Source organism: Coregonus lavaretus (genome assembly GCF_964263955.1).
Source record: "Coregonus lavaretus genome assembly, contig: HAP1_SCAFFOLD_954, whole genome shotgun sequence".
NCBI classification, from domain to species: Eukaryota; Metazoa; Chordata; class Actinopteri; order Salmoniformes; family Salmonidae; genus Coregonus; species Coregonus lavaretus.
Genome location: NW_028163297.1, coordinates 52,754 through 124,842, shown reverse-complemented (window position 1 = coordinate 124,842; position 72,089 = coordinate 52,754). Strand labels below are relative to the sequence as shown.

The 72,089-nt window shown below is 42.9% G+C and overlaps 1 protein-coding gene across 1 annotated transcript; it reads left to right on the top strand.

Moving 5' to 3' along the window:
- Positions 1-12,149: 12,149 nt before the first annotated feature.
- On the top strand, positions 12,150-45,085 carry LOC311118319 (transcription elongation regulator 1-like protein; the record flags this gene model as incomplete). Its single annotated transcript, XM_084193129.1, has 10 exons — positions 12,150-12,222; positions 12,389-12,514; positions 18,087-18,175; positions 27,811-27,905; positions 35,730-35,887; positions 37,051-37,144; positions 37,410-37,548; positions 38,022-38,114; positions 39,328-39,446; positions 44,929-45,085. 10 exons carry the CDS (start codon positions 12,150-12,152, stop codon positions 45,083-45,085), a joined length of 1,143 nt encoding a protein of 380 aa, XP_084049255.1.
- Positions 45,086-72,089: the final 27,004 nt, after the last annotated feature.

Genomic DNA, 72,089 nt, shown 5'->3' with positions numbered 1-72,089 from the left:
CCAGAACTCTACAGAACCCAGAACCCATAACTCTACAGAACCCATAACTCTACAGAACCCAGAACTCTACAGAGCCAGAGCCCAGAACTCTAAAGAACCCAGAACCCAGAACCCAGAACTCTACAGAACCCAGAACTCTATAGAGCCAAACACAGAACTCTACAGAACCCATAACTCTACAGAACCCAGAACCCAGAACTCTACAGAACCCAGAACCCAGAACTCTACAGAACCCAGAACTCTACAGTACCAGACCTCACTACCCTCAATGCATATATATACTGTAGATACTCTGCCTACGTCCCAAACAGCACACTATTCCCTATATAGTGAACTACTTTTGACCAGGGGCACAGCGTAAGGGTACCATTTCAGAAGTAGACAGTATCTACAGTGAGGGGAAAAAAGTATTTGATCCCCTGCTGATTTTGTACGTTTGCCCACTGACAAAGACATGATCAGTCTATAATTTTAATGGTAGGTTTATTTGAACAGTGAGAGACAGAATAACAACAAAAAAATCCAGAAAAACGCATGTCAAAAATGTTATGAATTGATTTGCATTTGAATGAGGGAAATAAGTATTTGACCCCCTCTCAATCAGAAAGATTTATATTCAGGGGGCCGTCTCTCCTGTTGTGTATATTCAGGGGGCAGTCTCTCCTGTTGTGTATATTCAGGGGGCAGTCTCTCCTGTTGTGTATATTCAGGGGGCAGTCTCTCCTGTTGTGTATATTCAGGGGGCAGTCTCTCCTGTTGTGTATATTCAGGGGGCAGTCTCTCCTGTTGTGTATATTCAGGGGGCAGTCTCTCCTGTTGTGTATATTCAGGGGGCAGTCCCTCCTGTTGTGTATATTCAGGGGGCAGTCTCTCCTGTGGTTTATATTCAGGGGGCAGTCTCTCCTGTTGTGTATATTCAGGGGGCAGTCTCTCCTGTGGTTTATATTCAGGGGGCAGTCTCTCCTGTGGTTTATATTCAGGGGGCAGTCTCTCCTGTGGTTTATATTCAGGGGGCAGTCTCTCCTGTGGTTTATATTCAGGGGGCAGTCTCTCCTGTGGTTTATATTCAGGGGGCAGTCTCTCCTGTTGTGTATATTCAGGGGGCAGTCTCTCCAGTCTCTCCAGTGGAGCATGGAAGTGCTATTGCAAGGTGAGCAGCAGCTGCAGTATCATCCACAGCCCGCTATATAAACGCTAGTTATGGTTCATAATGTACTGAAACCCTCCCATATGTTGTTACTACTCCTGCTGCTTTTAGAACACTTTGACACATACACACACACACACACACACACACACACACACACACACACACACACACACACACACACACACACACACACACACACACACACACACACACACACACACACACACACACAGAGAGTTTAAGAATCCCTATGAATAATAACAAAACAAACAGGCAACTGTCAGACGTTGAATATTTTACTCTGTCAGACGTTAAATCCTTTACTCTGCCAGACGTTAAATCCTTTACTCTGTCAGACGTTAAATCCTTTACTCTGCCAGACGTTAAATCCTTTACTCTGCCAGACGTTAAATCCTTTACTCTGCCAGACGTTAAATCCTTTACTCTGTCAGACGTTAAATCCTTTACTCTGTCAGACGTTAAATCCTTTACTCTGCCAGACGTTAAATCCTTTACTCTGTCAGACGTTAAATCCTTTACTCTGTCAGACGTTAAATCCTTTACTCTGTCAGACGTTAAATCCTTTACTCTGCCAGACGTTAAATCCTTTACTCTGTCAGACGTTAAATCCTTTACTCTGTCAGACGTTAAATCCTTTACTCTGCCAGACGTTAAATCCTTTACTCTGCCAGACGTTAAATCCTTTACTCTGCCAGACGTTAAATCCTTTACTCTGCCAGACGTTAAATCCTTTACTCTGTCAGACGTTAAATCCTTTACTCTGTCAGACGTTAAATCCTTTACTCTGTCAGACGTTAAATCCTTTACTCTGTCAGACGTTAAATCCTTTACTCTGTCAGACGTTAAATCCTTTACTCTGTCAGACGTTAAATCCTTTACTCTGCCAGACGTTAAATCCTTTACTCTGCCAGACGTTAAATCCTTTACTCTGCCAGACGTTAAATCCTTTACTCTGCCAGACGTTAAATCCTTTACTCTGCCAGACGTTAAATCCTTTACTCTGCCAGACGTTAAATCCTTTACTCTGTCAGACGTTAAATCCTTTACTCTGTCAGACGTTAAATCCTTTACTCTGTCAGACGTTAAATCCTTTACTCTGTCAGACGTTAAATCCTTTACTCTGTCAGACGTTAAATCCTTTACTCTGTCAGACGTTAAATCCTTTACTCTGCCAGACGTTAAATCCTTTACTCTGCCAGACGTTAAATCCTTTACTCTGCCAGACGTTAAATCCTTTACTCTGCCAGACGTTAAATCCTTTACTCTGTCAGACGTTAAATCCTTTACTCTGTCAGACGTTAAATCCTTTACTCTGTCAGACGTTAAATCCTTTACTCTGTCAGACGTTAAATCCTTTACTCTGTCAGACGTTAAATCCTTTACTCTGCCAGACGTTAAATCCTTTACTCTGCCAGACGTTAAATCCTTTACTCTGTCAGACGTTAAATCCTTTACTCTGTCAGACGTTAAATCCTTTACTCTGTCAGACGTTAAATCCTTTACTCTGTCAGACGTTCAATGTTTTACTCTGTCAGACGTTAAATCCAGATGAGTGTCTAAGTGTTTCATGATGTTCTGCAGTCTGAACATCAGTGATAATACTGTTGATGTTCTGCAGTCTGAACATCTTTGATAATACTGTTGATGGGTTTTATTACTCCACCCAACACAAACACATATATTCCCAAGGGGATGTATCCAAACAAAGAGCGAGGTGTAACCTCTACACAATACACAGGACGAGACCCGTAAACAACAAGAGCACAATACACGGTACTCAGGAGACCAACAGACATGGGACAATAATGGACAAGGACAATGGGGAACAGAGGGCACATATATACACATACTACTCAGGGGGAATGGGAACCAGGTGTGGTAATGAGACAGTCCGGGGTTGGTGGTAATGAACCAGATCAGTGACGCCTAGAACAGGTGCCTCACTGCGGTGACCGTTGGACTGTTCCTTGTGCCGATGCACGGCCCGCTGGAGAAGAGTGTGCGCAGCGTTCCAGATCTCCTCAGCGCGCCAAAACCACTCATCCATCGCAGTTGCCTCGGTCTGGCTCGGATGCCAAGGTGCCAGGGCCGGCTGATACCCCAACACGCACTGGAAAGGAGTGAGGTTTGTGGAGGAGTGGCGGAGGGAATTCTGTGTGTACTCAGCCCAAGGTAGAAAATCCACCCACTCCCCCGGCCGGCCCTGACAGTAACACCTCAGGATCCTGCCCACTTCCTGATTGACCCTCTCCACCTGCCCATTAGCTTGAGGATGGTACCCAAAGGTGAGAATGACCGTGACCCCCAGGCGTTCCATGAATGCTTTCCATATGCGTGAGGTGAACTGAGGACCATGGTCTGACACAATGTCCTCCGGGATCCCGTAGTGCTGGAAGACGTGATTAAAAAGAGCCTCCATGGTTTGACGGGAGCCCAGGCAGAGGAAGGAGGCGACAAGCTTTGGAAAACCGGTCCACAACGACGAGAACGGTGGTGTTCCCCTGGGAGGGGGGAAGGTCAGTGACATAGTCCACTGAGAGGTGAGACCAGGGTAGTTGTGGAACCGGCAGGGGAAGGAGCTTTCCATAAGGGAGGTGTCTGGGTGTCTTAGACTGGGCACAGATGGAGCAGGAAGACACGTAAACCCGGACGTCCCTAGCCAAGGTGGGCCACCAGTACTTCTCAGTCAGGCAGGCGATGCTACGGCCTATCCCAGGATGATGGGGATCTCCTCTTCCTGCCTCTCCTCTGCCTGGGTTGGAGCAGGGGAATTCCCTGGCTTGACATCTCCTTGCCTATTAGTGGATAGAGGGCAGGTCGGGGAGAAATTACCTATTTCTCCACCATAGGAGCAGAGGCCCAGATTCCTCCTTCTCCTACGCTCTGCCTCCGGCAAACGTGCAGAGCCCACCTCCAACGGCTCTTGCCACGAAGCAGGTGTAGCCACGGGCTTCGGATTCCGCGCAGGTCTTCGTCGGGACCACAGGAGGTTGTCCAACCGGATCGCCATGCTGATAAGCTGGTTAGCCTGTCATCACGGCAGGCTAACTCCATCTGTACCTCATCCTGCAGTCCGCTGCGGAACAAGGTGACCAGAGCCGACTCATTCCATCCGGTGGAGGCCGCGATGGTTCGGAACTCCAGGGCGAACTCTGAGGCGGTCCTAAATCCCTGGCCTAGTCGGAGTAGACGCTCACCCCCCTCTTGGCTCTCAACAGGATGATCAAACACCGAGCGGAAGAGGAGGGTGAAGCGCTCGTAGGAATCAACCTCGGGTCCGCCCATTTCCCAAACCGCGGCACCCCAGTCCAGGGCCCGTCTGGTCAGTGCCGAGATGACTGTGGCAACCTTGTCTCTCACGGAGATATCCTCGGCATAGTGAGCGAGGTACAGGTCGCATTGCAGAAGGAATCCCTTGCATCTCGCTGGCGCGCCGTCAAAGCGCTCCAGGAAGGACAGGGGTATTCCAAGGACAATTGGTAACAGAGGACACATATATACACAAACTAATCAGGGGGAATGTGAACCAGGTCTGCGTAATGAGACAAGACTGTCCCGGGTTGTTGGTAATGAACCAGATCAGTGACGCCTAGAAGGCCGGTGACGTAGACCTCCGGAGCTGGTGAACGGAATGAGCAGCAGTACCGGGGGGATCCGTGACAGCTTGTATTTCAACAAGACTCTGATTTAATGGTCTCCTCGAATCTAAGCCGGAAAATACGTCAGAAGTGCAAACGTCAGAGACGCATTTTGCAAATTTACAATTTAATTTCTTGAATTGTCAAGGCATTGTTTTTTATTTACATTCAGGCTTATCGCGCAGTCGGAGCTGACAACTTCACAAATCTAGTCTTGGTGATGTGAGGTCATTTGACAGTTGATTTGTCAAATGGCAATATATCCCCCCATTCAGAGAGAAATGTAGAAGCTGTGCCTCCATGATTAAAAGCAGAACCAGACGGGGCAGCAGCATAGTCACTCTTATGCCATACTTTGGAATGATTATTTTTCTTTCAGTGCTTTTATTTCAGTTTAATTTGAATTCCGTTCCAATGATATATATGCATGATGTATTTTGCTAATGCACAACACGCCCATGATAAGTGCCTGTCGGGTTAATTGTAGCAGATTACTGAGATGCATGCTGAGATTTCTGTCTGTTTTCATAGAAAGAGAGCAAATCCTGGAGGAGAGGTCCCTTGCTGTTATATCCCATGGCAACATGGTAGTTCATGTTACACATATAGTTCACCTATAGGGTCCATAGGGGCTCTGGTCAAAAGTGGTGCACTTTGTTGGGAATAAGGTGCCATTTGGGACACAGCCATTGGGTATTTACAGAGGAGCAGTTTGTCATTCAATATTTATGAACATATGAACTACATCTATTAATAGAATAATGTATTAAAGTAAAGCAGATTATGAGGAGTTTGGTTTATGTTTCTAAAGCCCAAACCCATCTCTCCTGGTTGGTGGCACAGTTCAGTTCTGACGGAGTCTGTGTCCCAAATGGCACCCTATGCTCTGTATAGTGCAGTTCTTTTAACCGGAGCTCATAGGGCGCTGGTCAGAAGTAGCACACTGCATAGGGACGAGCGTGCTATTTGGGGTGCAGTCTGATTATACAACAAGCCGACCAACAACACACTGTTCATCAGATAGAGTGTGACTGGTGTACTAAAGACCTGGCTGTTCACAGCAGGGTGTGGGTTCTCTTCTCTATGAGGCTGTCTGGCTGTTCCCAGCAGGGTGTGGGTTCTCTCCTCTATGAGGCTGTCTGGCTGTTCCCAGCAGGGTGTGGGTTCTCTCCTCTATGAGGCTGTCTGGCTGTTCCCAGCAGGGTGTGGGTTCTCTCCTCTATGAGGCTGTCTGGCTGTTCCCAGCAGGGTGTGGGTTCTCTCCTCTATGAGGCTGCCTGGCTGTTCCCAGCAGGGTGTGGGTTCTCTCCTCTATGAGGCTGTCTGGCTGTTCCCAGCAGGGTGTGGGTTCTCTGCTCTATGAGGCTGTCTGGCTGTTCCCAGCAGGGTGTGGGTTCTCTCCTCTATGAGGATGTGTGGCTGTTCCCAGCAGGGTGTGGGTTCTCTCCTCTATGAGGCTGTCTGGCTGTTGCTAGCAGGGTGTGGGTTCTCTCCTCTATGAGGCTGTCTGGCTGTTCCCAGCAGGGTGTGGGTTCTCTCCTCTATGAGGCTGTCTGGCTGTTCCCAGCAGGGTGTGGGTTCTCTGCTCTATGAGGCTGTCTGGCTGTTCCCAGCAGGGTGTGGGTTCTCTGCTCTATGAGGCTGTCTGGCTGTTCCCAGCAGGGTTTGGGTTCTCTCCTCTATGAGGATGTGTGGCTGTTCCCAGCAGGGTGTGGGTTCTCTCCTCTATGAGGCTGTCTGGCTGTTGCTAGCAGGGTGTGGGTTCTCTCCTCTATGAGGCTGTCTGGCTGTTCCCAGCAGGGTGTGGGTTCTCTCCTCTATGAGGCTGTCTGGCTGTTCCCAGCAGGGTGTGGGTTCTCTGCTCTATGAGGCTGTCTGGCTGTTCCCAGCAGGGTGTGGGTTCTCTCCTCTATGAGGCTGTCTGGCTGTTCCCAGCAGGGTGTGGGTTCTCTCCTCTATGAGGCTGTCTGGCTGTTCAAAGCAGGGTGTGGGTTCTCTCCTCTATGAGGCTGTCTGGCTGTTCCCAGCAGGGTGTGGGTTCTCTCCTCTATGAGGCTGTCTGGCTGTTCCCAGCAGGGTGTGGGTTCTCTCCTCTATGAGGCTGTCTGGCTGTTCCAAGCAGGGTGTGGGTTCTCTCCTCTATGAGGCTGTCTGGGTGTTCCAAGCAGGGTGTGGGTTCTCTCCTCTATGAGGCTGTCTGGCTGTTCCCAGCAGGGTGTGGGTTCTCTCCTCCATGAGGCTGTCTGGCTGTTACCAGCAGGGTGTGGGTTCTCTCCTCTATGAGGCTGCCTGGCTGTTTCCAGCAGGGTGTGGGTTCTCTCCTCTATGAGGCTGTCTGGCTGTTCCCAGCAGGGTGTGGGTTCTCTCCTCTATGAGGCTGTCTGGCTGTTCCAAGCAGGGTGTGGGTTCTCTCCTCTATGAGGCTGTCTGGCTGTTCCCAGCAGGGTGTGGGTTCTCTCCTCCATGAGGCTGTCTGGCTGTTCCCAGCAGGGTGTGGGTTCTCTCCTCTATGAGGCTGCCTGGCTGTTCCCAGCAGGGTGTGGGTTCTCTCCTCTATGAGGCTGTCTGGCTGTTCCCAGCAGGGTGTGGGTTCTCTCCTCTATGAGGCTGTCTGGCTGTTCCCAGCAGGGTGTGGGTTCTCTCCTCTATGAGGCTGTCTGGCTGTTCCCAGCAGGGTGTGGGTTCTCTCCTCTATGAGGCTGTCTGGCTGTTCCCAGCAGGGTGTGGGTTCTCTCCTCTATGAGGCTGCCTGGCTGTTCCCAGCAGGGTGTGGGTTCTCTCCTCTATGAGGCTGTCTGGCTGTTCCCAGCAGGGTGTGGGTTCTCTCCTCTATGAGGCTGTCTGGCTGTTCCCAGCAGGGTGTGGGTTCTCTCCTCTATGAGGCTGTCTGGCTGTTCACAGCAGGGTGTGGGTTCTCTCCTCTATGAGGCTGTCTGGCTGTTCCCAGCAGGGTGTGGGTTCTCTCCTCTATGAGGCTGCCTGGCTGTTCCCAGCAGGGTGTGGGTTCTCTCCTCTATGAGGCTGTCTGGCTGTTCCCAGCAGGGTGTGGGTTCTCTCCTCTATGAGGCTGTCTGGCTGTTCCCAGCAGGGTGTGGGTTCTCTCCTCTATGAGGCTGCCTGGCTGTTCCCAGCAGGGTGTGGGTTCTCTCCTCTACTCTCATCTCTCCTCTCTCTGTCAGTCCATTTGTGACAAGCTGATTTTCATGCGCTATGAGGTGGTCCTGTATGGCTCAGTTGGTAGAACATGGCATGATTGTGTGTTCGATTCCCGGGGCAACCAATACAAAAAATGTATGCACACATCTCTGTAAGTCCCTTTGGATGAACTCGTCTGCTAAATTCCAAATATGATGCCCTGAATGCAGCCAGAGACAGCCATCATGGTGCTCTATGATGATATAAGTCACTCCTCTGGTCTATCTGAGCGTGAAGATTACTTTATGATGACGTGGTCCGTAGAATCAGAATAGAAAATAGATGTTATTGATCTATGATGGGGTCTTCTCTAATCTCAAGGCCTCCTCTCATCTCAGACTTTCATCAATAGCTGCTGCTATGTCCTCAGAAGAATGATCTTTCGGATCAAGGAGTTACTCGACTACTTTCATTGCGTGTCCCAAATTGCACCCTATTCCCCATATAGAGCCCTATGGGCCGTGGTCAAAAGTAGTGCACTATAAAGGGAATAGGGTGCCATCTGGAACACTCCTGTCACTGTGACAGTCAGTCTTTCATACATAGTCCTATTAGCCTGATGTGGGAGTTCTGTTAAATTGGGTCAATCAGATCACACTCAGTACACACGGCGGTGCATTCATGATCCTCGAAGAAACCTCGTTCAGAGCACAGAGTAGTCTCAGTGGAGTAAAGGAGATTAAGAATGAATCACAAATGGCACCCTATTCCCTTTATAGGGTCCTATGGGGCCCTGATCAAACGTAGTGCACTATAAAGGGAAAATAGTGCCATTTGGGATGCACCCTAAGCCGGTTCATGGCTCTCTATGGTGTAGTCGCCAGGCTGCTTTCAAAACCAAGCCCTAAACAGTGGACTGAAGCTTCTTCTGAATGAGAATAATAAAGGTGTCCCGGCTATAATCTGTCATTACTAATATCCACTGTGGAGTGTTTTTATACTTCTCATTGCTTTAGCCGTCTGTGAATAGTGTGAAATAAAGGGATGGCTGACTGGCTGTCATGATGTATTGTTATACATTAAAACATATCACAGTTTACTACATACTATAGACTTCTGTAGTAAACTGTAATATACTGTAGAATACTATACAACTGTGATGAGGTGGTGTTGAAGGAGTCAGGCGCAGGAGGGTAAATCACAGAATAACAGTCTTTAATCCGCAAAAATCCAGGTTTACGCAGAAATGCATCAAACACACTCCAGGGCACAAAACAGGCGCACTGGAAAATACAAGGCACATGGGAAAATACTCCCGTCGATACAAAATACACGAGCTCCACCGAGCTTCACTAACCTCCACAATAAACAATCACCCACACAGACAAGGAAGCAGAGGGACAATGACTAATGAGGGAATAAGGACCAGGTGTGTGTGATTGAAGACAAGACAAATGGAGTGATGATAAATGGATCGACAGTAGCTAGTAAGCCGGTGACGCCGAATGCCGAAACCTGCCCGAACAAGGAGGGGAGGCAGCCTCGGCGGAAGTCGTGACAACAACACACTGTAGTATCCCTCGATCATATGTAGTACTTAGTATAAAATGTTGTAGTACACTGTAGAATACTATAGTAAATACTACAGTATTTTCCAGAAGAAGAAAAACACTGTAGAAAATACTACAGTAATGTTCGCAAAAAGACTACAGTCCTCAAAAACATTACACTTTTTCTTAACTATAGTAAATACTACAGTTTTTCATTTACATTCCCCTCCCCCATATCACAATTTGTGCCACCCATAAGTGAGAAACCTACATGCCAAGTACAGACCATTTATCGTGTACCTCTTGATTCAGACCCCAGTCCTACCTACAGGTTATAGAAAAGAGCAGAGTCCGTTCAGACCCCAGTCCTACCTACAGGTTATAGAAAAGAGCAGAGTCCGTTCAGACCCCAGTCCTACCTACAGGTTATAGAAAAGAGCAGAGTCCGTTCAGACCCCAGTCCTACCTACAGGTTATAGAAAAGAGCAGAGTCCGTTCAGACCCCAGTCGTGCCTGTAAGTTATGGAAAATGTGCTCTTTTAGTATTTCTCCAGTAGGTTTCCTGAAGGAGAAGCCTCCACTTCTATGTCAAAGATAATAAAACAAAAACACTACAGTAAATATTACAGTAATATCTGCAAAAACACTACAGTAAATATTACAGTATTGTACAGTCCACAGAAACACTACAGTAAATATTACAGTATTGTACAGTCCACAGAAACACTGCAGTAAATATTACAGTATTGTACAGTCCACAGAAACACTACAGTAAATATTACAGTAATATCTGCAAAAACACTACAGTAAATATTACAGTATTGTACAGTCCACAGAAACACTGCAGTAAATAATACAGTATTGACAAGTCCACAGAAACACTGCAGTAAATAATACAGTATTGTACAGTCCACAGAAACACTGCAGTAAATAATACAGTATTGTACAGTCCACAGAAACACTACAGTAAATACTACTGGGGGGAGGTCAACAAAATATTAGGAAGGTGTTCTTAATGTTTTGTCCATTCAGTGTATAGGACACTATATATGGAATGGGGTGCCATTTGACAGCCAACCATTCCATTGAACATACTGTAACCCAGGCCTCCAACGCATGGTTGCTGTATTCCTATTGTGGGTTGATTGCTTACCAGTCCACACACCAGCTTTAACAATTATTCAACATTGGCAACTTTGTACAATTAATGTTTTGATTGTCCCCATGAAGTTGAATCATGTTGACGGTTGTGGAAACATTTATTATCTCCACATTGCAGCGTGTTGTTTTTTGTTTTTGTTGCTGTTGGGGTTATGTAGCAATTGTTAAAAAAAATATATCCTGATTGGCATTATGCATGTACTGTATGTTCCAGCCTTTTGACAACAGACAAAAATAAAGAAAATACATATTCATAAAGATAAGCAGCTGGATTGACTGAGCTCGGGTAGTTTTCAGCAACCCTCGGCTAATTCCGAACACAATTAACCTTTCCAAACAAACTGCACTTATCAGGGAGAATTCAGCAGGCAGGATGGAAAATAAAAGAGGTGACATGTTGCGTTTTGCTAAACGAGCCTCAAGCCGTGTTGACATTTTTAAGAGTTTTTTTTTTTTTTTTTATCTGCTTGAAAGAAACTCTGCAATCAATATGTTGTCGTTATTGTGAAAGATAATGTGTTCTCAATTACTTGCCTGGTTAAATAAAGGCAAAATAAAAATCTGCTGTAGATAATGGAGTTGATGTGATGCAATATCTTTAGTTATAATCAGTTATAAAGGTGATTGAACTAAACATAACATGAGTGAGTTGTCTCAACTTGACATACTGATGGATTGCTACCATGCTGTTTCTGATGCAGTTTTGAATATGTCATTTTTTAGGATCCCCATTATCTGACGCCAATGGCGACAGCTAGTCTTACCGGGGTCTGACACATAACCAAAAATACATTTCAGACAAAATACTTTGGAATTGACATACATTTAAAACATCAACATGTACTATCTCTGTGTGTGTGTGTGTGCATCTATCAATGTGTTGTTATAAAACACACTGGCAAAAAGTCAGTCTGAAGAGGAAGTCAACTCATTGCTTTGCCTCAAACATAATGTCTGTTATCATGGCAAATACCCTATCCTACATCAACCCAGCCTGAACCAGTAGATCTGAGCCAGTAGATCTGAACCAGTAGGTCTGAGCCAGTAGGTCTGAGCCAGTAGGTCTGAGCCAGTAGGTCTGAGCCAGTAGGTCTGAGCCAGTAGGTCTGAGCCAGTAGATCTGAACCAGTAGATCTGAGCCAGTAGGTCTGAGCCAGTAGGTCTGAGCCAGTAGGTCTGAGCCAGTAGGTCTGAGCCAGTAGGTGAAACACAGAGTGTACGTACCAAATGGCACCATATTCCCTTTGTACCCTGGTCAAATGTAGTGCACTATATAGGTATAAGGTGCTATTCGGGATACACCCAGGGTGCTAGAGAGTTAACTGATGTGGCCACTCTACCGGCTGTCCCAGGAGCGTCACACACATTGCCGGCCGGCTGGGTTTGATGTAGTGTGAATGCCTTTATGCCGACACCCTGCCCAACCCCATCCCTTGCCAGTAGCCTGGTCCCAGATCTGTCTGTTTGTGTGTTTCTTTCTGGATAACTCATGCCATGTCCAACCGAGGATCCCGTGCCACCTGGTACCTAACCCTATCCATGTTGTTTGACCTGCAGGATATGTCTGGTACCTAACCCTATCTCTGTTGTTTGACCTGCAGGATATGTCTGGTACCTAACCCTATCTCTGTTGTTTGACCTGCAGGATATGTCTGGTACCTAACCCTATCTCTGTTGTTTGACCTGCAGGATATGTCTGGTACCTAACCCTATCCATGTTGTTTGAACTGCAGGATCCAGTGCCACCTGGGAGGGCCTGATGGGTCCCATGCTGCCTGCCCAGTTTGCCCGGATGACATCACTGTCAGCGCCAGGTGTTGCTCTCATGACTGGAGACTGGAGACCCCACTCAACATCAGGTTAGGCCCTGTCAATCAATCAATCAATCAATCAATTCATCAGGTTGGATATGTCAGTCAATCAATGAATTCATCTATCAATGAATTCACCATTTCACGTTTTTTTGACATACTGTATATTCATTTATTTATGAAAATATTGTACTGCATAATATACTCGTAGAGGCTCATTGTGGATTCATCAGACTGAATAGTTGGTGCTTGAAATGAGATTAGTCCTACACTCTGTGAAGAACATATGTAAAACATAAAATAACCCTTGAACTTTTCAGAATATGTCATCATTGTAAGAAACATACTCTTCTTACAGTAAGAAAACAGACCTATTCTACCATGTGCTTCACATACCAAACTTTGTTTCAAGGAGGTTCTCATCTCAACATCAAATGCTTTTATGTATCTTACATAATTCCTCATGTCTGGATAAAGGCTCAACCAATCTGTCCATCATTAATTTAAAGTGTACCATGGAAAGAGATGCAACATATCCCTGTGATCTGACAGACAGCACCTCCTTCAGTCCACTCTCAGTCAAATAAAATATATATCTGTGATCTGACAGACAGCACCTCCTTCAGTCCACTCTCAGTGGAAAAAAAATAAATAAAAATAAATTTGAGCTTGTGGAAAGTCCTATAAAACACATGCTACTTTTCCCTACACACACACACACACACACACACACACACACACACACGCACACTCACACACACACACACACGCGCACACACGCACACACACGCACACACAGACACACACACACGCGCACACACACAAACACATATCAACTTTCAGTGCACGGATGGATGGAAGGACTCATGGAAGCATATTCTGGTGCCAGTATAGCTGACTGTTCCTCTTGTCACGTCTCTTCACCTTGACGTCAGCTTCACTTCACTGCCTTCTGAAAGCCACAGGAGACTTACCAGTCTAAGATGGGAAACTAGGGCTTTTGTTTCCAACCAAGCTGAGATGTGGGAGCATTTGTATTTTTGAAGAGATCCTAACGTCATACACTGAGCGTACAAAACAATAGGAACACCTGGTCTTTCCATGACAGACTGACAAGGTGAATCCAGGTGAACGCTATGATCCCTTGTTGATGTCACTTGTTAAATCCACTTCAAGTGGTGTAGATGAAGTGGAGGAGACAGGTGCCTTTGAATGGGGTATGGTAGTAGGTGGCAGGCACACCGGTTTGAATCACAGGAGGTTGGTGGCACCAACCTCTATGGGATCGGTGTCCCGTATACGGGACGGTTGAGCTAACGTGCGCTAATGTGATTAGCATGACTGTTGTAAGTAACAGCAAACTTTCCAGGACATCAACATGTCTTATATGGGCAGAAAGCTTAAATTCTTGTTAATCTAACTGCACTGTCCAATTTACAGTAGCTATTACAGTGAAATAATACCATGCTATTGTTTGAGAAGAGTGCACAACAACAAAAAACTTTTCACGGCATCTGGTTTGATACATTCACCTCTGAAGGTAAATAATGTACTTACATTCAGTAATCTTGCTCTGATTTGTCATCCTAAGGGTCCCAGAGATAAAATGTAGCATAGTTTTGTTTGATAAAATCAATTTCTATGTTCAAATGTAGGAACTGGGTTCTACAGTTTGAACCCCTGCTGTCTCTGGCTCCACACCCACCCCGATGTGTGAAAGTTAGTGTATAAGCTAATGATCCATCATGTATGACATTCCTGGGAGTGTGTAAACGTACATTTTGTATTACCATATCATTTTTGCTCACCTTTTAGACTACCCATTGTGGATTTTCCTTCGTTATAGCTCTCCTCTGTGTGTGCATGTGTGTGTGTGTGTGTGTGTGTGTGTGTGCGTGTGTGTGTGTGTGTGTGTGTGTGTGCGTGCGTGACTCCTAATTAGATTGCAGAGAATTGGTATTGATTTTGTTATTGTGCTCCATCAATATTCACACCGCCATCAGGCTGCAATAAATATCCCTGATTTGTTATGTCCCAGCTGCAATACATTCAATAACATATCTACTCACATTACTGCTGTATCCCTGAAAGGAATGTGTTCAACATTTGACTCTATTGCAGTGGCAGTATAGCTTTAGTTGGCATTCAGAATTTACGGCTCCAGTTATTTCAGAGGCACTTCACTTGACAGTACAGTTTTCATTCTTCTGCAGGTATTTAATAGGCATGAACTCATACAATTGGTTATATTAACCTTGGTACCAAACTGAGCCTGGTCGTGCATTTTGTAATGAAATCCCCAAAAAGACAAAGAAGTCATTTGTGTAATTACAAAATTTCCCACCTGGTAATTTTCCACAAGATAAAGAACGCTACATTTATTCCAACAGAGATAGAGAGAGAGAGAGAGAGAGAGAGAGAGAGAGAGAGAGAGAGAGAGAGAGAGAGAGAGAGAGAGAGAGAGAGAGAGAGAGAGAGAGAGAGAGAGAGAGAGAGAGAGAGAGAGAGAGAGAGAGAGAGAGAGAGAGAGAGAGAGAGAGAGAGAGAGAGAGAGAGAGAGAGAGTGTGAGTGTGTGTGTCAAATCAAATCAAATCAAATTGGATTGGATTGGTTATTGCTGGTGTAGCAAACTGCTTGTGTTTCTAGCTCCGACAGTGCAGTAATATCTAACAAGTAATATCTAACAAATTCTCAACATACACCCAATACACACAAATCTAAGTGAAACAATGGAATTAAGAATATATAAATAAATATACGGACGACCAATGTCAGAGCGGCATGGACTAAGATACAGTAGAATAGTATAGAATAGAGTATATACATATGAGATGAGTAATGCAAGATATGTAAACATTATTAAAGTGACTAGTGTTCCATTTATCTAAGTGGCCAGTGATTTCTAATCTATTTACAGTTGAAGTCGGAAGTTTACATACACCTCAGCCAAATGCATTTAAACTCAGTTTTTCACAATTCCTGACATTTAATCCTAGTAAAAATTCCCTGTTTTAGGTCAGTTAGGATCACCACTTTATTTTAAGAAAGTGAAATGTCAGAATAATAGTAGATATAATGATTTATTTCAGCTTTTATTTATTTCATCACATTCCCAGTGGGTCAGAAGTTTACATACACTCAATTAGTGTTTAGTAGCATTGCCATTAGATTGTTTAACTTGGGTCAAACGTTTCGGGTTGCCTTCCACAAGCTTCCCACAATAAATTGGGTGAATTTTGGCCCATTCCTCCTGACAGAGCTGGTGTAACTGAGTCAGGTTTGTAGGCCTCCTTGCTCGCACACGCTTTTTCAGTTCTGCCCACAAATGTATATAGGATTGAGGTCAGGGCTTTGTGATGGCCATTCCAATACCTTGACTTTGTTGTCCTTAAGTGATTTTGCCACAACTTTGGAAGTATGCTTGGGGTTATTTTTCATTTGGAAGACCCATTTGTGACCAAGCTTTAACTTCCTGACGGATGTCTTGAGATGTTGCTTCAATTTATCCACATAATTTTCCTTCCTCATGATGCCATCTATTTTGTGAAGTGCACCAGTCCCTCCTGCAGCAAAGCACCCCCACAGCATGATGCTGCCACCCCGTGCTTCACGTTTGGGATTGTGTACTTCGGCTTACAAGTCGCCCCCTTTTCCCTCCAAACATAACGATGGTCATTATGGCCAAACAGTTCTATTTTTGTTTCATCAGACCAGAGGACATTTCTCCAAAAAGTACGATCTTTGTCCCCATGTGCAGTTGCAAACCGTAGTCTGGCTTTTTTATGGAGATTTTGGAGCAGTGGCTTCTTCCTTGCTGAGCGGCCTTGCAGGTTTTGTCGATACAGGACTTGTTTTACTGTGGATATAGATACCTTTGTACCTGTTTCCTCCAGCATCTTCACAAGGTCCTTTGCTGTTGTTCTGGGATTGAATTGCACTTTCGCACCAAACTACGTTCATCTCTAGGAGACAGAACGCGTCTCTTTCCTGAGCGGTATGACGGCTGCGTGCCATGGTGTTTATACTTGCATACTATTGTTTGTACATATGAACGTGGTACCTTCAGGCGTTTGGAAATTGCTCCCAAGGATGAACCAGACTTGTGGAGGTCTACAATTGTTTTTCTGAGGTCTTGGCTGATTTTTTTTGATTTTCCCATAATGTCAAGCAAAGAGGCTCTGAGTTTGAAGGTAGGCCTTGAAATACATCCACAGGTACACCTCCAATTGACTCAAATGATGTCAATTAGCCTATCAGAAGCTTCTAAAGCCATGACATCATTTTCTGGAATTTTCCAAGCTGTTTAAAGGCACAGTCAACTTAGTGTATGTAAACTTCTGACCCACTGGAATTGTGATACAGTGAATTATAAGTGAAATAATCTGTCTGTAAACAATTGTTGGAAAAATTACTTGTGTCGTGCACAAAGTAGATTGCCAAAACTATAGTTTGTTAACAAGAAATGTGTGGAGTGGTTGAAAAATGAGTTTTAATGACTCCAACCTAAGTGTATGTAAACTTCCGACTTCAACTGTATATTGGCAGCAGCCTCTAAGGTGCTAGTGATGGCTTTTTAACAGTCTGATGGCCTTGAGATAAAAGCTGTTTTCCTCAAATTTGCTTTGTTAAAATCCCCAGCTACAATAAATGCAGCCTCGGGATATGTGGTTTCCAGTTTGCATAGAGTCCAGTGAAGTTCTTTGAGGGCCGTCGTGGTATCGGCTTGAGGGGGGATATACACGGCCTTGACTATAACCAAAGAAAAGTCAGCATTTGATTGTGAGGTATTCTAGTTCGGGTGAACAAAAGGACTTGAGTTCCTGTATGTTACTACAATTACACCATGAGTCGTTAATCATGAAACACACACCTCCGCCCTTCTGCTTCCCGGAGAGATGTTTATTCCTGTCTGCGTGATGAACTGAGAACCCAATTGGCTGGACCGACTCGGACAGTATATCCCAGAGAGAGTCATGTTTCCGTGAAACAGAGGATGTTACAATCCCTGATGTCTCTCTGGAAAGCAACCCTCGCCCTGAGCTCCTCAACTTTATTATCCAGAGACTGAACATTAGCGAGTAATATACTCGGAAGCGGTGGGTGGTGTGCACGCCGCCTAAGTCAGACTACAAGGCCGCTCCGAGTACCTCTCGTGTGTGTGTGTGTGTGTGTGTGTGTGTGTTAGCATGGAACCTGGTGGGTTTAAATGAAAGCTTTGACAGGGAGAGTAATGTAACATCTGAGTGTTTAATGAAACTGAATAATCTTCAGCCGCTTCTCCACTAACTGCTGTCTTCATTCTCATTCGTCATCGTCAGTACGTGTGTCAGTCTGTCGGTCTGTCAGCTTGATCTCCTTGTGTCTGCACTACCTGTGAAGCAGTATAGGCCTACTTAGGAGGACAGGAGAATCATCCAGAACAACCTCTACCTGCAAAGCAGTATAGGCCTACTTAGGAGGACAGGAGAGTCATCCAGAACTAGATTGACGTGATGTGGCTGCTGAACATGTACTTTGAGTTGATAACTCAGCTGCAAATCCCATTGAGATAGATTTGCAATTTTCTATCATATTATGCAAAAATCCAGTCCACAAGCTAATTTGCTGTCTCTCTTGCAGATAAGCGGTTAGCCAGGAGAAGAGCGCCATGTGCTGCGACGTTGGTGCTGCACACAGAGCAGAAGACAAACCAGGAGAAACATACAGAGGTAGGTGGTCATGTTAGACCTGTCTCAAACAGCACCCTATTCCCTATATTGTGCACCTCTTTTTGACCAGAGCGCTATGGGGCCCAGGTCAAAAGTAGTGCTCTACATAGGGAAAGAGGGTGCCATTTGGGATGTACAATGTTCATTAACTTACACTGAGGCTGTGGCATAAGTACATCTACCAAATCTAGGCCATATCCATCCACACCAGTTGAAATCAACGTTTTAGTTTTACATGTCATAGAAAGACATTGATCCAATAAAACAGAGGAAGAGTTCTTCTTTGGTAATCGAAGTTAGATGATGGGAAGCTGAGTAGCTGATTTGGTTCCGGGTGCTGAGATAAGAGGTTGTTGCTCCATTTTTGGAAGATTTTGGTCCATGCTGCATTGTTCACTCCACCTACCAGCATAACCGCCTTCCTGCTCGCCAAATTGGTTGTTGGAAAGGGCACCAGGACAGAGTCGGTAAGATTTAGGGGTCCAATTACCACGGCTCTGATAGGAGGAGAGGTCATTTAACTCTTCCTCTGCGAATTGTTTGCAAAACCCTCCCAGCCGTATTAATTAGTAAAACACCCCCAGAAGGAGAGGATCTGTAAATCATTAAAAGGAGAATGAATGCTGTGGGGCGGTCCGTCTACAGTCCTGGCTGCTGCTGTTCCCTGCCTGCCAGGCACTCTCTACCGCTCCGTCCCAAATGGCACCCTGTTCCATTGATAGCGCGCTAATTTTTGACCTGGGCTCTGGTCAAAAGTAGTGCACTACATAGGGAATAGGGTGCCCTTTGGGACGCATGCTCTCCCTCTGTGAAGGGGTTCAGTATTCCAAGGGGTTGGTCATGCATTGCCTTTGGTAATTTACTGGCTCTGGCTGTATCTACGACAGTGTTGTGGACATTACAAGGGTAAAGCATTTGTCACACTATAATCAACAGTCCGTACTTTAATATTAGCCCAGGATAACCTAATAAAAGTGAAATTAATTGCATGTTCATATTCCTCCACTAGATCTCATTATGAATAAACAACATTAGATGTTTAGAGACAGACTGGGTTATAAACTAGAAAGGATTGTGTTCGCATGCTTTAAATCATCCATAAAATTTTCCTTCCACCGCTGCTGTTTTACTATTCAGCTTGTGCTGATTATTTCCATATTGTTGACATTGTTTTCATACTTTGCTGCAAACTATGCAATTAACTTTTTATTGAGATTTTCGAAAACACTCGATCTCCCCCAAGATCCATCCATCTCAGGCCAGACAGAAGTTTGAGACATGCAATCATCACAGTGCATTAATATAATTCAATATCTATTACAATACAGACCTATCCTACCATGTGTCCAGTGGGCTCATTGCACCATTCACTGGTCTGCTAAAATGACTAAAATGTCAAACGTAAAAAAATATCCAGACACCGATAGCAGACAGAGACCGATAGCAGACAGAGACCAATAGTAGATAGAGACCGATAGCAGACAGAGACCGATAGCAGACAGAGACCAATAGCAGATAGAGACAGATAGCAGACAGAGACCGATAGCAGACAGAGACCGATAGCAGACAGAGACCGATAGCAGACAGAGACCGATAACAGACAGACCCAGACCCAGACCCAGACCCAGATAGCACACAGATACCGATAGCAGACAGATACCGATAGCAGACAGATACCGATAGCAGACAGATACCGATTGCAGACAGAGACAGACCCAGATAGCACACAGATACCGATAGCAGACAGATACCGATAGCAGACAGATACCGATAGCAGACAGATACCGATAGCAGACAGAGACAGATACTGTTCCATACTGACCTGGGACTCTGGGAGGACATATATGAAATGCAAGGCAACACAAAGACTGAAGTCCTGGGGCCTTATTTATCAACATTAGCGTAGAAACCATTCTAAAATACTACTTGCTGTATGAAAGCAATTAAGAATGGTCGTATGCATAGAAAAAGTGTGTGTCAGGAGGTCAGTGTGATGCGGTGGGACGAAGTCAGGCGCAGGACACAGAGCTATTCGAAAAAACGTACTTTACTCGTAGGTAACGTAAATAACATAACCTCCACGCAGTGAGGAACAAACCCGCTCACCAGACGACAACCAAAACATGAACAAACACGCACAAAACACAGTGGGAGCCAGAGGGTTAAATAGGGAAGACATCAATACATAATGGGAACCAGGTGTGAACAATAAAGACAAAACAAGTAAAACACAGAAACATAGATCGGCGGCAGCTAGTACTCCGGCGACGACGAACGCCGAAGCCTGCCCGAGCAAGGAGGAGGAGCAGCCTCGGCTGAATCCGTGACAGTGTGATTTATCCTACGAGCATCATATGCGGTGGGAGATAACCATTGATAAACACCAATGGTTCTCAGCCTCAGTGCTTGTGCACGTCCTTGGCTGTTTGCATTACGAAACACCCCTAATTAACCACATACAGAGCATTCAGAAAGTATTCAGACCCCTTCCCTTTTTCCACATTTTGTTACATTACAGCCTTATTCTAAAATGAAGAAAACAAAAAAAATCCTCATCAATCTACACACAATACCCCTTACAATCTACACACAACACCCCATAATGACAAAGCGAAAACATTTAATTTTTATTTTTTTGCAGATGTATTGAAAATAAAAAAGATAAATACCTTATTTACAGAAGTATTCAGACCCTTAGCTATGAGACTCGAAATTGAGGTCAGGTGAATCCTGTTTCCATTGATCATCATTGAGATGTCCACCTGTGGTCAATTCAATTGATTGGACATGATTTGGAAAGGCACACACCTGTCTATATAAGGTCCCACAGTTGACAGTGCATGTCAGAGCAAAAACCAAACCATGAGGTCGAAGGAAATGTCAGTAGAGCTCCGAGACAGGATTGTGTCGAGGCACAGGGGAAGGGTACCAAAACATTTCTACAGGATTGAAGGTCCCCAAGAAGACAGCGGCCTCCATCATTCTTAAATGGAAGAAGTTTGGAACCACCAAAACTCTTCCTAGAGCTGGCCGCCCGGTCAAACTGAGCAATCGGGGGAGAAGGGCCTTGGTCAGAGAGGTGACCAACCCGATGGTCACTCTGACAGAGCTCTAGAGTTCCCCTGTGAAGATGAGAGAACCTTCCAGAAGGACAACCATCTCTGCAGCACTCCACCAATCAGGCCTTTATGGTAGAGTGGCCAGACTACATGGAACTCTATTCCACATGAAGTAACTGATGCAAGTATTAAAATTAGATTTAAAAAACATACAATTAAACACCTTATGGAACAGCGGGGACTGTGAAGCAACACAAACATAGGCGCAGACACATGCATACACACACATGATAACATACTGTCACGATCGTCATGGAGAGACCAAGGCGCAGCGTTGCGGGTGAACATATTATATTTATTAAATGATCACACGATCAAAACAACAAACGAAAAACGTGACGTCTATGGTTAAACACACACCAACACGAACAAGAAACCACAAACACAACGTGAAAGACAGACAGTTAAATATGGCTCCCAATCAGAGACACCCAGCTGACACTCGTTGCCTCTGATTGGGAGTCACTCAGACCAACATAGAAATATCAAACCTAGAATTACACACCCTGGCTCAACATAACATTGTCCCCAGAGCCAGGGCGTGACAGTACCCCCCCCTAAAGGCGCGGACTCCGACCGCGCCAACTAAATCCCACAGGGGAGGGACCGGGTGGGCACTCCGCCTAGGCGGCGGATCCGGCTCCGGACATGACCCAGGCACGGGTTGTGCTGGACTGACGACGCGCACCCCTGGCTTGGTGCGTGGAGGAGGAACGGGCCTTACCAGGCTGACGACGCACACCGTAGGCTTGGTGCGTGGAGCAGGGACAGGCCGGACTGGGCTGACGAAGCACACCACTGACTTGGTGCGGGGAGCAGGAACGGGCCGAGCCGGGCTGACGAAGCGCACCATGCCTTGGTGCGGGGAGCAGGAATGGGCCGGACCGGGCTGACGAAGCGCACCCCTGACTTGGTGCGGGGAGCAGGAATGGGCCGGACCGGGCTGACGACGCGCACCACTGACTTGGTGCGGGGAGCAGGAATGGGCCGGACCGGGCTGACAACGCGCACCACTGACTTGGTGCGGGGAGCAGGAATGGACCGGACCGGGCTGACGACGCGCACCACTGACTTGGTGCGGGGAGCAGGAATGGGCCGAACCGGGCTGACGACGCGCACCACTGACTTGGTGCGGGGAGCAGGAATGGGCCAGACCGGGCTGACGACGCGCACCACTGACTTGGGGCGGGGAGCAGGAACGGGCCGCGCCGGGCTGACGAAACGCACCACTGACTTGGTGGGAGTGGCAGGAACAGGCCGGACCGTACTGGGAACACACACCACTGGCCCTACTTGAGGATCAGGAACAGGCCGGACCGGACTGGCAACACACGCCAGTACCTCTCGCCGTGCCTCTACAACCTCCTTCCCCCTGGTGACCAGTGACTCCCGTAACCTGGCGGCCTCCTCTGTCAACCCGCTGGACCGCTCTATCGCGGCCTCCTGCTGCCCCAACGTCGTGAGCCCCCCCCTAAAAATTTTCTGGGGGTCTCTCCTCCCCGTAGGCCAGGCCTCCATCGTTCTCGCCCAACTCTCGCTCCTCTGTCTCCAACTCTCGCCATTCAGCTCCTCAATGGGCTTGACCCAGTCGAAGCTCCTCCTCAACTGGTCCCAAGTCCACCCTCTCTGCTCCTCACTAGGCTTGACCCAGTCGAGGCTGCCACGGAGATCTGCCAGCGATGGCTCCTGGACACGCTGCTTGGTCTGGTTTAGGTGGTTTCTTCTGTCACGGTCGTCATGGAGAGACCAAGGCGCAGCGTTGCGGGTGAACATATTATATTTATTAAATGATCACACGATCAAAACAACAAACGAAAAACGTGACGTCTATGGTTAAACACACACCAACACGAACAAGAAACCACAAACACAACGTGAAAGACAGACAGTTAAATATGGCTCCCAATCAGAGACACCCAGCTGACACTCGTTGCCTCTGATTGGGAGTCACTCAGACCAACATAGAAAAATCAAACCTAGAATTACACACCCTGGCTCAACATAACATTGTCCCCAGAGCCAGGGCGTGACACATACGCACTATACACACATGGATTTTTGTACTGTAGATATGTGGTAGTGGTGGAGTAGGGGCCTGAGGGAACACAGTGTGTTGTGAAACCTGTGAATGTATTGTAATGTTTTTTTAATTGTATGAACTGCCTTAATTTTGCTGGACCCCAGGAAGAGTAGCTGCTGCCTTGGCTAATGGTGATCCATAATGAATAGAAATACAAAATATGGAAGCCACTCCTCAGTAAAAGGCACATGACAGCCTGCTTGGAGTTTGCCAAAAGGCACCTAAAGACTCTCAGACCATGAGAAACAAGATTATCTGGTCTGATGAAACCAAGATTGAACTCTTTGGCCTGAATGCCAAGCGTCACATCTGGAGGAAACCTGGCACCATCCCTACGGTGAAGCATGGTGGCGGCAGCATCATGCTGTGGGGATGTTTTTCAACAGCAGGGACTGGGAGACTAGTCTGGATCGAGGGAAAGATGAATATAGCAAAGTACAGAGAGGTCCTTGATGAAAACCTGCTCCTGAGCGCTCAGGACCTCAGACTGGGGCAAAGGTTCACCTTCCAAAGGACAATGACCCTAAGCACACATCCAAGACAACGCAGGAGTGGCTTCCGGACAAGCCCCTGAATGTCCTTGAGTGGCCCAGCCAGAGCCCGGACTTGAACCCGATCGAACATCTCTGGAGAGACCTGAAAATTGCTGTGCAGCGACGCTCCCCATCCAACCTGACAGAGCTTGAGAGGATTTGCAGAGAAGAATGGGAAAACTCCCCAAATACAGGTGTGCCAAGCTTGTAGCGTCATACCCAAGAAGACTCAATGATGTAATCACTGCCAAAGGTCTCACCCAATGTTCAAGAAAGGCCTTTTTCCCTTTATTCAGATTACAACCTCTCACTTTCAGTTATTTGAAAAGGAAATAATCTCCCAAATGTCACTATTTCTAAAACAAGCCATAGAAAGTTGGTTGCAATTTCAATTTAATCCTCCAAAAACGACAGAACAAATAATGCAACAAATATTGTGGTTAAATTCAAATATACTAATTGACAAAAAACCTTTATTTTTTGACAGAATGTTTAAAAAAGGTATAATCTTCGTAAATGATATCATCGGTAGGACTGGTGGAGTTATGTCACACATGCAGCTAACAAAAACATATGGAAATGTCTGCTCTACCCAAAATTACAACCAAATAATTGCAGCCTTACCGCAAAAGTGGAAGAGGAAAGTGGAAGGGGGAGAAAGTAAGGAACTTGTCTGTCGGCCTTGCATTAAAGAACATAATTGGTTAAGGAAAACTGTGATAAATAAAAAAGTATATCAGTTTCACTTAAGGACCAAAGGATTGACAGCCGTCACATATAGATTGCAAAATAGTTGGGAAGAGATCTTTGACGTACCGATCCCATGGCATAGTGTTTATGAACTGACACGCAAAACGACACCGGATTCAAAAATTAGAATCTTTCAATTTAAATTATTATATAAAATTCTTGCTACCAATAGAATGTTATTTATATGGGGGATACAATCTTCCCAGCTCTGCAGGTTTTGCTGTGAAGAGACAGAATCATTAGATCATTTGTTTTGGTTCTGTCCATTTGTAGCTTGTTTTTGGACACAGGTCCAGGAATAGCTAAAGGATTGCAATATTTACCTGGAACTAACCTTGCAGATAGCATTACTGGGTGATCTGAAAAGTCATAGTCAATCAATCAATAATATAATAATACTTTTAGCAAAAATGTTTATTTTTAATTCACAATCTGTAGAAGCAATGAGAATAGAAAGGTTCAGAATTTTTGTAAAACATCACAGTACGGTTGAAATATATATGGCAAATAGAAATCCTATATGGATGGTGTTAAGAGATAGATGGGAGGTATTGAATAGAGTTGAAGGATGGGACTAATAACAAATAACAACAAATAATAACAAAGATAGCTAATAATGTAAGCATACTGTGTCCATAATAAGTATATAGGTTGTATGTTGGGAGCTTTTGGGAAAGAGCACAGTTAGAAAGATATGCCATATAGAAGCAAACCGGATGGACACCATGAAAATGATCGGAGAGGTTGAGAGTAGAAGAAGTTCAGGAGCAAAAAAATTAAAAATTAAATATATATATATATATAATAGATAATATATATATATATATATATATATATATATATATATATATATATATATATATATATATATATATAATGGAATTATTGTAAAATTAACTCTGTCCATAAGGTGTAGATAGTAAGTATAGACCGGAAGTAGAGGCCTGGGCATTGTTGTTCACTAATTTACTCCAAGTAGGGAAAGGATGGTGGGGTTGAAAAGTAATAAAGGGGAGTATATATATAAAAAATTAATTAAACATGGGGGATTGGAAGTGATGCAGACAATTACATTGATAGAAGATACAATCAATCTGCAATATTAAGCTGATCCATTCCCCCCCCCAAAAAAAAATTATAATAAATAAATAAATTAAATTAAAAAATATCACTGCCAAAGGTGCTTCAACAAAGTACTGAGTAAAGGGTCTGAATACTTATGTAAATGTTATATTTCAGTTTTATTTTATTTTATACATTTGCAAACATTTCTAAAAACCAGTTTTTGCTTTGACATTATGGGGTATTGTGTGTAGATTGATGAGGGGGGAAAAAACTATTTAATCCATAAGGCTGTAACCTAACAAAATGTGGAAAAAGTCTAGCGGTCTGAATACTTTCCGAATGCACTGTATGGTCAAAATCCTCCCTTTAACACATTGGAAATATACAATGCCATACCATGAACCAAAAAATGCCAAGAAAAATAAATAAATACTGAGACTGAAATAGAGGTGTTGGTGTCAGATTGAGTACAAACAAAAGGTTTTATTTGTCTCGCTCAGTTGTGGCTCGACCCAGTAAAAACACAGCTACTAATAGAGGACCATTAGGACAATTTAAGTTGCTTTAGCAATGGAAGATATACTTCAAATGAGTAGGCAACACTCACCAATAACCCATCCATCCTCACCAGCTCCCTCCTGTTGAACTACATGCCAACGTTGCAACACTCACCAATAACCCATCCATCCTCACCAGCTCCCTCCTGTTGAACTACATGCCAACGTTGCAACACTCACCAATAACCCATCCATCCTCACCAGCTCCCTCCTGTTGAACTACATGCCAACGTTGCAACACTCACCAATAACCCATCCATCCTCACCAGCTCCCTCCTGTTGAACTACATGCCAACGTTGCAACACTCACCAATAACCCATCCATCCTCACCAGCTCCCTTCTGTTGAACTACATGCCAACGTTGCAACACTCACCAATAACCCATCCATCCTCACCAGCTCCCTCCTGTTGAACTACATGCCAACGTTGCAACACTCACCAATAACCCATCCATCCTCACCAGCTCCCTCCTGTTGAACTACATGCCAACGTTGCAACACTCACCAATAACCCATCCATCCTCACCAGCTCCCTCCTGTTGAACTACATGCCAACGTTGCAACACTCACCAATAACCCATCCATCCTCACCAGCTCCCTCCTGTTGAACTACATGCCAACGTTGCAACACTCACCAATAACCCATCCATCCTCACCAGCTCCCTCCTGTTGAACTACATGCCAACGTTGCAACACTCACCAATAACCCATCCATCCTCACCAGCTCCCTCCTGTTGAACTACATGCCAACGTTGCAACACTCACCAATAACCCATCCATCCTCACCAGCTCCCGCCTGTTGAACTACATGCCAACGTTGCTGTTCTGCAGAATGAAGGAGTCGCGCGTCCCACCTGGCCACCACATTCAGCATCACATAACTTATCGCCTGCACATTAAGAGTGGAAGCCATTTTCTGTTCACATAATTACAATCATTTGGGATGGTGATTTTTATGGCGATGTGGTTGCTATCTATTGCTCTGTTCGTATTTGGGAACCCATTATTGGCATCAAGCCACACCTCTCTGTTCTCACCTGGACTGGTTACACATCGCTGCTGGCACCTGGAAAAGACAAATTGAAAGTAAAAATATCTGACCAAGCACAGTACGGTTTAGGATGGCTTCACAGTGAAAAAAATGGTGTCTGTGTTGTGGTAGTCCTGCCCTCTGACCTGTGTGTGTGTGTCTCTCTCTCTCTCTCTCTCTCTCTCTCTCTCTCTCTCTCTCTCTCTCTCTCTCTCTCTCTCTCTCTCTCTCTCTCTCTCTCTCTCTCTCTCTCTCTGTGTCTCTCTCTCTCTCTCTCTCTCTCTCTCTCTCTCTCTCTCTCTGTGTGTGTCTCTCTCTCTCTCTCTCTCTCTCTCTCTCTCTCTCTCTCTCTCTCTCTCTCTCTCTCTCTCTCTCTCTGTGTGTGTGTGTCTCTCTCTCTCGCTCTCTGTATTTGTGTGTTTCTCTGTGTGTGTGTGTGTGTGTTTCTCTCTGTGTGTGTGTGTGTGTGTGTGTGTGTGTGTGTGTGTGTGTGTGTTGTAGCAGGAGATGGTAGAGGTCCCCATGGAGGAGGAGGAGGACGTTGAACCTAAAGACAAGCGTCCTGTGGCTTCCACCCCTGTTCCCGGATCTCCATGGTAACATCCCTTTACACAATATTATGACATTCTCTTGCCAGGATTGGTCAATGTTTGAATAAACTGAAAGAACATGTTTAACAAATGTGAACAACTCTTTAAGAGTCCGGCCCATTCCAGTCATCCCTGACACCAAACATGAAAAAGACTATTTGGCTAAAGTAAGTTGCCTACAGTGCCTTGCAAAAGTATTCATCACCCATGGCGTTTTTCCTATTTTGTTGCATTACAACCTGTAATTTGAATTTATTTTTATCTGGGATTTCATGTAATGGACATACACAAAATAGTCCAACTGGTGACGTGAAATGAAAAAAATAACTTTTTTCACAAAATAAATAACGGAAAAGTGGTGCGTGCAGATGTATTCACCCCCTTTGCTATGAAGCCCCTAAATAAGATCTGGTGCAACCAATTACCTTCAGAAGTCACATAATTAGTTAAATAAAGTCCACCTGTGAGCAATCTAAGTGTTACATGATCTCAGTATATATACGCCTGTTCTGAAAGGCCCCAGAGTCTGCAACACCACTAAGCAAGGGGCACCACCAAGCAAGCGGCACCATGAATACCAATGAGCTCTCCAAACAGGTCAGGGACAAAGCTGTGGAGAAGTACAGATCAGGGTTGGGTTATAAAAAAATATCAGAAACTTTGAACATTCCACGGAGCACCATTAAATCCATTATTAAAAAATTGAAAGAATATGGCACCACAACAAACCTGCCAAGAGAGGGCCGCCAACCAAAACTCACGGACCAGGCAAGGAGGGCAGTAATCAGAGAGGCAATGTGGTTTTTACTCCAGACATTTTCCCTGACACCCCAAAAGTAAAATGGTCCAATTCACGCACTTATCAAGAGAACATCCCTGGTCATCCATACTGCCTCTTATCAAGAGAACATCCCTGGTCATCCATACTGCCTCTTATCAAGAGAACATCCCTGGTCATCCATACTGCCTCTTATCAAGAGAACATCCCTGGTCATCCATACTGCCTCTTATCAAGAGAACATCCCTGGTCATCCATACTGCCTCTGATCTGGCGGACTCACTAAACACATGTTTAGTTAGTAAATTATGTCTGAGTGTTGGAGTGTGCCCTTGGCTATCTGTAAATTTAAAAACAAGAAAATGGTCCAGTCTGGTTTCCTTAATATAAGGAATTTGAAATTATATATACTTTAACTTTTACTTTTGATACGTAAGTATATTTTAGCAATTACATGTACTTTTGATACTTAAGTATATTTAAAACAAAATACTTTTAGACTTTTTCTTTGTCTTTTTTTATTTATTTAGGGGGTAGATCGGCTTTAATATTGCAGATAGATTGTAACTTCCATCAATGTAATTGTCTGCAACACTTTTTTCTCTCGCAAATATATATATATATATATACACACATACATACATACATACAACATTTTTATCAATTACTATATTTGAGTTTAACCTCAATATTTGTTGAATTTTTTTGTTCTGTCGTTTCTGGAGGATTAAATTGAAATCGCAACCAACTTTCTATGGCTTGTTTTAGAAAAAGTGATATTTGGGAGATGATTTCCTTTTCAAATAACTGAAAGTGAGAGGTTGTAATCTGAATAAAGGGAAAAAGGCCATTCTTAAACATTGGGTGAGACAATCTTACTAATTTGCTAGAGAACCAGTTCGGATTTAAGTATAACTTTTGTATGACTGAAGCTTTTAGTGATAGGTCTAATGCTTTAATACTTAATAATTTCTGTCCTCCAAATTCATATTCATTATATAAATAGGCCCTTTTAATTTTGTCTGGCTTGCCGTTCCAAATAAAATTGAAAAATTTTTTCTCATATAGTTTAAAAAACTGTTCGCTAGGCGTAGGCAAGACCATAAGCAAATAGATAAACTGGGATAATACTAAAGAGTTAATCACGGTGATTTTTCCACAAATTGACAGGTATTTACCTTTCCATGGTAGCTAGATCTTATCTATTTTGCTAACTTTCTATTAACATTTATTGGAGTGAGATCATTTATTTCACTTAGGATATGTATTCAGAGTATATCCACATCACCATCAGACCATTTTATTGTTAAACTACATGGTAATGTAAACATTTTATTTTTTAGTGATCGATTACGTAATATAGTACATTTATCATAATTTGTTTCTAATCCAGAGAGGTTAGAAACTGTATCTAGATCCTCTATGAGGCTGTGGAGGGATTCAAGTTGTGGATTTAAAAGAAAACATGAATCATCAGCGTACAATGACACCTTTGTTTTTAAACCCTGGATTTCTAATCCATTGATATTATTGTTGGATCTGATTTTAATAGCTAACATCTCGATGGCCACAATAAATAGATACGCCGATAGTGGACAACCTTGTTTCACTCCTCTTGACAGTTTAAAACTTTCTGAGAAATAGCCATTATTTACTATTTTACACCTAGGGTTACTATACATGATTTTAACCAATTTATAAGAGATTCTCCAAAATTGAAATGCCCCAGGCATTTATATATAAACCCCAGTCATACTTTATCAAATGCCTTTTCGAAGTCTGCTATGAATAGCAGGCCTGGTTTCCCAGATTTTCCATTGTGTTCTATTGTTTCCAGTACTTGCCTTTTGTTATCTCCAATGTATCTTCCATGTAAAAAACCTGTCTGATTAGAATGAATAAAGTCCGACAATACCTTTTTAAATCTATGCGCTATACATTTTGCTAAAATTTTTGCATCACAACACTGAAGTGTAAGGGGCCTCCAATTTTTTTAATGGACTGGATCTTTATATTTTCCACTTGTATCCTGTTTCAGTAATAATGAAATCAGACCTTCTTCTTGAGTGTCTGATAATCTACCATTTACATAGGAGTGGTTAAAACATGCTAATAACGGTCCTTTGAGTATATCAAAAAAGGTTTGGTATACCTCGACTGGTATGCCATCCAACCCTGGAGTTGTCCCGGACTTAAAGTCTTTAATTGCATCCAGAAGTTCCTCCTCTGTAATTTCACTTTAACTTGAGTCTTTCTGTATGGCTGTTAATTTTACATTATTAATAGAAAAAATATATCTGCAATTAGCTTCAGTTAGAGGAGATGGAGGCGACTGAAACGAAAACATACAGTGGGGAAAAAAGGTATTTAGTCAGCCACCAATTGTGAAAGTTCTCCCACTTAAAAAGATGAGAGAGGCCTGTAATTTTCATCATAGGTACACGTCAACTATGACAGACAAAATGAGAAGAAAAAAATCCAGAAAATCACATTGTAGGATTTTTATTGAATTTATTTGCAAATAATGGTGGAAAATATGTATTTGGTCAATAACAAAAGTTTCTCAATACTTTGTTATATACCCTTTGTTGGCAATGACACAGGTCAAACGTTTTTTTTAAGTCTTCACAAGGTTTTCACACACTGTTGCTGGTATTTTGGCCCATTCCTCCATGCAGATCTCCTCTAGAGCAGTGATGTTTTGGGGCTGTCACTGGGCAACACTGACTTTCAACTCCCTCCAAAGATTTTCTATGGGGTTGAGATCTGGAGACTGGCTAGGCCACTCCAGGACCTTGAAATGCTTCTTACGAAGCCACTCCTTCGTTGCCCGGGTGGTGTGTTTGGGATCATTGTCATGCTGTAAGACCCAGCCAAGTTTCATCTTCAATGCCCCTGCTGATGGAAGGAGGTTTTCACTCAAAATCTCACGATACATGGCCCCATTCATTCTTTCCTTTACACGGATCAGTCGTCCTTGTCCCTTTGCAGAAAAACAGTCCCAAAGCATGATGTTTCCACCCCCATGCTTCACAGTAGGTATGGTGTTCTTTGGATGCAACTCAGCATTCTTTGTCCTCCAAACACGACGAGTTAAGTTTTTACCAAAAAGTTCTATTTTGGTTTCATCTGACCATATGACATTCTCCCAATCCTCTTCTGGATCATCCAAATGCACTCTAGCAAACTTCAGACGGGCCTAGACATGTACTGGCTTAAGCAGGGGGACACATCTGGCACTGCAGGATTTGAGTCCCTGGCGGCGTAGTGTGTTACTGATGGTAGGCTTTGTTACTTTGGTCCCAGCTCTCTACAGGTCATTCACTAGGTCCCCCCGTGTGGTTCTGGGATTTTTTCTCACCGTTCTTGTGATCATTTTGACCCCACGGGGTGAGATCTTGCGTGGAGCCCCAGATCGAGGAAGATTATCAGTGGTCTTGTATGTCTTCCATTTCCTAATAATTGCTCCCACAGTTGATTTCTTCAAACCAAGCTGCTTACCTATTGCAGATTCAGTCTTCCCAGCCTGGTGCAGGTCTACAATTTTGTTTCTGGTGTCCTTTGACAGCTCTTTGGTCTTGGCCATAGTGGAGTTTGGAGTGTGACTGTTTGAGGTTGTGGACAGGTGTCTTTTATACTGATAACAAGTTCAAACAGGTGCCATTAATACAGGTAACGAGTGGAGGACAGAGGAGCCTCTTAAAGAAGAAGTTACAGTTCTGTGAGAGCCAGAAATCTTGCTTGTTTGTAGGTGACCAAATACTTATTTTCCACCATAATTTGCAAATAAATTCTTTAAAAATCCTACAATGTGGTTTTCTGGATTTTTTTTTCTCAATTTGTCTGTCATAGTTGACGTGTACCTATGATGAAAATTACAGGCCCCTCTCTTTTTAAGTGGGAGAACTTGCACAATTGGTGGCTGACTAAATACTTTTTTTCCCCACTGTATATCTCACTAGATCAGGATATTTAAGCCTCCATATATCTACTAGTTCTAATGTATCCATGACATTCATGATTTCCTTAAGAGCATGAGGGTTTTTGTTTGTAGTGTGATGTCCTTTACGGTCCATTGAGCTGTTTAAAACTGTATTATAATCTCCCACCATAATAATAGAGTCTTGGATTGCTTGCAGGTTTGATAATTTATATATATTGTCAAAGAAGTGTGGATCATCATTATTTGGTCCGTAAAGGTTAATGAGCCATATCTGTTTATGGTCCAATAATGTTTTTAAAATAATCCATCTACCTTGCATATCTGTTTGGACAATTTGCACATTCGGATCGAAATTACTGTTAATTAATATCATCACCCCTTTTGAGTTTCTTTGCCCATGGGAGAAGCACATCCCCCCCCACCCCCCCTAATGCTAAGCCATTACAATTATAACTTGCTATACCTATTTCACCATGTACCATTATGAGATACAAGTTTCAAATCTATTTATCATTATATATGTTTGTACATTTGCCAATAAAAAATAGCTCAATTGGTAGTGATTGAGTGTCCATATAGCTGTACCATGATATTTGCATTGCTACTAAGTAACCCTCCAATTCCCCTGCTATTGCCCCGTAATAATGTTGGCAGTTCATGCGTAGGATTTTAACCTATAACCCGGATTGCCATTTTATTACATTACATTTTTGACAAGCAATTATTATTTTAGCAAACAATTATTGTGGTTCATCCTATATTCTCCCTAACATCATTACCCCCTTGCAACAGATGTGAGATAAACACACGCACATACTCCAACACCCTCAACCCCTTTCCTCCACAATCAACCATAAAATCAGATGCTCGACGGTTGTTACATCCCAGAGCCCAAACTCAAGAAAGGACCTGATATTACGAATGCATACACAAATGCATATACAGTTAAGGCTGTGAGATTGAGCAAAAATTGACAACAATGTGAGATTTGATTACTTTAAGACTTTTACTGAAGTAGTATTTTACTGGTTGACTTTAACTTTTACTTGAGTCATTTTCTATTAAGGTATCTTTACTTTTACTCAAGTATGACAATTGGGTACTTTTTCCACCACTGGCTGAAGTTCATAAAACATTAACTGCAATCATGTTATGTGGAATCATGTCTCTACTTTCTTCACTTGTTCTTGAAAACCATATTTTATATATGGTTATTCTTTCTGATCTCATATTACTTGAAAATGTCAGGAAAACACTGTAATCGTGGACTTCATACCCTGAGGAATAATCGCTCGAAGTATGTACAAATTACTTTCAATCGACAGAAAAAAAATAAACACACTGTGGCAAACCTTTGATAGAAAAAGCATTTCAGTCCCGACAATGAACAACTTGTACCAGGGACAATAGCGCAATAAACCCTGCCATATCTGTCTGCAGAGCAGTGCAATCTGTTCTTCAATGGACTTGTTTTGTTATTCTCTCCATGTAATAGCTTTCTGTCTGTCAGCGTGTGTTGATGCTGAGAGCAGACTTGAAAGGCACTACACTTTTTGCAACACTTTCTCAGCTCAACACCTAACGGTGCGCTGGTTTTTAAACCATATCACCCTGTGTTAACCTTTTAATTCATCACCTTTTATTATGTGACTATTGGATTAAAATATCAAAATACATTTTTTTTTTTTAAAGCAAATATTTGGTAAACAAATCAAATCCAACCTATTTTGATGATTCTAATATTGAAAGGTCTCGTGAGAGGTTCATCGTGGCAGATTATCAGATATTCCAATACCTGTCTGCTGTGTGAATATCATCTCATGGCTGAGAGCTAGCTAGCCAGGGTACATACCAATTAAATATGTGATATCCTATAAAAAAGGACGGCTCACAACCGGATAATATGAGGATTTAAAACTTCACAATTTATTTCACATGGTGAGCATGAAGACGTATTGAATTATTCCAGGGATTCATATTGCAGCGGTTAATACTCCTGTGGCTTTAAATACATAATGTCTTTAGGAGTAAGAGCTCTGAGGTAATAACAGACAACAGGAACAAATATTATTATTATTATTTTTTATGTATTTAGCAGACGCTCTTATCCAGAGCGACTTACAGGAGCAATTAGGGTTAAGTGCCTTGCTCAAGGGCACATCGACAGATTTTTCACCCAGTCGGCTCGGGGATTAGAACCAGCGACCTTTCGGTTACTGGCACAACGCTCTTAACCACTAAGCTACCTGCTTCTGAAACCATCTCCTACTCCATAAACTGAAATACATCTACTATTAATAATAATAATAATAATAATATGCCATTTAGCAGACGCTTTTATCCAAAGCGACTTACAGTCATGCGTGCATACATTTTTTTTTTTTTTTTTGTGTATGGGTGGTCCCGGGGATCGAACCCACTACCTTGGCGTTACAAGCGCCGTGCTCTACCAGCTGAGCTACAGAGGACCACCCCATCTATTACATTCTAGTACATTCTGTAACATGTCATGTCAGACTAAGTGACTATATAACTACAGTGGTTACGTCCATATTACTACATAGAGCATATATTCGTCAACTTATTTCTTAATTACATTATACCAATGTAGAATATAATATAATATACAGTATACAATCATATCTGCCATTTCACAGACACTTTTTATCCAAAGCGACTTACAGTGGTGCGTGCATGCATTTTCCTATGGGTGGCCCCAAACAGGAATCGAACCCGACAACCCTGGTGTTGCAAGCTTCCCTAACAACGGCGCCACAAAGGACCATGTCCTGTAATACCGTGTTCGTTATCTCATGGAATGCTTTTTGGTTCTACCCCCTTTTCTCCCCAGGTGTGTGTTTAGAACAATAGTATTATTACTGTAGTGTGCGGTTTCAAAGGGGTTCAAAGAGTGGAACATCAACTTGAAGGAAAGTTAAGACCTGACAGAGGCAGCGTACTGGCGCTCGAGTCTACAAAACACACGTTTATCCTTGACAGGCAACCACCATCTCTATTATCTGGCGTGACACACACACCAGTAGGAACTGGTCAGGCATTACTGATCCAATTGGCATCCTTGCATTTTTTCACGCTAATCTCTCCTCAGGTGTGTGGTGTGGACGGGTGACGACAGAGTATTCTTCTTCAACCCGACGATACAACTCTCTGTTTGGGACCAGCCGGTAGATCTGAAGGACCGCGGAGAAGATCTCAACCGGATTATAGAAGATCCTCCACATAAACGCAAAAAGGATTGTTTGTCCAGTAAGTTAATGGTTCTTCTTCCCCATTGGCTTGTTCTCATCCCTCCGTAGAGTTGGACCCAGTTAGAACGGTTCTTAACGAAGTGGGTATTTACCCGGCCGTGGCTTCAGATGGACCTGAAAAGCTCGTTATCAGTCCGCTGTTTTTTTTGTAATGATTCCAACGTGTTTTTAATGATCTGTTAATATGGAGGCCAATAAAAATGCATCATCGAATGATCTTTACCATCCTGATATACTAGATCCTATGTACAGTGTTTCGGGTTCCATTGCCTGTCGACCCCCAGACTACCAGAGGATCTTGATGCCTGTGTTCATTGAAGCAGATGATGATCATGAATGGAAAAATACAACGTGGAACCTTTAGGATGTGAAACCATCTCATGGCTGGGTCCCAAATGCCACCCTATTCCCTATTTAGTGCACTACTTTAGACCAGGACCTATAGGGTCCATAGGGCTCTGGTTAAAAGATAGATCACTATATCGGTAACAGGGTTCCATTTGGGATGCATCCCATCTCCTTTTGTGTTCTAGCAGAATAGATCACATGGAAGTCCTACGTGTGACTGGCTCTGTAAATATTGAATTACATTGGAACTTGTCAGCAAAGATATTATCTCCCCTGACTAGATTTCCCAGAGGGTGGTTTGTCTCTATTGATTCAGCCTTATTGCGGTTACCAGCTGATTATGTATCGATGACCTTTTACCTGTCTGAACATCACTGTTCCAACAAAGCATGTCTGGCAAATTAGCTTTGGTAAATATGTGGACAACCCCAATGACCTGAACATTGACTCTTGGCTGATAAGATGGTGGGCAGCAATGATACTCTAGTCTGATAGATTCTCTCATTGTGGTTTTTAATGACCGATGTTATGAAGTCGGAGTCCATTGAAAAAAGGATGTGTGCTATCTATGGTTCCTCTGTGTATCCATTCTCTTAGCAGAGGATAGTTCTAAGTAACTCTCCGTCAGCTAATGACGATGCTAATCACAGTGGATTTTAATGACCAATCATATGAAGTCGGAGTACATTGAAAAATGATGTGTGCTTTGGTTCTGTTGAAGTCCATAAAAAAAATTATGTTTGCTATGGTTCTGGTGGAGTCCATTGAAAAAGGATGTGTGCTATGGTTCTGTCTGTGTGTCCGTTATCTCAGCAGAGGATGATTCTAACTCTCCGTCTGCTGATGACGACGATGATGATGATGATGATGATGATGAAGAGCATTATTCAAAAACCAAGAGGAACAAGTGAGTGTCCGAAGGTTTTTCCCATCTTAACCATACTCATAGTATAGCATTACAATGATACTTCTCTACAGAACAATCATATTTTTGAAGTGCATGGGAGTACTTTTTGTAAAAAACGATAATGTACAAATACACTGTACAGTACTGTACACTACTTTTGACCAGAAGCCCTGTCGGCCCTGGTCAAAAGTAGATCGCTGTATAGGGAGTAGGGTGCTATTTGGGACGCATCTTACAACTGTTTCTTTGTTTGTGTCCTCCTCAGACTGGAGAAACCTCCGGAAGCTAATCGGGACCTGAGAGAGACGGCAGGCGGAGAGACATGCGGCACTCCTCCCCATCGGACTGTTCTACCTTTAGAACTACGTATCACGCACTTCAGGGACATGCTCCTTGAAAGACGGGTAAAGTCATTTTTTGAACGGAATACAAAATCTTAAATGCACTTAGGCTGAGTTTAGACAGGCAGCCCAATTCTGATATATTTTCCACTAAATTGGGTCTTTTGAACAGTCACATCAGATCTTTTCACATCAGATATATTTTTTCAGATGTGATCTGATTTGGTCAAAAGACCGGTTAGTGAAACAATTATCCGATTTGGGCTGCCTGTATAAATGCAGCCACAGAGACGGACCTAGATTCTAATGGTTTTCCCTGAGAAAATAACTAAATCCATATGGGGACTCAAATCCCTGTATTGCAACTAATCGTCAAGGGACACAGGGACCAGGAACTGCACAAGCAGCAAAAACTCTAAATGATGGAAAGACCTAGATTATGTTACAAATTGGATGTATGATGGAAATACATACATCATGTTACAGTTTGGATGTACCGAATGTCTTCTTGAATATGGGTTTCTCTTCCTTTTCAGGTTTCAGCGTTTTCTACATGGGAGAAAGAACTGCACAAGATTGTGTTTGATCCGCGATATCTTCTGCTCACCTCTGCAGAAGAGAGGAAACAGGTGAGCTCTGCTGGATGTCCTCTCTTAAATTGTCCTGTTTGATTAATTGGTCATGATTGACAGATTGTGAGTGAGGTTGACTCAAAAAATGACCAATCCAATTTCCCTTCAAAGTCCGAGACAGCATGGATACTAGGGGGGTGTGCCAAGAATTAAGACAAAACGAGTATCCTAGTGGATATTTCCTGATACGATTATGATCCGAGTATTTTTTGTAATTATCTGTGATCGGAAAAAATAATACATTGGGTGGCAGTGCGCATCTTTCAATCAAGTGCAAGGTGCTCAGTGGTCTAAATAAGTCAACTGGCTAGTTTGCTTGTCTGTAAAGAGAAGGGCGGGCTGTACGTTGATCCTGCTGTTATGATTGGATAGAGGGAAGCTGTCCTAATGGATATGCTCCCAATATATGATTACTGTCATTTGTGTCCTTGGAGAAAGCATTATGTCGGTAAAACTCCGCAAAAACCTTTGGGATGACTTGTTGAGGTTTTTGTCATGTTGCATTGCCCTATGTACATAGACATGGAACACTGGTCACTTTAATAATGTTTACATACTGTTTTACCCACTTCATATGTACAGTATATACTGTATTCTAGTCAAGTCCATCCTATTCAAATATTGCTGTACATATACTATTCTATCGTATGTAGCTCAGCTGGTAGAGCACGGCGCTTGTAACGCTCAGGGTAGTGGGTTCGATCCCCGGGACCACCCATACGTAAAAATGTATGCACGCATGACTGTAAGTCGCTTTGGATAAAAGCGTCTGCTAAATGGCATATTATTATTATTATTATACACTATTTATTCTATCCACATACTGTCCATAATGTCTGTACATCCTATCACATATATACGGTACATATATATATATATTTATACTCCGGACTCCAACGTTGCTCATAATAATATGTCCATATATCTTAATTCCATTCTTTTACTTTTAGATTTGTGTATATTGTTGTGAATTGTTAGATATTACTGCACTGTTGGAGCTAGGAACACAAGCGTTTCGTTACACCAGCAATAACATCTGCTAAATATGTGTACGTGACCAATAACGTTTTGATTTGATTTATCCTGTCAGTCAACGTGAGAGGAGTTAAGTCGACGGTGAAGAGTATTAGGATCGAGCCGTCGTATTTGCCTTGTAAAGACCTTCAAAGTCATTTTCTTGTGCCGACCATGATTGTGTCCCTACCTCCAGGTGTTTGACCAGTTTGTCAAAGTGAGGATGAAGGACGAATACAGGGAGAAAAAGAGCCAACTGCTGCAAGCAAAAGACCAGTATAGAAAACTGCTAGAGGAGTCCAAAATCACATCCAGGTAAAATCTGCAGCTGACTGTATAATAAATTACAGGTACAGTAGGGGATTTTAACTATTCAACAAAGCTTCATAATAGCATCATACAAAATAGCTTCATACTTCATAACAGCTATTCAACAAAGCTTCGTAGTAGGTTTATGCAAAATTGCTTCATACTTCAAAATAGCTTTTCAACAAAGTTTCATAATAGCTTCATGCAAAGTAGCTTTATACTTCATAATAGTTATTCAACATGTATATGTATAGGTATGTGTGGGATCTGTGTGTCATTGTCTGCGTTTCAACAGGCAGCCGTCCTTCCTTACAAAGGTACTGTATGTTGTCTCAGGCAGAGAGCAAAGGCATGTCTGGTAGAACACCACCACCCCACTGTCAAAATGTAATATAGAACTACACCACCCCACTAATAATGTAAAATAGAACTACACCACCCCACTAATAATGTAATATAGAACACCACCACCCCACTGCCAGAATGTAATATAGAACACCACCACCCCACTAATAATGTAATATAGAACTACACCACACCACTAATAATGTAATATAGAACTACACCACTCCACTAATAATGTAATATAGAACTACACCACCCCACTAATAATGTAATATAGAACTACACCACCCCACTAATAATGTTATATAGAACTACACCACCCCACTAATAATGTTATAGAGAACTACACCACCCCACTAATAATGTAATATAGAACTACACAAACCCATTAATAATGTAATATAGAACTACACCACCCCACTGCCAGAATGTAATATAGAACTACACCACCGCACTAATAATGTAATATAGAACACCACTACCCCAATAATAATGTAATATAGAATTACACCACCCCACTAATAATGTAATATATAACTACACCACCCCACTGCCAGAATGTAATATATAACTACACCACCCCACTGTCAGAATGTAATATAAAACTACACCACCCCACTAATAATGTTATATAGAACTACACCACCCCACTAATAATGTTATATAGAACTACACCACCCCACTAATAATGTAATATAGAACTACACAAACCCATTAATAATGTAATATAGAACTACACCAATCCACTGTCAGAATGTAATGTAGAACTACACCACCCCACTAATAATGTAATATAGAACACCACCACCCCACTAATAATGTAATATAGAACTACACCACCCCACTAATAATGTAATATAGAACTACACCACCCCACTAATAATGTAATAAAGAACTACACAACCCCACTAATAATGTAATATAGAACACATTGACCCCACTTCCAGAATGTAATATAGAACTATACCACCCCACTGTCAGAATGTAATATAGAACACCACCACCCCACTGCCAGAATGTAATATAGAACTACACCACCCCACTAATAATGTAATATAGAACACCACCACCCCACTGCCAGAATGTAATATAGAACTACACCACCCCACTGCCAGAATGTAATATAGAACACCACCACCCCACTGCCAGAATGTAATATAGAACTACACCACCCCACTGTCATAATGTAATATAGAACACCACCACCCCACTAATAATGTAATGTAGAACTACACCACCCCACTGTCAGAATGTAATATAGAACTACACCACCCCACTAATAATGTAATATAGAACTACACCACCCCACTGCCAGAATGTAATATAGAACACCACTACCCCACTAATAATGTAATATAGAACTACACCACCCCACTAATAATGTAATATAGAACTACACCACCCCACTAATAATGTAATGTAGAACTACACCACCCCACTGTCAGAATGTAATATAGAACTACACCACCCCACTAATAATGTAATATAGAACTACACCACCCCACTGCCAGAATGTAATATAGAACTACACCACCCCACTAATAATGTAATATAGAACTACACCACCCCACTGCCAGAATGTAATGTAGAACACCACCACCCCACTAATAATGTAATATAGAATTACACAACCCCACTAATAATGTAATATAGGACTACACAACCCCACTAATAATATAATATAGAACTCCACCACCCAACTAATAATGTAATATAGAACTACACCACCCCTCTAATAATGTAATATAGAACTACACCACCCCACTAATAATGTAATATTGAACTACACCACCCCACTGCCAGAATGTAATATTGAAATAAACCACCCCACTAATAATGTAATATAGAACTACACCATCCCACTAATAATGTAATATAGAACTACACCACCCCACTAATAATGTAATATAGAACTACACCACCCCACTAATAATGTAATATAGAACTACACCACCCCACTAATAATGTACTATAGAACTCCATCACCCCACTAATAATGTAATATAGAACTACACCACCCCACTAATAATGTAATATAGAACTACACCACCCCACTTATAATGTAATATTGAACTACACCACCCCACTAATAATGTAATATAGAACTACACCACCCCACTAATAATGTAATATAGAACTACACCACCCCACTAATAATGTAATATAGAACTCCACCACCCCACTAATAATGTAATACAGTGCATTCAGAAAGTATTCAGACCTCTTCCCTTTTTCCACAGTTTGTTATGTTACTCCTTTTTCTAAAATTGATTAAATACATTTTTCTCCTCATTAATCTACAAACGATACCCCATAAAGACAATGTGAAAACAGATTTTTATAAATTTTAGCACATTTATAAAAAAAAGTATTCAGACCCTTTATTATGAGACTCGAAATTGTGCTCAGGTACATCCTGCTCCCATTGATTCCCTTCCTTGAGAATGTTCCACAACTTGATTGGAGTCCACCTATGGTAAATTCAATTGATTGGACATGATTTGGAAAGGCACACATGACTATATAAGGTCCCACAGTTGACATTGTTTGTCAGAGCAAAAACCAAGCCAGAAGGTTGACGGAATTGTCCGTAGAGCTCCGAGACAGGATTGTGTCGAGGCACAGATCTGGGGAAGGGTACCAAAAAATGTCTGCAGGATTGAAAGTCCCCAAGAACACAATGGCCTCCATCATTCTTAAATGGAAGAAGTTTGGAACCACCAAGAATCTTCCTAGAGCTGGCCGCCCGGTCAAACTGAACAATCGGGGGAGAAGGGTCTTGGTCACGGAGGTGGCCAAAAACACTATTCTCACTCTGACAGAGCTCCAGAGTTCCTCTGTGGAGATGGGATAACCTTCCAGATGGACAAGTATATCTGCAGCTCTCCACCAATCAGGCCTTTACGGTAGAGTGGCCAGAGAAGCAACTCCTCAGTAAATGGCACATGACAGCCCGCATCGAGTTTGCAAAAGGCACCAAAAGACTCTCAGACCATGAGAAAAAATATGATCTGATTTGATGAAACCAAGATTGAACTCTTTGGACTGAATGCCAAGCGTCATGTCTGGAGGAAACCTGGGACCATCCCTACTGTGAAGCATGGTGGTGGCAGCATCATGCTGTGGGGATGTTTTTCAGCGGCAGGGACTGGGAGACTAGTTAGGATCGAGGGAAAGATGAATGTAGCAAAGCACAGAGAGGTCCTTGATGACAACCTGACAGAGCTTGAGAGGATTTCCAGAGAAGAATGGGAAAAACTCCCCAAATACAGGTGTGCCAAGCTTGTAGCGTCATACCCAAGAAGACTCGATGCTGTAGTCGCTGCCAAAGGTGCTTCAGCAAAGTGCTGTGTAATGGGTCTGAATGCTTATGTATTTATTAATTTAATAGATTTGCAAACATTCCTAAAAACCTGTTTTTGCTTTGTCATTATGGGGTATGGTGTGTAAAAAACAATTTAATCATTTTTAGAATAAGGCTGTAACGTAACAAAATGTGGAAAAAGTCAAGGGGTCTAAATACTTTCCGAAGGCACTGTATATATATACTACCAGTCAAAAGTTTGGACACACCTACTCATTCAAGGGTTTTTCTTTATTTTTACTATTTTCTGTATTGTACAATAATAGTGAAGACATCAAAACTATGAAATAACACATATGGAATCATGTAGTAACCAAAAACGTGTTAAACAAATCAAAATATATTTTTATTTAAGTGTCACATGATCTGTCACATGATCTCAGTTAATAAACACTTGTGTTCTCGGGGTGATGAGAGGTGTTGGGTTTGCACCGGACATAGTGTTTTCCTTGATGGCCAAAAAGCTTCATTTTAGTCTCATCTGACCAGATTACCTTCTTCCATATGATTACCTTCTTCCAGATTACCTTCTTCCATCCCTAGGTGGGACGGAGGTTCACCTTCCTACAGGACAATGACCCTAAGCATACTGCTACAGTAACACTCGTGTGGTTTAAGGGGAAACATGTATATGTCTTGGAATGGCCTAGTCAAAGCCCAGACCTCAATCCAATTGAGAATCTGTGGTTTGACTTAAAGATTGCTGTACACCAGCAGAACCCATCCAACTTGAAGGAGCTGGAGCAGTTTTGCCTTGAAGATTGGGCAGAAATCCCAGTGGCTAGATGTGCCAAGCTTATAGAGACATACCCCAAGAGACTTGCAGCTGTAATTGCTGCAAAAGGTGGCTCTACAAAGTAATGACTTTGGGTGGTGATTAGTTATGCACGCTCAAGTTTTCTGATTTTTGTCTTATTTCTTGTTTGTTTCTGATTTTTGTTTTATTTCTTGTTTGTTGCGGGTACTATTTAATGAAGCTGCCAGTTGAGGATCTGTGAGGTGCCTGTTTCTCAAATTGAAAACAAGAACATTTCTAAGTTACCCCAAACTTTTGAACAGTGGTGTATATAATCCAATATTAGCTTGTAATAACTTCATAGCCCAAAGCACACTAGTGAAATCAAGCCTGTATAGATGCACGATGCATTAAAGAATGCTTTTTAAATCAAGCTGAACAAAACAAATAATAACGCAAAATTCACGATATTGATCATGTTATTCTAAGAAAAGTAAATTATTAACTGTCGACTTTGGGGAAGAGGAAAATGAATATTGTTTTCTCAAGACTATATAATTTAAGATGTAAATAAGCTGCTGGATCAGGGGATTTGTTAATAAAAGAAAAACAAGATTGCTTGTTGTCAGCATGTTGTGGCTTCCCATTTAGCTTTCCCCTTTAATCAACCGCAGTGATGAGCAAAAATAATTCTCTCTGGATTACAATACTTCTATAACTGACTATCTTTCTCTTTAGGTAATGACTAACCGTGTGGACATAGTTCTCTGTATTCTATGGCTTTTTTTTAACTCTTGCTTATTCTTTTTCATAACTGTTGCTAATAACTGCTTATTTAAAAAAAACACAACAAATTACTGAGCTTTAAAAAAAAAAAATACTACAGTTATGCATGTTTGCGTGTTTCAAAACCATGATTGTCTAACATGACTAAAAACTGAAGAACCAAGCTCTAGTTTTTACTGTATTTAGACTTGTGAAGACATCCCACCCTCCCTCCCACACCTTTCTCAAGGATGATCTATTATTTTCTCTATTGCCAGGTCAACTTTCAAAGAGTTTTCTGATAACTACGGCCGCGACCTGCGCTTCAAGCAAGTGCTGAAGAAGAAAGACCAAGAGCACTTCTTCAACCAATTCATCAACGTGCTGAAGAAGAGAGATAAAGAGAACCGCATGAGGCTGAGGAAGATGAGATGAGGAAGTGTGAGGCTGAGGGAGATGAGATGAGGAGGTATGAGACTAAGGGAGATGAGATGAGGAGGTATGAGGCTGAGGGAGATGAGATGAGGAAGTGTGAGGCTGAGGAAGATGAGATGAGGAACTATGAGGCTGAGGAAGATGAGATGAGGAAGTATGAGGAGGCACCAGGCTGTGAAATAGGCCTCCCAGAATACAGAATACTGTGAATGGATTGAGCTGTCGGAGAAATTAGACTGTAGGAACAGCTAGCAGGACCACTGTGGAATCAGTCTAAAAGGGGAGAAAGCAGCAGACAGTCCTTTGCCTTGCAAACGCTTCTCCAGATTTGGAGTCAGCTGGGTCAGAGCTGGCTTGGCTCCACATGCTGAGCAGGTAATCCAGCTAACTCTCAGAGATTGAATACTGTTTCATATTGAAGCTACTGTATAATTTGAAATTCAACGTTTCACATGTTTTGAGTCACAGGTGACAAACATGAATTGAGCATTATTTCTGCATTTATTTTTGGGGTTAGCACATTACCTGTGTGTAAATATGAATGTGTGGTGTACACAATCACACAGCCCATGAACAATAAAAAGGACATCATGTACATATACAGAACACAATCCTGCAAGAGCAATTGGTATTTTTAACTATTTCAAACAAGATTCTCCACAGCATCTGTGAGAATCAATGGATGGTTATTGTGTATTGATGGATTTTGTAAATGTCTAAAAAGGTACGTTGTGATTATGATGTGGAAGGAGAAGTTAAGGTTGCTTATTTGTCATTTCAACAGGCATTCTTGTGAAAGTCATTATGTAGTGCATTCTCTGTAACAGGTGAGGACATTGTGTGAAGATTATAATAGGACTGTTTGTTTCTGGACATCGGATTTGCAGATAATATAGTTTACTGTACAAAACAGTGTCTTAAATGTGTTATGTTCTGTCATGTATTTTTCAATTAAACATGCAATGTTTGTGGATTTTGAGTTGATTAATTAAAACCTTCTAATTGGACCTTTTTGGTCAGGTGGGTTCTTCTCAATGATACAATAGCTTTCATAATAAGATGAAGAACAAGAAAGCATATTTTGAGCGATCCCATATCATCTTCATATCCACAATATGCATTGATGGGCAAGAGTAGATGGTGTTTGAAGATTGACATGTGCATATCACATATAATCCAAGGATTGACCCTAGAAGTGTATCTCTAGCCCCGTTTATATCTGGTGCTAACATGTGGTCGTCATTATCCCATCAAGATGATCCAATCACTATCTGATCAAGATTTAACACGTCTATACTTGCAATTAAAATGTGTATTTTATGGTCAAAAGTAGTGCATTATAGAGTATATAGTGATTAGCGTGCCATTTCGGACGCAGACAGACATTGGTTATCCTAATGGTGCTGTGAATTAAGGAATACAATTAGTGCCATTATCACTGAGCAAAAATAATAAATACATATCCATCCCTACAAAGAGCCAGGACCTTATTTACCTCTCACTGAAACAGAGTGCAAGGGGGAACTTTGGTCCTGCATTCACGTTTTCATATATGGTGTACATTTTAGGACACCCTCAGCCTCACCCCTCCTTGAGTAGGGATGAGGCATGAGGCTAAGGTTGTCCAAAAATGTTTCACATATGCCTGAGCATTACTTAGACCAATACAAGATGGCACCGGCAGACACGGTCAACCTGTTTCTAGCTCCTGGCCAACTTTGCAGTATTTTTTTTTTTTTGTGTGTGTTATTTTTTTACATTATTTGCTCAGAACATTTCTTGTATTATTACCTACAGCTGAAAATAAAGTTGAAGTCGGAAGTTTACATGCACCTTAGACAAATACATTTAAACACAATTCCTGACATTTAATCCTAGTAAAAATGTCCCGTTTTAGGTCAGTTAGGATCACCACTTTATTTTAAGAATGTGAAATGTCAGAATAATAGTAGAGAGAGTGATTTATTTCAGCTTTTCTTTCTTTCATCACATTCCCAGTGGGTCAGAAGTTTACATACACTCAATTAGTATTTGGTAGAATTGCCTTTAAATTATTTAACTTGGGTCAAATGGTTCGGGTAGCCTTCCACAAGCTTCCCACAATAAGTTGGGTGAGTTTTGGCCCATTCCTCCTGACAGAGCTGGTGTAACTGAGTCAGGTTTGTAGGCCTCCTTGCTCGCGCACGCTTTTTCAGTTCTGCCCACAGATTTTCTATAGGATTGAGGTCAGGGCTTTGTGATGGCCACTCCAATACCTTGACTTTGTTGTCCTTAAGCCATTTTGCCACAACTTTGGAAGTATGCTTGGGGTCATTGTCCATTTGGAAGACCCATTTGCGACCAAGCTTTAACTTCTTGACTGATGTCTTGAGATGTTGCTTCAATATATCCACATAATTTTCCTTCCTCATGATGCCATCTATTTTGTGAAGTACACCAGTCCCTCCTGCAGCAAAGCACCCCCACAGCATGATGCTGCCACCCCGTGCCTCACGGTTGGGATGGTGTTCTTCGGCTTGCAAGCATCACCTTTTTCCTCCAAACATAACGATGGTCATTATGGCCAAACAGTTCTATTTTTGTTTCATCAGACCAGAGGACATTTCTCAAAAAAGTACGACCTTTGTCCCCATGTGCAGTTGCAAACCGTAGTCTGGCTTTTATATGCTGGATTTGGAGCAGTGGCTTCTTCCTTGCTGAGTGGCCTTTCAGGTTATGTCGATATAGGACTTGTTTTACTGTGGATATAGATACTTTTGTACCTGTTTCCTCCAGCATCTTCACAAGGTCCTTTGCTGTTGTTCTGGGATTGATTTGCACTTTTCGCACCAAAGTACGTTCATCTCTAGGAGACAGAACAGGTATCCTTCCTGAGCGGTATGACGACTGTGTGGTCCCATGGTGTTTATACTTGCGTACTATTGTTCGTACCGATGAACGTGGTACCTTCAGGCGTTTGGAAATTGCTCCCAGGGATGAACCAGACTTGTGGAGGTCTACCATTTTTTTCTGAGGTCTTGGATGATTTCTTTAGATTTTCCCATGATGTCAAGAAAAGAGGCACTGTGTTTGAAGGTAGGCCATCCACAGGTACACCTCCAATTGACTCAAATTATGTCAATTAGCCTATCAGAAGCTTCTAAAGCCATGACATAATTTTCTGGAATTTTCCAAGCTGTTTAAAGGCACAGTCAACTTAGTGTATGTAAACTTCTGACCCACTGGAATTGTGATACAGTGAATTATAAGTGAAATAATCTGTCTGTAAACAATTGTTGGAAAAATTACTTGTGTCATGCACAATGTATATAACCGACTTGCCAAACTATAGTTTGTTAACAAGAAATTTGTGGAGTGGTTGAAAAACGAGTTTTAATGACTCCAACCTAAGTGTATGCAAACTTCCGATTTCAACTGTATATTTTGGATATTAGATCAGCGGTATTTCAACCAGACATGTAACTTCCCTGAACTGGATACTTTGTTTGAACTTCCTGAGGCAGCTCTATTCATCCCGGGAGCTGCACCAAAACAATGACGCCAGAGAAGAGGAAGAAGAAGTGGGGTCCTAGTCAGACTCAGGAAGCGTTCATACCATCCACCGCTTCCGAGTATACTATTCGCTAACGTTCAGTCCCTGGACAATAAAGTAGATGAGCTCAGAGCGAGGATCTCCTTCCAGAGAGACACTAGGGACTGTAACATACTCTGTTTTACGGAATCATGGCTCTCTCCAGATATATTTTCCCCATCCATTCAGCCAGTTGGGTTCTCCGTCCATCGCGCGGACAGGAAGAAATAACTTTCCGGGAAAAATAAAGTTGGAGGAGTATGTTTCATGATTTGCAAATCATGGTGTGATTGTGGTAACTTACAGGAACTCAAGTCCTTTTGTTCTCCTGATCTGGAATACCTCACCATGAAATGCCAACTGCATTACCTCCCAAGATAATTTTATTCGGGTCATCGTCACTGCCGTGTATATTTCCCCTCAAGCCGACACCACGACGGCTCTCAAGGAGCTACACTGGACTTTCTGCAAACTGGAAACTGCATATTGTAGCTGGGGACTTTAATAAAATAAATCGGAGGAAAATGCTACCAAAATTCGATTAACACATCTCCTGTGCTACTCGCGCTCGAACTCTCTGGATCATTGCTACTCTCCCTTCCGGGGCGGCTCAAAGGCCCTCGCCCCCCCCCCCCCCCCCCCCCTCCCTTCGGCAAATCAGATCACACCTCATTTCTGCTCCTCCCACCTATAGGCAGAAACTTAGGCATGAAGCATCCGTAGTGAGGACTGTTCAACGTTGGTCTGACCAATCGGAATCTATGCTTCAAGATTCCTGTGATCACCCGGACTGGGAAATGTTCCGGGTTGCCTCTGAGAATAGTAGCGACGTATACACTTACTCGGTGACTGAGTTCATCAAGATGTACATAGAGGATGTTGTTCCCAAACCAAAAACTGTGGGTAGACAGCAGAATTCACGTACCACCGCATTTAACCATGGCAAGGAGACTGGGAACATGGACGTGTGTAAACAGACCAGCTATGACCTCTGTAAGGCGATCAAAGAGGCAAAACATCAGTACAGGGACAAAGTGGAGTCCCAATTCAACAGCTCAGACACGAGACGTATGTGGCAGGAACTCCTAACAATCACGGATTGTGAAGGGAAAGCCAGCCACGTTGCGGACACTGACGCCTCACTCCCGGACAAGCTAAACACCTTCTCGTTTTCCATGGCCAACGTGAGTAAGATATTTAAGGCTGCCGGCCCAAGGCTGCCGGCCCAAGCCGCATGCTCAGAGCATGTGCAGTTCTCTGTAGCTCAGTTTGTAGAGCATGATGTTTGCAATGCCAAGATAGTGGGTTCATTTCCCAGGACTATCCATACGTAAAAAGGAATGCTGTAAGTCACTTTGGATAAAAGTGTCTACTAAATGTATATATTATTATAAATAAATAAAATGAATGAATGAGTGACACAAGCACATTTTCTACTAAGAGTTATTATATTATTATTATTATTATTGTTATTAATATTATTGTTATTACCAGCTGGCTGGAGTGTTTACGGACATATTCAATCTCTCCCTATCCCAGTCTGTTCTCCGTAATTGCTTCAAGATGTGCACCTTTTTTCCTGTACCCAAGAAAGCAAAGGTAACTGAACTAAATGACTATCGCCCCGTAGCACTCACTTCTGTCATCATCAAGTGCTTTAAGAGGCTAGTTAAGTATCGTATCACCTCACAATTTGCACACCGCCCCAACAGATCCACGGACAACACAATCACTGCGCTGCACACTGCCCTATCCCACCTGGACAAGAGAAATACCTGTGTGAGAATGCTGTTCATCGACTACAGCTCAGCCTTCAACACCATAGTGCCCTCCAAGCTCATCACTAAGCTCAGGGCCCTGGGTCTGAACTCTGCATTTTACCCTTCCTCCCTGCAAAGTCCTCCTCTGCTGTGTTCTGTGAGACATGTACTCCATCAGGTGATCTTCACTGCTCACTGCATAAGGTGAAATGATGTAATAACAAGTTCAGAAAGTTTAACATATTGTTACACATTTTGAGTCTTAAGCTTGTTTGTTACTATCTGTGCTCATCATGTAAAAAGATATAAGCTATACCTTGCCCTAGATTCTACCAGATCCACGCTAACTAACACCAGCATAGCGGTTGTTTTGGTGGTGTCGGAGGCGGAACTACAGTTAGAGTTGTCAAATCCACAAGCGCGTTCAGATAAATGCCATGCAGCCTTGTTTACAAGTTTGAACACTGGAATGTGACAGGTAATCTACAACTCCATTAGGCTGATGTCGTTGAATGAGTTTCAATTTGTGTGTCACTATATTTCTGTAGACTTTTTTCTGTCTCAACTTCTAACGCCCAGCGTGACGTGTGTGACTTTGTAGCCGCTCTGATTTGACAGCTCTCCAGACAATGAGCCAACATGGCACACTTCTGTGTTGTGTTGTGGGTTTGCTGAACTTCAATACCACTTAGACACACATCTGACACACAGGACACTACAGCACAGGACACTACAGCACAGGACACTACAGCACAGGGCACTACAGCACAGGACACTACAGCACAGGGCACTACAGCACAGGACACTACAGCATGTCACATCATGTTCAACAGCCAGGTTCAGTAGACGGACTCAATGAGCAGATAGAGATGCTTGCATTAAGCCCCAGGTGTTCAAAGGGGATGGACAGCTATGTGCTGCTATTTCAGTGATGAACGAGCCTATCAATGAGCCTATCAATGAGCCTATTAATGAGCCTATCAATGAGCCTATTAATGAGCCTATCAATGAGCCTATTAATGAGCCTATCAATGAGCCTATCAATGAGCCTATTAATGAGCTTATTTCATTTACTTGTTTCAATGGCTGTGCATTTTAAACTGCCACTTGATAATAATACATACTCAGACAATTCCATCTAAATCTCAAAATATACATCTATCTATAGTTTACATATATTTATAGTTTACATCTATCTATAGTTTACATCTGTCTATAGTTTACATCTATCTATAGTTTATATCTATCTATAGTTTACATCTGTTTATAGTTTACATCTATCTATAGTGCATATCTGTCTATAGTTGACATCTATCTATAGTTTACATCTGTCTATAGTTTACATCTGTCTATAGTTTACATCTGTCTATAGTTTACATCTATCTATAGTTTACATCTATCTATAGTTTACATCTATCTATAGTTTACATCTATCTATAGTTTACATCTATCTATAGTGCATATCTGTCTATAGTTGACATCTATCTATAGTTTACATCTGTCTATAGTTTACATCTGTCTATAGTTTACATCTATCTATAGTTTACATCTGTCTATAGTTTACATCTATTTATAGTTTACATCTGTCTATATTTTACATCTATCTATAGCTTACATCTACAGTTGAAGTCTGAAGTTTACATACACTTAGGTTGGAGTCATTAAAACTCGTTTTTCAACCACTCCACACATTTCTTGTTAAACAAATTATTTTGGCAAGTCAGTTAGGACATCTACTTTGTGCATGACACAAGTCATTTTTCCAACAATTGTTTACAGACAGATTATTTCACTTTTAATTCACTGTGTCACAATTCCAGTGGGTCAGAAGTTTACATACACTAAGTTGAGTGTGCCTTTAAACAGCTTGGAAAATTCCAGAAAATGATGTCTTTAAAAGATTCTGATAGGCTAATTGACATCATTTGAGTCAATTGGAGGTGTACCTGTGGATGTATTTCAAGGCCTACCATCAAACTCAGTGCCTCTTTGCTTGACATCATGGGAAAATCAAAAGAAATCAGCCAAGAACTCAGAAAATACATTGTAGACCTCCACAAGTCTGGTTCATCCTTGGGAGCATTTTCCAAACGGCTGAATGTACCACGTTCATCTGCACAAACAATAGTACGCAAGTATAAACACCATGGGACCACACAGCCGTCATACCGCTCAGGAAGGAGACGCGTTCTGTCTCCTAGAGATGAACGTACTTTGGTGCGAAAAGTGCAAATCAATCCCAGAACAACAGCAAAAGACCTTGTGAAGATGCTGGAGGAATCAGGTACAAAAGTATCTATATCTACAGTAAAACGATTCCTATATCGACATAACCTGAAAGGCAGCTCAGCAAGGAAGTAGCCACTGCTCTAAAACCGCCATAAAAAAGCCAGACTACGGTTTGCAACTGCACATGAGGACAAAGACCGTATTTTTTGGAGAAATGTCCTCTGGTCTGATGAAACAAAAATAGAACTGTTTGGCCATAATGACCATCGTTATGTTTGGAGGAAAAAGGGGGACGCTTGCAAGCCGAAGAACACCATCCCAACCGTGAAGCACGGGGGTGGCAGCATCATGCTGTGGGGGTGCTTTGCTACAGGAGGGACTGGTGCACTTCACAAAATAGATGGCATCATGAGGAAGGAAGATTTTGTGGATATATTAAAGCAACATCTCAAGACATCAGTCAGGAAGTTAAAGCTTGGTCGCAAATGGGTCTTCAAAATGGACAATGACCCCAAGCATACTTCCAAAGTTGTGGCAAAATTGCTTAAGGACAACAAAGTCAAGGTATTGTAGTGGCCATCACAAAGCCCTGACCTCAATCCTATAGAAAATATGTGGGCAGAACTGAAAAAGTGTGTGCGTGCAAGGAGGCCTACAAACCTGACTCAGTTACACCAGCTCTGTCAGGGGGAATGGGCCAAAATTCACCCAACTTATTGTGGGAATCTTGTGGAAGGCTACCCGAAACGTTTGACCCAAGTTAAACAATTTAAAGGCAATGCTACCAAATACTAATTGAGTGTATGTAAACTTCTGACCCACTGGGAATGTGATGAAAGAAATAAAAGCTGAAAGAAATCATTCTCTCTACTATTATTCTGACATTTCACATTCTTAAAATAAACTGGAGATCCTAACTGATCTAAGACAGGGAATTTTTACTAGGAATTAAATGTCAGGAATTGTGAAAAAACAGAGTTTAAATGTATTTGGCTAAGGTGTATGTAAACTTCCGACTTCAACTACATCTATAGAGTACATATATCTGTAGCGTACATCCATCTATGGTGTACATCTATATATAATTTATATAGGTAACACATCATTTGAAGTGTAGCGTCATAACACCTTATAACACGGTCATAACCATGCCACAACGTGTCATAACACTGTCACAAATAAATATTAAACAATGCAATGAACTTACGCTTTCGGCCGTTTCACATGAAGAACACAGGCAGGGGTGTTAGGGAGGTCGAAATAGAGCTGAAACACTGCGTTGAACTAAGCTTTCTGTTCCCATGCAAACACATATGGCAAGTGTTATGGGGTACACATCTGTTGTGTTATGGGGTACACATATGTTGTAATATGGGGTACACATCTGTTGTGTTATGGGGGTACACATCTGTTTTGTTATGGGGGTACACATCTGTTGTGTTATGGGGGTACACATCTGTTTTGTTATGGGGTACACATCTGTTTTGTTATGGGGTACACATCTGTTTTGTTATGGGGTACACATCTGTTGTGATATGGGGTACACATCTGTTTTGTTATGGGGGTACACATCTGTTTTGTTATGGGGTACACATCTGTTTTGTTATGGGGTACACATCTGTTTTGTTATGGGGTACACATCTGTTTTGTTATGGGGTACACATCTGTTGTGTTATGGGGTACACATCTGTTGTGTTATGGGGTACACATCTGTTGTGTTATGGGGTACACATCTGTTTTGTTATGGGGTACACATCTGTTGTGTTATGGGGTACACATCTGTTGTGTTATGGGGTACACATCTGTTGTGATATGGGGTACACAGCTCAAAGACTTCAATGTGCTGTTTGTTTAAAGAAAGGCTAAAGGCTCTCTGCAGTGTATAATCCTACTGTTGTCTCCCCAACCATGTGGGTCTGTGTGTGTGTGTGTGTGTGTGTGTGTGCGAGAGAGAGAGAGAGAGAGTTTATTTGCTTCAGTTGCCTCCCCAATCTTTAGTATACCTCTTTAAGGAATACGTGGAATAGTATAAAGTCATCCTTCTTCCCCCACCCCCCCATAAAAAATAAGTGGTTGTCCCACTGGCTAGTTGAATGCACCAATTTGTAAGTCGCTCTGGATAAGAGCATCTGCTAAATGATGTAAATGTAAATGTATATCTCTACTGTTACTGTTAGACGCCCAACAATCTATTGTTAACACCATGTATGGTGTTTGAGAGCTCGGGCTTTGTACTTGGAGAGCAATTCATTGTACATTTTCTCCATCTGGGCCATCGCATTTTTTTTTAACATGATATCTGGTAGTCTGGTTGTAGATATGTCATTAGGGCGTTGAAGCCGACATCCTCTACCATTTTCAATGGCTGCATATCAACAGCGATCATTTCTGTAATCAGCGCATTCATTTTCTCACTCCAAATCAGTATCTCTCCTGTTACCTCCCTACCTGTTAGTATCTCTCCTGTTACCTCCCTACCTGTTAGTATCTCTCCTGTTACCTCCCTACCTGTTAGTATCTCTCCTGTTACCTCCCTACCTGTTAGTATCTCTCCTGTTACCTCCCTACCTGTTAGTATCTCTACTGTCCCTACCTGTTAGTATCTCTACTGTCCCTACCTGTTAGTATCTCTCCTGTTACCTCCCTACCTGTTAGTATCTCTCCTGTTACCTCCCTACCTGTTAGTATCTCTCCTGTTACCTGCCTACCTGTTAGTATCTCTCCTGTTACCTCCCTACCTGTTAGTATCTCTCCTGTTACCTGCCTACCTGTTAGTATCTCTCCTGTTACCTCCCTACCTGTTAGTATCTCTCCTGTTACCTCCCTACCTGTTAGTATCTCTCCTGTTACCTCCCTACCTGTTAGTATCTCTCCTGTTACCTCCCTACCTGTTAGTATCTCTCCTGTTACCTCCCTACCTGTTAGTATCTCTCCTGTTACCTCCCTACCTGTTAGTATCTCTGCTGTTACCTCCCTACCTGTTAGTATCTCTCCTGTTACCTCCCTACCTGTTAGTATCTCTCCTGTTACCTCCCTACCTGTTAGTATCTCTCCTGTTACCTCCCTACCTGTTAGTATCTCTCCTGTTACCTGCCTACCTGTTAGTATCTCTCCTGTTACCTCCCTACCTGTTAGTATCTCTCCTGTTACCTCCCTACCTGTTAGTATCTCTCCTGTTACCTCCCTACCTGTTAGTATCTCTCCTGTTACCTCCCTACCTGTTAGTATCTCTCCTGTTACCTCCCTACCTGTTAGTATCTCTCCTGTTACCTCCCTACCTGTTAGTATCTCTGCTGTTACCTCCCTACCTGTTAGTATCTCTCCTGTTACCTCCCTACCTGTTAGTATCTCTCCTGTTACCTCCCTACCTGTTAGTATCTCTCCTGTTACCTCCCTACCTGTTAGTATCTCTCCTGTTACCTCCCTACCTGTTAGTATCTCTCCTGTTACCTCCCTACCTGTTAGTATCTCTCCTGTTACCTCCCTACCTGTTAGTATCTCTCCTGTTACCTGCCTACCTCTTAGTATCTCTCCTGTTACCTCCCTACCTGTTAGTATCTCTCCTGTTACCTCCCTACCTGTTAGTATCTCTCCTGTTACCTCCCTACCTGTTAGTATCTCTCCTGTTACCTCCCTACCTGTTAGTATCTCTCCTGTTACCTCCCTACCTGTTAGTATCTCTCCTGTTACCTCCCTACCTGTTAGTATCTCTACTGTTTCCTCCCTACCTGTTAGTATCTCTCCTGTACCTCCCTACCTGTTAGTATCTCTCCTGTTACCTCCCTACCTGTTAGTATCTCTCCTGTTACCTGCCTACCTGTTAGTATCTCTCCTGTTACCTCCCTACCTGTTAGTATCTCTCCTGTTACCTGCCTACCTGTTAGTATCTCTCCTGTTACCTCCCTACCTGTTAGTATCTCTCCTGTTACCTCCCTACCTGTTAGTATCTCTCCTGTTACCTCCCTACCTGTTAGTATCTCTCCTGTTACCTCCCTACCTGTTAGTATCTCTCCTGTTACCTCCCTACCTGTTAGTATCTCTCCTGTTACCTCCCTACCTGTTAGTATCTCTCCTGTTACCTCCCTACCTGTTAGTATCTCTGCTGTTACCTCCCTACCTGTTAGTATCTCTCCTGTTACCTCCCTACCTGTTAGTATCTCTCCTGTTACCTCCCTACCTGTTAGTATCTCTCCTGTTACCTCCCTACCTGTTAGTATCTCTCCTGTTACCTCCCTACCTGTTAGTATCTCTCCTGTTACCTCCCTACCTGTTAGTATCTCTCCTGTTACCTCCCTACCTGTTAGTATCTCTCCTGTTACCTGCCTACCTCTTAGTATCTCTCCTGTTACCTCCCTACCTGTTAGTATCTCTCCTGTTACCTCCCTACCTGTTAGTATCTCTCCTGTTACCTCCCTACCTGTTAGTATCTCTCCTGTTACCTCCCTACCTGTTAGTATCTCTCCAGTTACCTCCCTACCTGTTAGTATCTCTCCTGTTACCTCCCTACCTGTTAGCATCTCTCCTGTTACCTCCCGACCTGTTAGTATCTCTGCTAAGTTTCATAAGCACACTGTAATTATATAATGCACGATAACCTCCCAGCAGGATTATTGTAGGGATTGCAGATTACACGCAGAAAGCAGAGGGTTCGGATTGGATTTAATTTAATTTGCACCAATGCTTTATGCCAGCAGAGCAGGGACATGCGGAGCATTGTGGAGAGGAGAGCCCATTTCCGCTCCACACCAGTTACCATGTGTCCATGACAGGATTTGGCTTTGCATGAAGGATTCATAGCAATGGGAAGTTTAATCAGTTTTAGCCCCATAGTGAGTGAGAGAGAGAGAGAGAGAGAGAGAGAGAGAGAGAGAGAGAGAGAGAGAGAGAGAGAGAGAGAGAGAGAGAGAGAGAGAAGAGAGAGAGAGAGAGAGAGAGAGAGAGAGAGAGAGAGAGAGAGAGATACAGAGAGAGAGAGACAGAGAGAGAGAGAGAGAGAGAGAGAGAGAGAGAGAGAGAGAGAGCGAGAGCGCAACTATGCTTGTTTCCATTCTGTTATTCTCATCTGGTGAAAATGCCACAGGTGTTTATGTAGATGTTTCAGTAATGAGCATACAAGTTATTGCTGTTCATTCACATTATCACACATGAAAATATTGGACCTAAAGAGGCAGAATCCTGTTGAGACTACGTACCTTTGGTACCAACTATTTATTTTAGATTAAATAATGATCAAGCCTAATTAAACATTGAAGGCAACTAATTATTATCGCAATAATTAAATATTCCTTGATCAATGCTCCAAATCCACTGATAGGATCCTATTAATTGTATTAGTTACCTGTGGGACCTATTTTTCTAATTCGCTGGACTTTTCTCCAACTCCTCTATTCACACTGGGAACGAGAGTAGGGCTGTGTCCCAAATAGTACCCTAATCCCTTGGTAGTGCATTTATTTTGACCAGGGCTGATAGTACGGAATAGGATGCCATTTGGGACGCAAGCTATGAGATATAATAATGTGTTAATTTAGTGTGATGAATGTTTCATGTTTTCTTCCGATTGTCTTGATTTTCCAATTAGTTGGGAAACGTCTGCTGCACCATTTGTTATCTAAGATGTTAATCACAAAGTTTAAAATGAATTACAAAACATCCCGTTTCTGTTCATAACACCCCCTTGCTGTTTCGGATGGCATGGGTTCCACCGCTGAAAAGTCCTGATAGTCAGTGTCTGTTGTGTTGTTATTTTACAATATTAGATATTGTGTTCCTTCCCAGCAAGCGTTCTTCCAAATCAGATTATTCTGCTCGGGGGGCAAATAAAACACAACCTCTCTAAAATTCCACTTCCATGAAAAATTATCATTGCTCTTTTATGTGGTGTGGTTGCTCTGGCAACATGAGTTAAGAGGAGAAACTACTGTACAGAATGATGCCTGTTTAACTTTATAGAATAGGGAATTGGAAAACCTCAGAGTTCAAATAAATACTAAATAGATAATCTAAAAGAAAAGATAACCATAACCTCATAAGAGAAAGTCAAATAGCTGTGTGGTAACCGCCACCATTTCATAACATAAATGCCACAGGTGTTTACATTCACAGCATCTGATAGACAACCGCTCCTCTGATTTGCGCCAGCATGCTTTAGAGAGATCAAAGCCTCCAGAATAACCACTACTTACCAATCTCACAGGCAAAGGATTTTAGTATGTTGTGAACAGTCGTTCCAGCCATCCAAACAACGTCATTACCCAGTCTATATATAGAACCATTTTTTAAATGTCATTACCCAGTCTATATATAGTTCAGTTTGTTATTAATGTCATTAGCCAGTCTATATATAGAACAGATTGTTAATGTCATTACCCAGTCTATATATAGAACAGTTTGTTAATGTCATTACCCAGTCTATATATAGAACAGATTGTTAATGTCATTACCCAGTCTATATATAGAACAGATTGTTAGATGTCATTACCCCAGTCTATATATAGAACAGTTTGTTATTAATGTCATTACCCAGTCTATATATAGAACAGTTTGTTAATGTCATTACCCAGTCTATATATAGAACAGTTTGTTAATGTCATTACCCAGTCTATATATAGAACAGTTTGTTATTAATGTCATTACCCAGTCTATATATAGAACAGTTTGTTAATGTCATTACCCAGTCTATATATAGAACAGTTTGTTAATGTCATTACCCAGTCTATATATAGAACAGTTTGTTAATGTCATTACCCAGTCTATATATAGAACAGTTTGTTAATGTCATTACCCAGTCTATATATAGAACAGATTGTTAATGTCATTACCCAGTCTATATATAGAACAGTTTGTTGGTTACAAAGACAAAGGATCACTCTCCTACCAAGAGAACAGTGTCTCAGTACACAGAGTGAACAGAGAGAACAGAGAGAACAGAGAACAGAGAGAACAGGGTGAACAGAGATAACAGGGTGAACAGAGAGAACAGGGTGAACAGAGATAACAGGGTGAACAGAGAGAACAGAGAGAACAGAGATAACAGGGTGAACAGAGAGAACAGGGAGAACAGAGAGAACAGAGAGAACAGAGATAACAGGGTGAACAGAGATAACAGGGTGAACAGAGAGAACAGAGATAACAGGGTGAACAGAGAGAACAGAGAGAACAGAGAGAACAGAGATAACAGGGTGAACAGAGAGAACAGAGAGAACAGAGAGAATAGAGATAACAGAGTGAACAGAGATAACAGGGTGAACAGAGATAACAGGGGTGAACAGAGAGAACAGGGTGAACAGAGATAACAGGGTGAACAGAGAGAACAGGGTGAACAGAGATAACAGGGTGAACAGAGAGAACAGGGGTGAACAGAGATAACAGGGTGAACAGAGAGAACAGGGTGAACAGAGAGAACAGGGTGAGACAGAGAGAACAGAGAACAGGGTGAACAGAGATAACAGGGTGAACAGAGATAACAGGGTGAACAGAGAGAACAGAGTGAACAGAGAGAACAGGGTGAACAGAGATAACAGGGTGAACAGAGAGAACAGGGTGAACAGAGAGAACAGGGTGAACAGAGATAACACCTACTCATTCAAGGGTTTTTCTTTATTTTTACTGTTTACATTGTAGAATAATAGTGAAGACATCAACACTATGAAATAACAAATATGGAATCATGTAGTAACCAAAAAATACTCTTGGCATTCTCTCAACCAGCTTCACCTGGAATGCTTTTCCCAACAGTCTTGAAGGAGTTCCCACATATGCTGAGCACTTGTTAGCTGCATTTCCTTCACTCTGACTCATCCCAAACCATCTCAATTGGGTTGAGGTCAGGGGATTGTGGAGGCCAGGTCATCTGATGCAGCACTCCATCACTCTCCTTCTTGGTAAAATAGCCCTTACACAGCCTAGAGGTGTGTTGGGTCATTGTCCTATTGAAAAACAAATGATAGTCCCACTAAGCCCAAATCAGATGGGAAGGCGTGTCGCTGCAGAATGCTGTGGTAGCCATGCTGTTAAGTGTACCTTGAATTCTAAATAAATCACAGACAGTGTCAACAGCAAAGCACCCCCACACCATAACACCTCCTCCTCCATGCTTTACGGTGGGAACTACACATGCAGAGATCATTTCGTTCACCCACACCGCGTCTCAGAAAGACACGGCGGTTGGAACCAAAAATCTCAAATTTGGACTCCAGACCAAAGGACAAATGTCCACTTGTCTAATGTCCATTTCTCGTGTTTCTTGGCCAAGCAGGTGTCTTCTTCTTATTGGTGTCCTTTAGTAGTGGTTTCTTTGCAGCAATTCGACCATGAAGGCCTGATTCACACAGTCCTCTCTGAACAGTTGATGTTGAGATTTGTCTCTGACTTGAACTCTGTGAAGCATTTATTTGGGCTGCAATTTCTGAGGCTAGTAACTCTAGTGAACTTATCCTCTGCAGAAGAGGTAACTCTGGGTCTTCCTTTCCTGTGGCGGTCCTCATGAGAGCCAGTTTCATCATAGCACTTGATTGGTTCTTGCGACTGCACTTGAATAAACTTTTAAAGTTCTTGAAATGTTCCTTATTGACTGACCTTCATGTCTTAAAGTAATGATGGACTGTCGTTTCTCTTGCTTATTTGAGCTGTTCTTGCCATAATATGGACTTGGTCTTTTACCAAATAGGGCTATCTTCTGTATACCAACTCTACCTTGTCACAACACAACTGATTGGCTCAAACGCATTAAGAAGGAAAGAAATTCCACAAATTAACTTTTAAGAAGGCACACCTGTTAATTGAAACGCATTCCAGGTGACTACCTCATGAAACTGGTTGAGAGAATGCCAAGAGTGTGCAAAGCTGTCATCAAGGCAAAGGGTGGCTATTTGAAGAATCTGAAATATAAAATATATTTTGATTTGTTTAACACTTTTTTTTGGTTACTACATGATTCCATATGTGTTATTTCATAGTTTTGATGTCTTCACTATTATCCTACATTGTAAAAAAATAGTACAAATAAAGAAAAACCCTTTAATGAGTAGGTGTGTCCAAACTTTTGACTGGTAGTGTATATATATTTTTCTGACCAAGTAAATGGTCACAAACACTTTATAGCCTCAAAACATGGTTCAAACTATATTTTTGATTGATCAATAGCTCTGTCTATGAATTTGAGAGCGGTTACTTTTTTTCAGCCCCATCCTCAGCTTTTTACAGAAACAGTGGTGGGGATGTGCTTTGTTATTGTTTCAACAGCGGATTGCCCCTTTAACCAAAGGTTGTAGATTGCCCCTTTAACCAAGGGTAAGTGGGTTACAGAGTAGAGAGTAATGCCATTTACATTTGGTTCAACCCATTTTGTCATTACACTGAATACACAAGGACATATTCAATTAATTTAGGTTCAAGTATGGGAATATAATGGTCTCTCTCTCTCTCTCTCTCTCTCTCTCTCTCTCTCTCTCTCTCTCTCTCTCTCTCTCTCTCTCTCTCTCTCTCTCTCTCTCTCTCTCTCTCTATGGTCGTATAATTGTCTCTCTCTCTCTTTCTCTCTCTCTCTCTCTCTCTCTCTCTCTCTCTCTCTCTCTCTCTCTCTCTCTCTCTCTCTCTCTCTATCTCTCTCTCTCTCTCTCTCTCTCTCTCTCTCTCTCTCTCTCTCTCTCCCTCTCTCTCTCTCTCTCTATGGTCGTATAATTGTCTCTCTCTCTCTTTCTCTCTCTATGGATTTATAATGTGAGTGACATCTTTCCCCCAGTGAGTGATATCTTTCCCCAGTGAGTGATATATTTCTCCCAGTGAGTGATATCTTTCCCCCGTGTAGCTCAGTTGGTAGAGCATGGCGCTTGCAACGCCAGGGTTGTGGGTTCGATTCCCACAGGGGGCCAGTATGAAAATGTATGCACTCACTAACTGTAAGTCGCTCTGGATAAGAGTGTCTGCTAAATGACTAAAATTTAAATATCTTCACCCAGTGAGTGATATCTTTGTCCAGTAAGTGACATCTTTCCCCCAGTGAGGGTTACCTTTCCCCCAGTGAGGGTTACCTTTCCCCAGTGAGTGATACCTTTCCCCCCATGAGTGACATCTTTCCCCCATTGAGTGACACCTTTCCCCAGTGAGTGACATCTTTCCCCCAGTGAGTGAAACCTTTCCCCCAGTGAGTGAAACCTTTCCCCCAGTGAGTGATACCTTTCCCCCAGTGAGTGATACCTTTCTGCCAGTGAGTGATACCTTTCCCCCATTGAGTGACATTTTCCCCCCAGTGAGGGTTACCTTTCCCCCATTGAGTGATACATTTCCCCAGTGAGGGTTACCTTTCCCCCAGTTGAGTGACATCTTTCCCCCAGTGAGTGATACCTTTCCCCCATTGAGTGACATTTTCCCCCCAGTGAGGGTTACCTTTCCCCCATTGAGTGATACATTTCCCCAGTGAGGGTTACCTTTCCCCAGTGAGTGACATCTTTCCCCAGTGAGTGATACCTTTCCCCCAGTGAGTGAAACCTTTCCCCCAGTGAGTGATACCTTTCCCCAGTGAGTGATACCTTTCTGCCAGTGAGTGATACCTTTCCCCAGTGAGTGACATCTTTCCCCCAGTGAGTGATACCTTTCCCCCAGTGAGTGATACCTTTCCCCCAGTGAGTGATACCTTTCCCCCAGTGAGTGATACCTTTCTCCCAGTGAGTAATACCTTTCCGCCAGTGAGTGATACCTTTCCCCCAGTGAGTGATATATTTCCTTCCTTCTCTTTCACCCCCTTTCTATATTTATTCTTCCTATGAAGTTGAATTTTGGGGCTTTGAAGTAGAGTCTCCGCTCCAACCCCCCTTTTTAAATCTCATCAACATCTCCTCTCCTCTCTCTCTCTCTCTCTCTCTCTGTCTCTCTCTCTCTCTCTCTCTCTCTCTCTCTCTCTCTCTCTCTCTCTCTCTCTCTCTCTCTCTCTCTCTCTCTCGTCTGGGCTTATAACGGTCAATACAGTTTTTCTCGATTGCTAAGACACATTTCTTGAAAGCTGCTCTCCTTTTCTCTTAACTGTGAACACAAAACCCAATTTTCAAGCTACATTCACAAAACCTCAGACTCTTCTTGCAAAACCAAACTTTCACCTCAAAACAGTTCAATCTGTGCTCAAAACTGAACTATGTTGTCAAATCGTGCCCCGAGTCAATCAAAATAAAAAACACTACTGAACAGTCACTAAACACTACGTAGAAAAATAGAAAACACAATGCTCAGGACATGAAGCTGGAGAAATAAATGTTTATTGTTCACTGTAGGCTAAATGCATGTTGCAAAACAAAAAAAAACTGTGCATTTAGCACTTGTACAAAAAGACAAAACAGAAATCTTGTGCATTTACATGTAGCACTTGTAAAAACAAACAGAAATCTTATGCGTTTGCCACTTGTGTACAGTAAGCCCATGTAAAAATAAAGTACAAAAATATACAAATAAGTGCATTACTCAGCCACAGCATCATGTCTCCGTACTGGGTCAGGCCACAGGACTTCATCCACATCACAGGCCCCATTTTGTCTGGCCAGGCAACGGGGGAAAAAACCCCTGGCATGCCGTATCCAGGCTTGGCATGCCTCCACACCTATGTCACCACAGGCAAGTCCCATGGCTTGCAGGAGATTTACCCTGGTGTAAGGTTGGCGTTCATATACCTTCCACCGCCATGAGGAGAATAATTCCTCAATGGGGTTTAGGAAAGGGGAGTACGGTGGAAGGCAAAGATTGATAAAACCTTGGTTCATATTGTACCACTCTCTAACCTGGAGGGCTCTGTGAAAACTCACATTGTCCCAAACAACAACATAGATGGGATGCTCATCCTGCTGCCTTAACAAAGCATCTCGCATGTGATTGAGGAAAATGAGGAGCTGGTGAGTGTTGTAGGGCCCCAGGTTGGCATTATAGTGGACAACCCCATGATTGCTGATGGCAGCACATAATGTGACATTGCCACCACGCTGCCCAGGAACACCAACAATGGCCCGATGGCCAATCACATTACGGACTCTCCTTCTCCTTTTGGTGAGATTAAACCCAGCTTCATCCATGTAGATGTATTGATGGGGTCTTTCCATTGCATCCAGTTGAAAAACCCTCTGTAGAAATAGATATAGTTTTGTAAGTGATATGGAAAAAGTGATTTAGGCCACTACAGTAAATCACTACTTAGAGTAATCAACATTGAATGTGTCTGGATATATGCCAACCTGTACATACTGGAATCTTTGCTCTTTGACTCTGTCTGAGTTGCGATCAAAGGGCACTCTGTATAGCTGTTTCATGCGCAGTCTGTTGCGCTTGAGGACACGATCAACAGTAGAGAGGCTGACACTGTTGATACCCTCAAAATTTAAATGGTCCTCAATGATCTTCTGCTGAATTTCGCTCAGTTTAATGGCATTGTTCTCACGGACCATATCAACAATTAGGGTCTCTTGGTGTGGGGAGAACATACCTGTCCTCCCACCCCCATGTGGCAGTCTTTCAATTCTACAAAAAGAGAACATGGAGTTACAAAAAATATACATGGAATACTAGGCCTACAAACAGTTAGACCAACCCTCCATTACAATACTACAGTACATTGGTACAGTGATGTACTGAAACATATATTTACTTACAGTATACTGTGGTACAGTATATAGTATGTCATACAGTAATTGCTGTCAACATTTACATACTGTACTATAATGTCAAAAAAAGGTAATTACCTGTTCTCTTCTCTAAATCTTCGGATTATGGTGGACACAGTGAATCTACTGATGTTTGGTTGTACCCTTTGTCCAGCCTCCCTCATGCTCATACCATGGACAAGAACATGGTCAATCACAGTAGCTGTGATTTCATCAGATATTACTGTTCTTTGTCTTCGCTGACCAGCTCGACCACCTCGACCTCCTCTCACACGAACTCTTCCTCTCAAATTTCTATCCATTGTAGGGCCTCACAAACCAGTGCTCTCTGAACTGGCTTACTGTATATGTTCCCTCACATCATTAGCCACAAGTGTGATCCATTTTGAGTTGTTGTGTTCAAGTGGTGACACCTGTGCTCTAATTGTGTTTGACTTTTGTCACCTGTGCTCACCATTATGCAGCACGGGTGCATCACAATGAAAATGTGTTGGCAAGTTATGTCTAAACAGGTGAAAAGTGCTTATGGTTTTGCCAAAAGAGTGATTGATTCAATCAGTGGGTTCAGGCAACTGAGCATTTGGTTCAGACAATAGGGTTTAGTGTTTTAGCAATTGAGAAAAACTGTAAACTGTGTTGTTAATGCAGGTCGCATAGGCTACAGTCATAAGTTACATTGTACATTATTTCCGATACAGCAATAATATATGCTTAATACCTCTGTCAATGTATCATTATTGTAAGTGACAACATGAAGGTAAAAACCTGAAGGGTAGTTATTGTCTGAGTCCCAAATATCACCATATGACCTACATAGTGCACTACATTTGACCAGGGCCCTATGGGGCACGACATAGGGAATAGGGTGGCATTTGGGATGCAGCCAGTCTTTCTTTTTCATTTTGCATCCTCCACTGAAGCTGCTCAATCTGTTACATGTTAATGATTATTGACTGTGATGCTCTTCTCTGACATCTTTCCCCCAGTGAGGGATTGCTTTCCCCCAGTGAGTGATATCTTTCCCCCAGTGAGTGATGTCTTTCCCCCAGTGAGTGATTTATTTCCACAGTGAGTGATATCTTTCCCCCAGTGAGTGATATCTTTCCCCCAGTGAGTGATATATTTCCCCCAGTGAGTGATTTCTTTCCCCCAGTGAGTGATATCAAATGTATGTACAGTGTGTCCTCTGTAGTGTTACCTATATCTGTCCTCTGTAGTGTTACCTATATCTGTCCTCTGTGGTGTTACCTATATCTGTCCTCTGTGGTGTTACCTATATCTGTCCTCTGTAGTGTTACCCATATCTGTCCTCTGTAGTGTTACCTATATCTGTCCTCTGTAGTGTTACCTATATCTGTCCTCTGTAGTGTTACCTATATCTGTCCTCTGTAGTGTTACCCATATCTGTCCTCTGTGGTGTTACCTATATCTGTCCTCTGTAGTGTTACCTATATCTGTCCTCTGTAGTGTTACCTATATCTGTCCTCTGTAGTGTTACCTATATCTGTCCTCTGTAGTGTTACCTATATCTGTCCTCTGTAGTGTTACCTATATCTGTCCTCTGTAGTGTTACCTATATCTGTCCTCTGTGGTGTTACCTATATCTGTCCTCTGTAGTGTTACCTATATCTGTCCTCTGTAGTGTTACCCATATCTGTCCTCTGTGGTGTTACCTATATCTGTCCTCTGTAGTGTTACCTATATCTGTCCTCTGTAGTGTTACCTATATCTGTCCTCTGTAGTGTTACCTATATCTGTCCTCTGTAGTGTTATCTATATCTGTCCTCTGTAGTGTTACCTATATCTGTCCTCTGTAGTGTTACCTATATCTATCCTCTGTAGTGTTACCTATATCTGTCCTCTGTAGTGTTACCTATATCTGTCCTCTGTAGTGTTACCTATATCTGTCCTCTGTAGTGTTACCTATATCTGTCCTCTGTAGTGTTACCTATATCTGTCCTCTGTAGTGTTACCTACTGTATATCTGTACAGTGCGTATCCACTGTAGTGTCACCGATATCTGTCCTCATATTTGATGAGCTTAATCAGAAGTTGTTAATGAAGTCTTCTCACTGACTTGAATAGATGATTAACTAAAATTGCAGCCAGGAGTTTTTTTAACAAATGAAACCAGGCAGGATTAGCACCCTACTAATCAAAACCACAAATGTTTAATTCATCAGAAGAGGAATTTGTGATTACAATGAGTGAGTGCCTATCAACCCTACAACCTCTTCTCTCTGTCTCAGCGTTTGTTTTGGAAAATACAGCGTTGTGTGAACCGCGCCCCCAATGGCATCCTATTCCCTACATAGTGCACTACTTTTGACCAGGGCCCAGTGCACTATGTAGGGAATAGGGTGCCGTTTGGGACGTATCGTGGGGCGTTTGCTACAGACTCAAAGCTGCTCCCGGCCAAGAGTGTTGTCGAGGTTCATTTCCTGGTGTTGGATTTGTAAATGTTTTCTTTTTTATCTGAGGTTTAGACCAGAAGGGAACTGAAAAGGTCACCACACTGTCACATTTTATCAGCAGAGACCAGTTTTACACCATGTCCTCCATTCAGGGAGGAGAGGGAACATACTCGCCATCATGTACACCTGTTTATATGCGGATGGAGAGAGAGAGAGGGGCAGAGTGTCATTACAGCCCCTGAGCAGAGAGAGAGGGAGAGTGTCATTACAGGCCCAGAGCAGAGAGAGAGGGAGAGTGTCATTACAGGCCCAGAGAGAGAGGGAGAGAGTGTCATTACAGGCCCAGAGAGAGAGGGAGAGTGTCCTTACAGGCCCAGAGAGCGAGGGAGAGTGTCATTACAGGGCCAGAGAGAGGGAGAGTGTCATTACAGGCCCAGAGCAGAGAGAGAGGGAGAGTGTCATTACAGGCCCAGAGAGAGAGAGGGAGAGTGTCATTACAGGCCCAGAGAGAGAGAGAGAGAGAGTGTCATTACAGGCCCAGAGAGAGGGAGAGTGTCATTACAGGCCCAGAGAGCGAGGGAGAGTGTCATTACAGGCCCAGAGAGAGGGAGAGTGTCATTACAGGCCCAGAGCAGAGAGAGAGGGAGAGTGTCATTACAGGCCCAGAGCAGAGAGAGAGGGAGAGTGTCATTACAGGCCCAGAGAGAGAGAGGGAGAGTGTCATTACAGGCCCAGAGAGAGAGAGAGAGAGTGTCATTACAGGCCCAGAGAGAGGGAGAGTGTCATTACAGGCCCAGAGAGAGAGAGAGAGGGAGAGTGTCATTACAGGCCCAGAGAGAGGGAGAGTGTCATTACAGGCCCAGAGAGAGAGAGAGAGAGGGAGAGTGTCATTACAGGCCCAGAGAGAGAGAGAGAGAGTGTCATTACAGGCCCAGAGAGAGGGAGAGTGTCATTACAGGCCCAGAGAGAGGGAGAGTGTCATTACAGGCCCAGAGAGAGGGAGAGTGTCATTACAGGCCCAGAGAGAGAGAGAGAGGGAGAGTGTCATTACAGGCCCAGAGAGAGAGAGAGAGAGAGTGTCATTACAGGCCCAGAGAGAGGGAGAGTGTCATTACAGGCCCAGAGAGAGAGAGAGAGAGAGTGTCATTACAGGCCCAGAGAGAGAGAGAGAGAGAGTGTCATTACAGGCCCAGAGAGAGAGGGAGAGGGAGAGTGTCATTACAGGCCCGGAGCAGAGCCCCCCTGTGATTCTGTGGGTCAGACTGTGATAGAATGTGGGTTTTTTACCGAAGAAGTCTGTTCTGTTGTTATCAAGTCAAAGCAGACAAAAAGATAAAGTGAAGTTCACAAGTTTAAGCTACTGGTATGTTGAGTTACTTTGATTGCTAGCATGAATATGAGGCTGCTGAAGGGCCATAATATGGCCATAAATGGGTGTGTCCCAAGGTGCACCCTATTTCCTTTTATAGGGCCCTATGGGGCTCTAGTCAATAGTAGTTCACTATACACTGAGTGTACAAAATATTAGGAATACCTACCCCTTTTGCCCTCAGAAAAGCCTCAATTCGCCGGGGCATGGACTCTACAAGGTGTCGAAAGCGTTCCACAGCAATGCTGGCCCATGTTCACTCCAATGCTTCCCACAGTTGTGTCAAGTTGGCTGGATGTCCTTTGGGTGGTGGACCATTCTTGATACATACAGGAAACTGTTGAGCGCGAAAAACCCAGCAGCATTGCAGTTCTTGACACACTCTAACCGGTGAACCTGGCACCTACTACCATACCCTGTTCAAATGCACTTAAATATTTTGTCTTGCCCATTCACCCTCTGAATGGCACACATACACAATCCATGTCTCAATTGTCTCAAGGCTTAAAAATCCTTCTTTAACCTGTCTCCTCCCCTACATTTACACTGATTGAAGGGGAGTTGACATCAATAAGGGATCATAGCTTTCACCTCGATTCACCTGGTCAGTCTGTGTCCTGTTAAGAGCAGGTGTTCCTAATGTTTTGTGCACTCAGTGTATCAGGAATATGGTTCATTTGGGAGTACGGGTGAAAACGTTTCAACACATTTTTTTTGTACAAAATAAAACATCCCAGTGCAGTTATCCCAAAACTATCACTAACAGGTCCCGATCACCATCATAAAGGAAACAATTATGAAACACATACCTAACGCAATAATGTTGTAACGTCAGTAGGAGGAGATATGATTTGACACGGGATATAAAGCGTTCCGCAAGTCATCTGTCACGGATCCCTCCGGTACCGCTGCTCATTCCGTTCACCAGTTCCGGAGGTCTACATCACAGGCTTTTTTTTTTTAGGCCTCACTGACATGGATCATTACCACCAACCCCGGACTGTCTTGTCTCATTACGCACACCTGGTTCCCATTTCCCCTGATTAGTATGTGTATATATGTGCTCTCTGTTCCCCATTGTCCTTGTCCATTATTGTCCCATGTCCGTGAGTACTGTGTATTATGCTCTTGTTTTTTACGGGTCTCGTCCTGTGTATTGTGTAGAGGTTACACCTCGCTCTTTGTTTTGGTTACATCCCCTTTTGTACATACAGTGGGGAGAACAAGTATTTGATACACTGCCGATTTTGCAGGTTTTCCTACTTACAAAGCATGTAGAGGTCTGTAATTTTTATCATAGGTATACTTCAACTGTGAGAGACGGAATCTAAAACAAAAATCCATAAAATCACATTGTATGATTTTTAAGTAATTCATTTGCATTTTATTGCATGACATAAGTATTTGATCACCTACCAACCAGTAAGAATTCCGGCTCTCACAGACCTGTTAGTTTTTCTTTAAGAAGCCCTCCTGTTCTCCACTCATTACCTGTATTAACTGCACCTGTTTGAACTCGTTACCTGTATAAAAGACACCTGTCCACACACTCATTCAAACAGACTCCAACCTCACCACAATGGCCAAGACCAGAGAGCTGTGTAAGGACATCAGGCATAAAATTGTAGACCTGCACAAGGCTGGGATGGGCTACAGGACAATAGGCAAGCAGCTTGGTGAGAAGGCAACAACTGTTGGCGCAATTATTAGAAAATGGAAGAAGTTCAAGATGACGGTCAATCACCCTCGGTCTGGGGCTCCATGCAAGATCTCACCTCGTGGGGCATCAATGATCATGAGGAAGGTGAGGGATCAGCCCAGAACTACACGGCAGGACCTGGTCAATGACCTGAAGAGAGCTGGGACCACAGTCTCAAAGAAAACCATTAGTAACACACTACGCCGTCATGGATTAAAATCCTGCAGCGCACGCAAGGTCCCCCTGCTCAAGCCAGCGTATGTCCAGGCCCGTCTGAAGTTTGCCAATGACCATCTGGATGATCCAGAGGAGGAATGGAAGAAGGTCATGTGGTCTGATGAGACAAAAATAGAGCTTTTTGGTCTAAACTCCACTCGCCGTGTTTGGAAAAAGAAGAAGGATGAGTACAACCCCAAGAACACCATCCCAACCGTGAAGCATGGAGGTGGAAACATCATTCTTTGGGGATGCTGTCACGATCGTCATAATGATTGCACCAAGGCGCAGCGTGATATGCGTACATCTTTTTAATAGTGTACTGGCAACACGATACAAAATACAAAACAACCAAACGAAACGTGAAGTCCTCGGTTAACAATACAAACCAACACGGAACAAGATCCCACAAAAGACAAGTGTACAAAAGGCTGCCTAAGTATGGTTCCCAATCAGAGACAACAAGCAACAGCTGATACTCGTTGCCTCTGATTGAGAACCACCCCGGCCAACCTAGAAAACACATGAACTAGAAACTGAACATAGAACACAAAACATAGACCCTACACACCCTGGCTCAACATATAAGAGTCCCCAGAGCCAGGGCGTGACAGTACCCCCCCCCCAAAGGCGCGGACTGCGACCGCGCCAACATAGACCCAACAGGGGAGGGGCCGGGTGGGCATTCCGCCTCGGAGGCGGATCCGGCTCCGGGCGTGACCACCACCCTCTAACAACCCCCCCGTAGCGCCCCTGGTCTGGTCCCGCTGGCTGGAGCTGGACTGGACATCGGTGGTGCGTATTGCTTAGGCTCCGGTGTGGAGCAGCTGACCGGTACCTGACCAGGCACCGGTGAAACAGGCACGGGCTGTGCCGGACTGACGACGCGCACCACAGGCTTGGTGTGGGGAGCAGGGACGGGCCGGACTGGGCTGGCGACGCGCTCCATAGGCTTGGTGCGGGGAGCAGGAACAGGCCGGGCCAGGCTGGTGACGCGCACCATTGGCGTGGTGCGAGGGGCAGGAACAGGCCGGGCCGGGCTGGCGACGCGCACCATAGGCTTGGTGCGTGGGGCAGGAACAGGCCGGGCCGGGCTGGCGACGCGCAC